Source organism: Sinohyriopsis cumingii, chromosome 8, assembly GCF_028554795.1.
Source record: "Sinohyriopsis cumingii isolate HCF-2022 chromosome 8, ASM2855479v2, whole genome shotgun sequence".
Classification (NCBI taxonomy): domain Eukaryota; kingdom Metazoa; phylum Mollusca; class Bivalvia; order Unionida; family Unionidae; genus Sinohyriopsis; species Sinohyriopsis cumingii.
In genome coordinates, this window is record NC_142968.1 from 28,975,644 (window position 1) to 29,033,593 (window position 57,950).

At 35.3% G+C, this 57,950-nt stretch overlaps 1 protein-coding gene across 1 annotated transcript; it reads left to right on the top strand.

The window, feature by feature from the left end:
* The first annotated feature begins 16,405 nt into the window (after positions 1-16,405).
* LOC149793207 (proprotein convertase subtilisin/kexin type 6-like) lies at positions 16,406-57,109 on the top strand. The gene is made up of 14 exons (XM_089966320.1): positions 16,406-16,684; positions 30,028-30,138; positions 31,131-31,238; positions 31,636-31,767; positions 32,674-32,762; positions 33,188-33,276; positions 40,490-40,671; positions 41,892-42,125; positions 43,034-43,134; positions 44,970-45,073; positions 45,866-45,977; positions 48,495-48,802; positions 55,192-55,296; positions 56,553-57,109. The coding sequence occupies exons 1-14, from the start codon at positions 16,466-16,468 to the stop codon at positions 56,750-56,752; spliced, it is 2,094 nt and encodes a 697-aa protein (XP_089822446.1). The 5' UTR covers positions 16,406-16,465; the 3' UTR covers positions 56,753-57,109.
* The last annotated feature ends 841 nt before the right edge of the window (positions 57,110-57,950 follow it).

Here is a 57,950-nt window from a genome sequence, read left to right on the forward strand (position 1 = left end):
TATTTATCAAAGATTATTTTGTGGCAGTGTCATGGACATAAATGTTTATCGATCTTTCACTAATGAAACCGTTGATGATTATCACAGTGATTAATTAAATGAATAAATAATAATATGATTCTATCCTGCGTTTGACATGGATGCATCAGTCCTGTAGGATGAATCTATACGCGATTATCAGTATTACTCTTACGACGCACGACAACCAAATCAGCGTGGACGAGTTGAATTACAAGTTCAAGACACAAGCAGATATTTCTTACCTGCTGAAGCATTTATCAAAATAGAAGGTAAAATTATAAAAAAAACAGATGATATCGAATACGCAGATGATGTTAGAATTGGTTTTGTCCACAACGATATCATGGCGTTGTTTGCCAATGTCACGTATATCATCGACGGAATAAGTATTGAAACAGTTCAGAAGGACGTCGACATTGCCACGACGATAATAGGTCTATCAAGATATTCAGATGATTATACAAGATTAGCCGGCCCGACAATGCTGTTCTAATAAGACAGTACTGACCACCCTGATAGCAGACAGTATAATATAAGACGACCAAGAAACTTTGCCAACAACGCCGATACTGATGCGTGCCCAGTGGTTCATGGTTATAATCAAGATTACAACTTAGTATTTGTATCTCGACGATCAATGTTGAAAGGTGATCGTAGAAGATTTTCATGCGTAATTCCACTATCTCACATCTCTGCATTTTGTAGAAACGTATGAAAAGTTATCTTTGGGGCTAGACATACAGTTGCACTTGTAAGAAAGGCTATCGACGATGCTGAAATTTGGCGACCTGCTTGTGATACTGGTAAAATAATATTAACAAACCTTTCGTTGTGGATTCCAGTAATGACTCCAACGTCTGCCGAAGAACAAAAATTACTCACATTTATGGATTCAGGTGGTAAATCATTGCTATCAGGGTTAATAGTGACCATGAACAGTTTTCAATCTAGTATTAATGGTTTATTTCAATGACATATAACATCACAGCAGGATCTTTCCGCACCACGACATATATTTGTTGCTTTTCAAGATTTTACGCGAGTAAATTCACAAACACGTCGTAATCTGATATTTGACAAACTTGGAGGTAGTGATGTTTCTTTACGGATAAACGGACATCAAGAACCAGCTAAGGATATATTATTAAATTTTGATCAAAATCATGTAGCGCGTGCATATCATCGAGTAATGACGTTATTGGAACGGATCAACACATACATCAAATACCACAATTTGATTTTATGATGCTGTATCCGATTTATTACTTTTTGTTGAAGCATCTTGATTTATCTAGACAATCTGTTGTTGATATTCACTTTCGAGCTCATGTAACACAACCTCCTGTTGATAGCTGGTCCACCAATTGTTCATGATGCTTACAGTGCAATCGCTGTTATACTCAGCGACAAATCGATGTTACTTGAAGGTATAGGTGGACGAGTGAGAATCGTTGATGCCCCCGTGGAAAACATGTTCTTAATCGCTCATGATATTATAATGTCATATCACCATGTTAGTGTTACTCTGACTCCTTGTTTTGATAATTCTATTATCGATGAGAAATAGGGTTTCCAAGTTCGCTTTCAGAGTCGCTTCGGATTCATTTTATATCAACAAGAATACAGGATTGCTAGAATAACTGCATATCAGCACTTGTGCTTCATGGGGTGAAAGGAGAATAAAACAAGAAAATACACTGAATTATACTGAATCCGAGGACGCTGAAATTAAGAATATTCATTGCAAAAAAATCAAATAGCAAATTTGTCATCAGCACAATCGATAGTTGATCCTGTAGCTGGACATACACAATTATCTCAATGTGCCTGACGATTCATGCAAAACAACTCATGTGATCGAATTATTATTGAACAGTTGTTCAGAAATAGCTGTATTAACACATACACACAGACTCGCAAGAGAAATAAAAGACTGAAATATTAAATCATGTACTTATCATAAATTCTTTCGATGGAAGGGACATATATGGACTCCTGAACGAATGGGAGAGAAATACATTCCAGGGAATTTTGTTTGGGATGAAATATCCACCGTTACATTAGAAAAGTTAAAAACATTTCTTGATTAGATATTGACACACAATACTACTGTAATAATGTGTGGAGAACATGGTCAACCACCACCCTTTGTTGATTGTCTCCATGAATGGCTGAGGAATTTTGTAGATTATTATGAAGAAATAACTAGTGATCATAGAGCACTTGATCCAGAATTAAGAGAGTTTTAGAAATTTATCAGACAACAACCGAACAAAATTCAAGGTGAAATAATGAGTGAAATAATTTCAGAAACTCCTACTAATAACTTTCGGAATTTATGAAGACCAAATGAGTTGTCAGAAAAAGAAAATCTTGTAGTAAATGATATTGTTTTAGTTCATGTCAGTGTTGTTGAGAACGCGTTAATTATGGACAAAACTCCATGGACGATAGGATACGAAATGACGATTCATTCATCACAAGGATTAACTATCTGTGATACAGATGTCTGGATTGTCGATGATCGTATCGAATGGTCAAATTTAGTTTATCTCGCAATGTCTCGAGTCAGAAAAATAGCTCTGCTGTGAAGAATTGTCATAGACTTCACATAAAATAATAATCAAACCGCGGGCAATGGCGATGATGTAGTAAGAAAAAAAAAATAGTTATAAATCATGTGGCAAAAAAACATAAGTGCGACATTGATATCGACACTGAATTTATCTTGACATTGAAACAACGACAGAATAATCATTGTGCGAGCTGTAGCACAGTACTTTTGAGGAAATATTCAAAATATCATCAAAATCAAAGTACCGTAAACAGAATAAATATTAATTTTGGTCATACACGCAACAATGTGATGCTGACCTGTCTTGAATTCAATCGACGTCGAGGTGCTAGTTTACAAAAGTGATCGTGATGGTAATTATGTGTCTTCAGGAATTACTTGTAATTGTTAGCCTTCCACGTTGAGGAGCAGTTGAATCTAGTCTGTAGATTGCAGATCCACCCGTACATGTTACCACGCTGGAAATTTTATACGTTGTAAAACTCCAAATAGGATCAATCGCTCTTTAACCTCCTGCACGTTCACAAGGTTCATATCAATACCTAACAGTAACATTACCTAATACTGGTTGTTTTGAAACGTCATGTCGTTGTATTGGTAAATGGTTGTGTTTTTTTTTTTTTGTTTCTTTTTGTAATCGCATTAAAAGGTTTCTTAGCAGTTGTTTGAGTAATTTCATTATTTAACGCAGCTATCACACTTGGTAATTTTGCAACCCATTCGCGAGATCTCGTATCTTTCTGAATTATTTCATTCGCATCTTGAGAACAAAATAACCGCTCAGCAAGTTTTCGATTTAATCGTTCAAAAATTGCCTGATCACGATGAATTTCAGTATGTCCTTGTCTGACTTTGACGTTGTGTTGCTTCGTCATCGATGATACCGTACCAAGAAATTCATTACCAGGATCAACTAGTAATAATTGGGGCGATCGCAAGGGTCTTCGTTAATAAATTCGTTCAAACACAAAAGAAACTTCATTTTCTGTTTCCTTATTTGTATATTGATTGACGTCTACCATTTCTGATAGTAACATGTGGTAAAAATAAAATATCTGCTTGATGAACTTCAATAGGAGTGCTGACATCAACATTTGCATGCTTAATTTGTTTAAGTGGTGGTAAATAAATATGCCATATTGCCTGTCGTTCTAACAATTTTTCAGTAACAGAACGTGTAACATTTGCTGCATCAGCGAGTTTAAAAATAGATGCTCTACCTTTCCAATATCCTCTTGGGCTATAAAAAATCGATTCCATTATTCCAAAAATCCGATTATTACTTACCGGTTCAGAATAATACTTTACCTCTCATCGCAGATCCTAACAACTAATAAGCTATTAATTCTCTGGGAGATTTATTGTTTTTAGAATTGAATGCATGAATTAGTTTTACGTGTGCAATATGTCGTTGTTGCAGTTCTTTACTGGTCCATTTATAGGAGCAGAGAAGGTGCGACCTCAATAAAAACATTTCGCGGTAAACAAAACGCGCATACTTTAAATACAAAACACGAATGACATGGATAAAGTAACAAAAAAACTAACCCAATTAGAGAACCTCAAGGTACATTAGAGGCTTAAGTTTCACGTTATTGACTTTATTTTGTTAAATTTGCGTAGTAAGCGTTTTTTTTTTTTAAAACTGACGTTCCAGCAAAAGGTCTGTTCACCGCCTCTGCTGCTAGACCACTTGGAGTGTCTACCGTGAGCATAGTACACACAAAGTTAGAAACACTTCCGGATTCCATTAGCACATGAACGTTGTTTCATAATAATTAAAATGAGATTTACTTGCAACACATTTACGTGTTAAAGCGGTCAGTATTTTGAAGTCAAGCTTCCCTCAAACATGCCTCATCGCACTGATATATATATATATATATATATATATATAGAGAGAGAGAGAGAGAGAGAGAGAGAGAGAGAGAGAGAGAGAATGATTTCCCGTTGTTAAGAAATTACACGTAAATATAAACGACTATCCTTCTTTATATAATAGTAGCCGAGTTTTAATAAGTACAAAGTCAATACAGGTCAAACTGATTTTCAGGAAATAATTGTATTTGGATTAAGTTTTTACATCTCCATGTCTAGAAAGATACCTAATGCATTATTAAAATAAAGTATTAGCTCATTCTTCACTTTTAGCAATGTCTCAAAAATATTTAAAAACGTGATAAACAGTTAAAATGGCATTCTTAGATGATTTGAAACGCAAATGTTTAAAAGTAGTTTTCTGTAGTTGCTTTTTTTTCTTTCTGAAGTCACTGATTTGCATCCTTTTTGTCAACTACCTCGCCGGTATATAAAAAAGTTCTACTAATGGTTTATCTATGATAGTATTGTAAGGTGGATGAGAGTTTTTGGTGGCCGAGCATAAAGAACATATGGCTAAGAAACTATTGTAACTGCAGTCTGCCCATGTCATTAGTCCCATCTGGCAAATAACCTTCAATGCTACCAATACCAGTAGCTGAGACTCTAGTAAAACATTCCACATCAAGCAAGGCCTCCACTGCCGTTATTATTTGTTAGCCCATTTGTTTCAACTCTAATTTGTTTCCTCAAAAGATGTATTATATTATCAAACATAGCCATAGGGCATTATATCTCAAATATTCGATCAAATGATGTATTTGCTGTGCATGAGCTCATTGAGCCCCTTTTAATATCACCATGTCCATTTCTGGCTGCCCTTTTCCATGTGACCTTGGGGTCCGGTCCAACCGTCGCAGAAGAAACAGTTGGACCAAACATTCTAAATTCTTGAAAACGTGCTAGTCAGCCATTCCTTTAATTTCTCATTGCCATGTCCAGTCATCCTGTTTCCAGTATTTTTTCACACCCAATTCATTGACCCAAAATGAGGGATCCTACTCTATTTCGAGTGAATGGTCCAGTAACCGTCCTTGTTTCGTTGCTAGATCCAGTTCCAAGTGTTGCTCCTACTCCACTATGGGCATCATTCAATGAATCACCATCGTCAGAAAGGTTGAAGGGACCAGCGCCTGTATTAACCCCATTTCTGCCACATCTGATTCCCATACTTGATCTCCCGCTACTCTGTCATCTAAGCAAGCAACTGCACCCTGATCAAAAAGATTTATTCGCCTTGAATTTCCCCTTGTTTCTGCTTTCTTCCACCTTCTCCAGTCATCGCTCAACTCCTGCAATGATATCTATCTTGCTTACTCTTATGATTGTCAGCTTTCCACTTCCAGTTTAAAATGTATGTATTGATAATCTGTTTATTAACTTAGATCGCTATAAAACATCATACATGGCATTTTGATCTCACATATCAAAATGTTAATTCTCCTTGGATAGTATTTCAGACATAGTTATGTAATTTTTGGATGAGCTTTTGAATAAATGTTTGCAATTATTGGTGCGTGTATTCATGAATTTGCATGTGCATGTGCCAAAGAAAAAACACCAACCTGTGTGGACGGCTATAAGACATTCGCATGTTGGGCAACTATCGTCACCACACTTGTAACCAAGCGTGCATTTGTCAGGACAGGAGAACGCTGTTGCACAGGTGACTTGCTTGGAAGTGTGGACTTCGGTAACATGTAATATGCCAACCACTAAAAAACAATGAAAACATTACATAAAGAACAATTGTATATGGCACACAATAGTATTAAAACATTAAGCATCTCTATTAAAAACTCAATGCAAACAATGATTTCCCCCTGCTATTACAATACTCAGTGCGAACACGCATCCCCCACCCTGCAGAGGCAATCTAAATATGTTAAACTATCAGTAGCACTTACTTTATTTTCAATCAATCATTATATTTTCTATAATTATACAAATTTCCTATTCTCTTTGGAATGAACTCAATTGCATGATATGTTTAGATATATTTAAGGAACAAATGTGATCCAGTGGGTTTCCTACCAATTGATATGCCATCAATATATCTGCAAATATTAATTAGGTTCACATTATTTGTTTATTATCTTATGATTTGACAAATTTTGTTTTATATTTTTTAAACTTTGTGCGTCTATTTGTATCAGCAGAATATTCACTATTCGCAAAACAAAATTGTCTCAGCACACAAATGACAAGATCTCTTTTCACGCGGACATTGTATATCATACATTTCATATAGCAAACATTTTACTCAAAAAGCTTGTGATGATAATATATATATATATATATATATATATATATATATATATATATATATATATATATATATATATATATAGACAGATAGATAGATAGATAGATAGCTAGATTGATAGATAGACAGACAGACAGAGATAGACAGATAGACAGATAGATAGATAGATAGAGAGATAGATAGATAGATAGATAGATTACCTTGCGGATGGATACATACATTCACATGTTGGGCAGCCGTCCTCACCACACTTGTAGCCGACGGTGCAACCAGCGCTAAAGCTAAAGGCGCTTGAACATGTTACCACTTTGACTGGGATGACTTCTACTTTGAGTGGCTGAACTGGATAGAACGAGAACAAAATTTCTTCATATATTGCTGAGAACAAACGAAAACAGCATCCATGGCATTTTACTTATATGCATTTATTAACAATATGGGCTAATAAGAGAAACAGACTTGGTAATAACGGTGTAAGAATGACTCATTTGTTTTATACAGGTGCGACCAGAAGTCAAACATAAAATGAAGTAACGGAAATTCCTTGCTGACATTTGCTATATGCTTGCACCGCATGTATGAAACGTAAGTTTAAAATCAGGATCACGTTAAAAACATTTGATGCGTTTAATAACTCAATGCTATATGATTTTGAATGAAAACCTTTACCTGTACCTAACTATTTTAGAAAGAAGCTAATGAAAACATTACAGGCTTCATTTTTACAACATATGATCTATTAATCGTTCTAAAAATTTAATTTTGTAATCTTTAGTAACTCTTAGTCTACATAAAAGTGACGTTTGATTGACTTCGTTTTTATGTAAACGAATTTTAACACGGTAAACGATGCAGCTGAAAGTAGATATAACCGTGCCAGCTTGGCAATGTCTGCTTAATATAGTGGCCATTTCAACATGATGAATTATACTTATTAATCTTGTACATTTAGGCCAGGTCAGCAATGTAAAACTATTGTTTGTTACAGATATATTACGTTTAATTCGAAAATCGTTATGAGGTATGACACTTGTCCCTTTATAATCTGCCTAATTTCATTCCACATTAAGAGATATTTATGGCAGCAGCAGTTTGGACATTTCATTTTTTTAACATTTGACCGTTGATATAATCAATTTGTAAAATCAGATCTCATTTTAGGTTGTGATTTGTTTATGGACACTCCATACTCCATACTCACGTTGTAGACATACATAAACACTCGGGACAGTCGTCGTGGCCGGCCGATCTGAGTTCGTATCCATGCTTACATGACAACATACAATTTACTCAGGCAGTACATTCCTGGTATCGCGCTGATGGCTAAGTTGGTACCAAAGAATTAGAAAAATAAATCAACACCGTGGATATGATATATAGAAGAAGGAGAAGCTGATGATGGAAACGACGTGGACGAAAACCAAGATTGGTTAATATGCAGTAAAAAAGAAGAAAGAGACGTTGACATGAAACACATTCTACACTATATCGCAGTTATTCAGGACGTATGCTCTCGATGGTAGATAAAATGAAACAAGCTTAGGTAAGAAATATCCCTAAAGAAAATCATGTGAAAGACAAGTCATATTCATCGATGAAAAAAGTATCTGATACTTTAAATATGATTAGAATGTGTGGACGTCGCTGCCAAATATACACCTTGCATTTTCATTTTCGTTCATGCTCCACCGTGGTGGAATGATTAAGGATTGGCCTATTAATCAAGATTATTGGACCACACATTTTTTCAACTATGATAGCTACTTATAATTTATCATTTATTTAGCTTTATGGGGGGTTGGGGTTGGAATACAACGTTACAATGCTCGATTTACAGCACAACAATAACGAAGCCCTTTTGATGGTATCTTGCAAGATTTGCGATGTGATGCTGCCCATTGTATGTGATAAGACTCTCCTTTTCCAATTCTGTTTAAACAATATCGTTCAATAGTTGAAAATGCTTACTCAGAGTTAATATGATTCAGACACACTTCGTGGATGGCATAATAACAACAATTGGACATTCATTGTTAAAAGGTAGTTTCTAACAGTTGTTCTTAAAAAGCAAGGCAAGGAATATAACGTAGGCTATATAATAATAATGATAATAATAATACTTATTCTTCAACAATTTTGGCCACTGGAGCATATTAGAAATTACAAGTAAATATAATGTGCCATGTGTAAAAAATGTTAATTATGGTGTACATCATGAGTATACATACTTAATTTCCTATAATCAGTGCAGTGTACTATAAAGATGTTACTACCTACGTTATTCACCATTCATTTCAGTTATCAAAGATTGTCAAAGATGAAAATGTATTACTACGACTCATGAGGGATCCACATTTTGAAACAGATGGATAGAGATAATAAACTTCATTAAAATATTTATTTCTTATATGTCCATAAGCTGGACAAACACAAACAAAATCAAATTCATCTTCTACCAAATAAACATTTTTTCCGGCATATTTCACATTACCTATTATTTGTCTAATTATTGGTATGCTTACTTGTCTATATTTTCAACGTGAGCGCGGAGTACTCAAATTTAGCAAGTAACTTCCTAAGAAGACAATATAATCCACACGTTTTTTTTTCTGGTTCTAATTCGGTTTTTGTAATGCTATAATACACATAGTTATGTGAAATCTTGCTGGCTGTTTTACTTTCTGTGTTTAATTTAAAGACAATATCGTTCAATATCATTATTATTATATTACCCACTCTTAAATATAATTCTTGTGAATTATATATATAAATATATATATATATATATATATATATATATATATATATATATATATATATATATACCACCAATGTGTCTCAATAAATTTCTCTACCTCAGATGTAACGTGAGCATATTGTGAACATACCATATTATTGTTTTATTCATATTTTCCTTTTTATTATTGCAACTTTTCAATAAATTTAATATATCGTTTATTTTGATAGGCATTTCCAACCCTAACAATTCGCAGATACTTTATTAATTATATTATTCACCGTGTATGAAAAATGTATTAAGTTTACCATGGCTTGTACACATACAGTGTAATAAAGAAGGGGCTATACCCTCCCTTAAAACGTCCAGCTACTTTGGTTTTCTTTACAGCACGGTCTAAAGAGAGAGTGAGTATACGCAGATGTGGTTTGTGTTGTGAAGTACTTTATACGTGATTTTACTTACTGGCAAATTAAAAGTGACTAAGGCACCATTAGCAGAAAGGAAAATTTACATGCCCAGGCTTCTAATGCATCAGAGAGAGAGAGAGAGAGAGAGAGAGAGAGCCGGATGGGTGTAACACTGCGCAAGTTAATATATCATTATTAACAGAATAACATATTAGTGTCCACTTGTGGCACGATCCAAAAGGTGTCTACTGTGACTAATTGTTTTTTGATTGAAATTATTTAGAATTTCGAACAGTATACGTCGAGAAAGCTACTATTAATGTACTAAAGGAATGTATAACTATGACCTAACATTAATAGGTTTCAACAGTTCAATTAAAAACTTCGGTAGAAACATCCTAATCAGTGCCACTTGATGCAGTATGTAAAATATTTCATGGAAACATAAACATCTTTCGGTTTGTGTTTAAATATGACCTTCTATATGAGAGGTATCAAACGGTAAGACAAGATGATATACTAGTATGGATGCATGGAATATATAAGCACTGAGACAGATTGCATCTACTCTGTTAAATGCAAATCATGATCTTTTCTGTTAAATTGATTTTATTTTAAAATAATATTGCCCTGTCAGCAAGTTTGTTTTCATGACAATGTATAAGGTATGCTAATACATATGTGTATGGTCTTTTCTTGATGCATTAAATATCGCCATTTTTCACCAGCAAGGCCCGCATTCTTAATGGTACTGAATCTGTCAGCATGTTACATAAATGCAGAATTACAACTATTAAGGTATTTTATATGGTCTTATTAGTGAATCAACTTGCACTCATCTACTTTGTGCCGCCAAATGAAAATTTGAGAACGCACATTGCTTTCTGTCCATTTCGTCTTGTTTTTTTTGGAGGGGGGGTGGGGGTAGTAAATGAACCTGAGAGAGAGAGAGAGAAAGAGAGAGAGAGAGTCCATCGAGACGACCAGGACCACTTTAGTCATGCAGTGTTTTAGGGGGATAGATAGGTTTGTGGGTACGCAGGTGCAGAAGATGCAGACACGCACCATGCATGTTTTACTGCAGTGTCAACAGCAGATAATAGCATCACCGCATACAAACAATATCAAATGACTCAATACAGTTTTCTGCTAAAATGTCTGACTGGATCCATATGTAGCCATAGCTTACCGCCGCATATTTTGATCCTGAATTATTGCCAGTTAAATATATTGTGCCTATATCAGAAATGAATGATTCTTTATGTCCGCATGCGTTACGTTACAGTTTATACCGATGATTCGGGTAGGCCTAATGTTTGAAAGTGTCATTTTGTTTAGTTAGATTCATGCAAGCAGTTGTAACTGTACTCCACCGATGGGTAGCAAATGTTACAGCCATTCGCAAGAGTTTAGCCCTTGTTTTATAAAAGATGGTCGGAATTCGCACAGCTGCATTGCGACGTGTTGCGGTACCGTTGCGTTACATTGCGTTGCGTTATTGGTATGAGTGTTATTCGCAACCGACCAGGGACAGTACTGAAGATATGGAATGTAGATTATTTCATCTTGAACATATACCTAGCCTGCATCTATTAATCATTTGTAACTTGTCATTGTTGGCATAATTTATATAACTCCCGCTGCCCACTATTAATAAGTGGAGACACGGATGTTAGACCCATCCCCCCATGTCATAAATCAGTGGAATCATCTTTACTTCTTGATTAAGTTAATATTAATTAAGGAGAGTTGTCAAAGTGCGACATGAATGTGTTGGAGAAGTTGATATTGACATACAAATATTCTTCTACAGTGGCACATATGTCTAGCACTGCGGCAGCAAAGTACCCTGGTGAGCTGACTTGTTTCGTTATTCGATGTCCGGGCATTTTATAACTACTGCTTTTCGAATGTTGTGACTCCTCATGATACTTGCAACTTTCTCGCTCTCTGTCTCTCTGTCTGTCTGTCTGTTTCTCTCTCTTCGAGTCTCTAGTCTCGTTCACTTAGATTTCTCGTATGCTCAGATCTTTTCATCACAGAGTATATATATATAAAGATATATATATATATATATATATATATATATATATATATATATATATATATATATATATATATATATATATATATATATATAAAGAGAGCTAGAGAGAGAGAAAGTAACTTTGTGTAATCATATCATTACAGTCAAATTTCATTATGACTGATCTCAAGATATCTTTCGATACCAAACGCTGATGTAGTCTCTCGGTCAAATGACGCTGTTTTTGAGTACGCGAAGCATAGGGTCATTTCTCCATCACAAGCCATATTATGTCTCCACATCTCATTATCAAGCCAAATCGTTTATCTAGGTTTAGGGAAAACTCAGTTTTGACGTAACAGGGAAACTTGATTTTGTATACCAAGCAATTACATGACGGAGATCTCACAAAGCCACTCCATAGTATGATTAAACGAAGCTATCCAATGTTTCAGAGATAAAGTGCATTTGAGTGAAGCAGATAAACATGTCACTGCCTTGAACGAGTGTGTGACCCCACAATCAGTCTTTTACTCGTCAGTATATAGTTTTGCGACATTAAATGAGCCATTCAGATGCTATTTTATTCAACTGAAGTCTCTAAGAATAGCTTTAATTACAGTTCTGATATTTGTTTCAAATGGCTGTTGTCAGGAGTGAAATTTTTCACGTGATAGTAGTAAAATGTTCACATCGGATGGGCCATTTTACAACATTTCGTCTTTAAAGTCAAAAGGTTTAGAATGGTTAGTTTAATACCAGACGTAGAATGCTTCTTGTTATTCTGCAATTATACTGTTAGAATCATCATAGTTAACGTAAGGATAATGCGCGACCACAACGTGTTGATTACGAAGACTATTTGGTCAGTGTGGAAAAGAACATTTTGCCATTTTTGTCGTTCCAAACGTATTTTGCCTTCTGTTCATAGTCATAGCCAAACAACTCATGGAATATTTACACTGAACCTTTCGCACATTCATGCAAATGGTTTTGTCTCGATCATAGTGGTTGCTGGACATTCGGTGCCTTATTCATAATAATATTTCGAAAAAAAGTATCCGTTGTATTCTGAAAAATTATGACCCATAGCTGTGTCACATAGACGATAGTTCCCGTATCGGTGTATATCTTTTCGCTCCAAGTGTCACCGGTAGAGTCTAAAATTAATTCAACAAAGTCAGCAAGAGTGTTATAGACCCGAAAAAACCTGTCTCGGCTTCATGGAATCACACTACAATTGGAAAGTTGTTGAAAACAAATATTACTGGATGCACGTGTAACAACCATACTGTGCTACGGAAAACGTAGTGATACGATTTCTAATATCTTGTTTATATTAATAGCCAGAAGAGATCCAGTCTACCTTATGGTCATTCTTCTTTGTCTTTAGTAGTTCTGCGAGTTTATTATCATATTTTGGAATGTAACTATCATGATGCTTGAGGTCTATGACTTGGTCACAAAACGGCATCGTTTCTTTCCTGGTTAAACGTGTGCCTTTCTAGTATTCGTATACTCTATTTGTCCGCAAGTAGAACACAGACTCAATATTTAGCAAGCACTTTGAACTGTTGCTGTGGTTGCTTCTTACTACATTGTTCTAAAAGGACTGAACTGGTAAAACATTCACCCTTTTGTTTTCGCTCTATTATTTCCGTTCACGGTTAAACGTTTTCTTCTTCTCCTATTCGTCTTCTCTCTTTCACTGTACTATTCTTGATGCCCCTCTTATTGTCGAATACTAGCTGTTTCAATTTCTTTCTAACGTCGCAAAAACTCTACAATTCTTTCTTCTATTTGGTTCTGAAATCACCAACCACTGGTAATATAGAAAATGTTTTTTAAAGTAGTACTACCGTCGCCAGCCTATTGTCTGGACTGCCCAGCATCCAAATCTAAGCTGTAGTCATCTTGAAGAAGAATACTACCTTTATCAGTAGTGGCTGTCGTAGTAATTGTACTATCACTAAAAGTATTCGCTAATTCTGCAGCATGCGCAACCTCATATACTGTCTTCGGTTTTCATCTGCATGTAATGTACTTGTAACCTCACAATCGGATTAAATTTTGTAATATTTGCATGCACATTCTGCTATGTTCCCACCATTTCTCAAGAGACGATGTGGCTAACCGTTGATTCCTGTACAATTGTATCGCCGATGCTGTCAACCCAGACTATCCAATGTATGTGAATAGATCGTGGGTCAAGATCAAGGTTACCCACACAACAGCTTCTGAAGAAAAGAGTGTAAGTGGAATGTCGTGGTTGTCTCAATACAGTTTTGAAGTATCAACCCTCCATGAAGAAAATATTTTGGAGAATAAACTTGACTCAGTGAAGAATCCCTTCCCATGTCCACCCATATATATATATATATATATATATATATATATATATATATATATATATATATATATATATATATATAATGTTTGTTTTTGTGCATGTTTTTGTATGTCTTTGTTTACAGCTTAAACGTAAGACCCTTCTCCGTTCTCTCTTTTGTGTGACACTATGAGATTGTGTAAGGTATTTTATGTCAATAAACTCTCCTAACATTGTGAGATAATACGGTATGTTTGTGTCAATGTGTGCTCAATTCGTGACCCTGCAGTGTTGCCCATTGGTTAACGTTCCTAGATTTACCTTTATGACCCCATAAACGTTACCATATTTCCATATATATTTATCATCATATGAACAGCAGATGTCCCATATTGCTACTTGTATCGAAGTCATATCCTAGGATAGCTTCTCAAGAAGTTGCAAACAAAATCATTCCATCTTGCTGCTCATGTGAGAGAGAGAGTGAGAGAGAGACATTTTGCTGTTGTTGGGTTTAACGCCATTTATAAGCATAACATGGGCTGTAGATGGCGGCTAGTATAACTGGTGGAAAAAGAGCCCAGGAAAACCACGTTAAGGACCATCGACCCGCGGGAAGATACTGGTCACTTTCTCACATACCCACAATGGCCAAGGCCGAGATTCTAACCCTCTCGGACAAATTGGTAAAGTCGAAAGCTTTAGACCACCCGAGAGAGAGAGAGAGAGAGAGAGAGAGAGAGAGAGAGAGAGAGAGAGAGTGAGAGAGAGAGAGAAGAACAAATTAACTACATTCGAAATTAATGAGAATTCAATTTGCGATGCATCGACATAGGATGTTGATGGTGATTATGTGTCCGAAACCCTATGGTTTCGCTAGGATTTCAAAAGAAGAAGTTTAGAACCACCAATATTTATAATGTTATGGTATTAGAAAAATGAAAAAAAATCGGAGTCTATAACCCGAAACAATGATTTCCATTTACCGTTATTTAACAACGAAACGTTAGCAATATAAGCATAACTTATGTTTCAAAGTGAAAACCTTGGTTGCTCAGTTGCCAAAGCGCTAAATTTTTAATCAAATGTTCGTGGATTATTGGCCCCCTTAGGAATCTACTTTGTGCCTATTAATATGCTACTCCAACGTTAGGTCTCTTGCTAGTACATTTAGTAAGTTAAATGAAATGCATTAACAGGGGGTAAACTATAGGAAACCAACATTTAAGGAAAAATAGTTAACAATAAAATACGTTTGATAACAAATTTAGAATGGACCCGCTCTTTCTCAAATCACACTTATCGTGTATTTATGGCAATAATAATCTTGTTCACAATTGTGATTTTTGTTTTAAAAGTTTGATCCTATTTCTCACAAGAGGCAGAGGGAGAGGAAAAGAGTGAGAATTATTTAGAATTCACGAGTCTGTGTTCATCGGATTATACCTTTACTCAGAATTCATTCGCTCCCCCTCTGACTACGCTTCATCAATATCGGCAGCATTCGTGATAAATGGGCTACATGAATATAAAACACAATATTTAATATGTCCGATTACGATTAGTCTAACTGCGATGTGATGCTCGATATATCAATCATGCCTTAACTTTAATAATTCCGCCAAAATTTGCGTTTGACTCAAAATAATCATGAAAGTTGTAGTTCTCACACTTTGAGTAGTTATCTTTAATAGTTTATTAATTTTAATAGTATTGCCAAAATGTAATGAAAATGTGGTTTTCTATTCATCGGACAACTTTAGCAATTTGATACAAACACCTATTAATATCAGCAATCATATATTATTCGATTATATACAAACAAATGATTAAAAGTATACATAAACTTAAGTTGACGAGATAACGAGACGAATCAATGATTATTTCTGCAGCTATCAAATATTGTGTAAACATAACTGATATCATCTACTCAAAGCAACGTTAAGGTGTAATACTATTTTCCCACAACACTCTACCTACTAACATTTGCTGATGTATGATATGATGAAGATTAACAGTGATGACACAGGATTGAACGTTGTTCAGGTCAGGAAAAGAGAACCAGGTTGCTTTGTGAACAAGGTTATCATATCCTTTTATCTTTTGTACATTCAACATGTGATACCGTTAATTTTATTATCGGATTTAGAATGCTTTTCGTGAAAGTATATTAAGCAAAATATTATTCCTGATTAACTTCAGATACAAATGGATCAGATGTAGATGGCAAGCCAGGTTTTGGTTGATTGTAATATGGAGACAAACATCATTTTCCTAAATATTATGTCATTGTTTGCTCTTCAGTGTAGTCATGCATATGAATATTCACCTCTGGAACCCGGGGAGTTTTACACGAACAGTTACCTGCTGGAAATCAGTGAATACGACTTAGATTCTGTGGAGGACATTGGCCGAAATTACAATTTAACCAAGGAAGGAAAGGTATAGGTTCATAGAAATATACATCTAGGCATATATGATTGTTGCTGATCCTGCATGTATTATTAAGAGTTCTTTAAAAAATTTGGTATGTCTTTTTTATGAGCTATTGAGCCAGCCTAAACTATATTTGAAGGTAAATGTATCGCGTATTAGCTGGAAATGCATCCCGAAAAACTAACGTACATTTTGTTATCAGATGCAACCTATGTTTTGGTAAACTTTAGTTTTCTCCGATGTACATTAAGGTTGTTTGATAAAGTCAATTACGTATAACCCCCATAGGAACATAGGAGAATAGTATATAACCTTACTGCAAAATATCATACTCAAGCCATACATATATTGCACATTAGTTAAGTGCAAAGGTCTATCATATAAGAAGCCATCGTGTTGAGAGAGAGAGAGAGAGAGAGAGGATGATTTAATAATTATTTGTGAAAGGAGTATCTAAGAAAACTATACGATGAAGGACTTAAATAAAAAAAATTCGTTGATACGTTTTACTTAATATAGTAAAGAGACGCAAAATTTTGAAATGTGAAAGTAGAATTATTACCTATCTAGGCTACTTCTCAGTTTCTAATTAGCTAATAGATTTCCGAACGAATATGCTGAACATTTTCACTGTTAGTTATATTTATTTGCCATTAAATATTGATATTTCAAAGTATTTGGACGTAAGTAATAGCATTTCTTGATCACATTCAGTCTAGCCTCTCCAAAGAATTTACACTCAAAGAAGGTAATCTCACAACACATTATTTAAGTATTTATTTGGTAAATGATCTTTCTTCATATGGAGTCTCATTACGTCGTCAAGTTTAAACAGTTAATTTATTGTTTGACATCCTAAATTTCAAGACAGGACATCATGCTTGCATGTAAGGAAATTTGATTCAATGTTATTCCAATAAGATATCCATTTGATACATTTTGAAATTTTGCCCTTTTCGATGACTTTCTACAACATATAACCAATGTTGCCCCATTGGGTGATTTTTAACAACAATTAACCATTCATGCTTTTGTTGATCTAAAAGGAGGATTTAAATTATATTCCTTATGCTAATTATGTTATCGTTATTTTCTTATGTGCATTATTTCATTTATAGACAAAAACGCCGTAATAAATATTTAAGAGAATATATTTTCCTTTCACTTAATGAGCAATACAAAATGTTAATCATACGTGTATTCAAAGTAATATGTAGTGGATGCCGGATTAATTTTGCATATGTTTATTTCATAGATCAGCTAGTTTCATTACAAATAGTTATGATATTTTCATATTAGATTTGTATTTTTATGTCCCTATATTTCACTATCATAAGGTATGTATTGGTCTAGAACTGTGGTCAAAGGATGTTAACTGCAGATCCAAAGGCATTTAAAGTGTCTACTCGTTTCAGCAAATTATTAGAAACACGATTCCTTGTATTTCCAAATTTCCTTGGTTTTGTGAAGACAAATGAAATATGCGTATTATATGCTTATGTGTGAAATATAGAGACTTACTGGCGAAATAATTCTCATTTCCATATATTTTAACATGTGAAACTATGTCATTTAAATTCAAACGTGAACATATAAGAATTAACGAGTACCATGTCAGCTAGAACAAATATAAAGAAGTTATCTTACATTTCAGATATCAGAGTTAATCTTTGATAAAGTATTTTGACCAAACCCTGTTAGCGTATCCATGAAGGTTTTTCCCCTTGCTTCTGTGACAACAACAAACAAACCGCTTTGATACATTACTGAATCGGTCTTCGTTTTCAGATCAGGTTACGAACAATACCAAGTGACAAAAAATATTATTTAGTGTGACAGATTCAGTCTACCCAATCCTACCTTTTTCTTATGTCACTTATATTTTTATAATCTGGCTATGAAAGTGAGGTGAATTTATGAAAAAGGTTCGAATCCCTGCTGAGTCATATCAAAGACTTATAAAAATGGTACTTGCAGCTCGCTCGCTTGCCGCTCAGTATTAAGAGGCTATTTTAAGGACTGGTCGGCCTGGTGTCAGGATAATGTGCCTGGGGGAGACATGATGCTTCAGGTCTGCGGCATGGTGCCCCGGTACCAGACATCAACATTGCATCATTCACAAACACGCAGTTTTTCTCTTGTAAAAATCGATTTTGGCGTAAGCTTAATATATAACAAAAATAAAAGTTTCTTTTCCTACGTTAATACTGGATATGTTGCATATCGTCAAAATTTCATGTTTTTGGTACCACACGATGAAATATGTCCGTCATTAACATAGGAAAAGAAACTACCCTCTATATAATGTCTACCATCTAAAACAAACTGTGAATAATTGAAGTGTCATGCCCCATAATCATTACTGTGGTTTTGCTACAATTAATATTTAATTTCCATGTATTGCAGTATAATATAGGACAGCTTAAAGTCTCCTGCAGTTTTATTTCATCTCCGCTATTATGGCAGTAACGAATAATCTAAACCTCGCAATGCATTGTCACATTCACGTCTAAAACATTAATTAACCCCTCCACTGTTTATTTATTTTTTTTTTTTTTTTGAGTGGGTAGCACGAAAATGATTATAAACAATTACTTAATAAGGAAAAGGTAATGGATAGATATTCTCTCTTGTCGAAAACTCTTATTACCAGAGAGAGAGAGAGAGAGATGTCGTTTGCTCACCATTTGACTTGATACATGATTTTGCACTCATCATTTGTTACAGAGTATCCTAAATATATATATCGATATTATATTTTATTGGTGTTTACTAATGATCAACTTTCCAGTCTGAATCAATCGAATTTTGAATGTCACCAACATCATCATACTGAGTGAGAGGATATAAGCTGCGTAGTTTGGCCGCCAACCCAGCGTTTAAGTCAAGGAAAGCCTTGCCGTCCTACATATATTGTGTTGTTCGGGGTGATCTGGGAGGGGTAGTACCTCTGGTGGATGGGCATGTCGTGCTCCTTCGGGAGTAACTTGTCCATCTTTGGTTCTCACCAGGCGTTCAGCCCTCACCTGTGGCTCCAAGTAGCGGTAGTATGCGCAGCGGCCACACCACGGGCAACGGCTTCGACTGGCCGGCTAAACCAGGTAGAGGGTAGCCGACGGGCCTCAAAAAACCATCGGTGACTTAGGAGCTTGCCTATCCGTGCATGCAAAGCCAGATTCGGCAGACTGGGCGGAAGAGATCAACTGAGTGATCCAACGGCCACGAAGGCGAATCAGCAAACGTTTTGTGGAGAGCGCAGGGTATGACAAGGCACGGAAGACGTCATAGCCATCCAATGCAGCCGAAGTAGTCCCCAGCTGTGACGAATCTTCGTACCACTGAGTTCCAACTACTAAGGCCGAGTGAGACTGTCTCTGTGCAAAGGCTGTTTCACTGTAATCTCCTTCACGCACAGGTTATGTTCTGCACCTATCAGTCATCTTCATCATCACACTCATTGTTCCTTACCTGCACCTACCAAAGTCCTACGGCGATGGGCGACTGGCGACGCAACAGGTGGAGATGACCACTGGGAGTTGTATGTAATCAGAGACCTACGTGCAGTAGGCGGCCCTTGGACAAGTGATCGTTTTGCTCTGCACCCAGGGCAGCAGAACAGTTCGGCAGCATCCAGGGGCGACTGAGCAGACCTTTTCAGGACGGCGCTGCTCACCCTGAATAGGGAGAGGCCTAGAAAAGGTGGCCTAAAAAAAGCTTGCCCTAAAATATCTGGCCAGATCATCCATATCCGCGGTCGAAATAATCTAAGAAAAAAAACTTATTATTGGAGCATGGAACATCTGTACTCTCATGGACCAAGAGAACGTAGCAAGACCACACAGGAGAACAGCTCTAGTTGCTAAGGAGCTTTCACGCTACAATATTGACATTGCAGCCTTGAGTGAAACCAGGTTCGCAGAGGAGGGTTCTCTTACTGAGCTAGCAAGCGGCTACACATTCTTCTGGAAAGGAAAAGCCCAAAATGAGGACAGGATCCATGGAGTCGGCCTGGCTATCAAATCATGTCTTCTGAAGCAGCTTCCGGAAATGCCTGTTGGTATCAATGAAAGGCTAATGAAATTGCGAATACCTATCAGCCACAAACGCCATACAACAATCATCAGTGCCTACGCCCCTACCCTATCGAGTCCAGCAGAAGCCATCGAGCAGTTCTATACCGACCTCAGCTCTGTACTTAGCTCAGTTCCAGCTGACGACAAGATCATACTACTGGGGGACTTCAACGCCCGTGTTGGCTGTGATCATGGTCGATGGAAAGGTGTGCTTTGCAAACACGGTGACGGCAGAATGACCAACAACGGCCTGCTTCTACTCAGCAAATGCGCAGAATTTAACCTCCTAATCACAAACTCAATGTTCAGAATGGCGAACAAACACAAGAACACCTGGCTGAACCCCACATCTCGCCAATGGCACTTAATCGACTATGTAATAGTCCGCCAGCGTGATGCCAAGGATGTCCTCATCACCAAGGCCATGCGAGGAGCAGAATGCTGGACAAATCACAGACTTGTCCGAACTATCCTACAGCTGCACATTACCCCTCATCACCTAAGACGTCCTAAACGTGTGCGCACAGCCTTCAACATTGTCAAACTCCAGCAGCCTTCCACCAAGCTCAATTTCCAGAAGTGACTAGATGACAAGCTGTCAACAAACGGACCGATACGTGGAAATGCCTCCGAAAAATTGAACAAGCTCAGGAACACGATAAGAGAAACAGCTATGCCGACCCTGGGCCCAAAGAAGCGAATCCATCAAGACTGGTTCGACGAAAACAACGATGCCATTGAAGATCTGCTTGCCAGAAAGAACAAAGCATTCATGGACTGGCAGAATGACACAAACTCCATCAACAAAAAAGACCGCTTCAAATCCTATCAAGCTGAGGCTCAGAGGGAAATCCGCAAGATGCATGACCATTGGTGGGAAAAGAAAGCTGATGAAGTGCAAAGCTATGCTGACACTAACAACTCCAAAGAGTTCTATAACGGCATCAGATCAATCTTCAGCCACGCAAAGTCCAGCTCTGCGCCCTTGCTCGCTGCAGATGGCATTACACTAATAAAGGACAAGAATGGCATTAAGGAAAGATGGAAAGAACACTTTAGTCAGCTCCTAAACATGCCCTCATCAGTCAGCCAATCTGTTCTTGACCAAATACCCTAGCAGCCAACGCACGACCAAGTGGATATTCCGCCAACGATGGAGGAGTTGAGGAGGGCCATTAAACAAATTAACTGTGGCAGGGCACCTGGAAAGGATGGTCTCCCAGCGGAGGTGTACAAGGCTCTCAGTGAACAGGCTCTGAAAGCATTCTACGATGTGCTAATCAGCATCTGGACGGAAGAAGAGATGCCAAACGACCTCAGGGACGCATCAATCATGACCGTCTATAAAAATAAAGGCACACGTGTGGACTGCAGTAACTACAGAGGCAAATCCCTGCTGTCCATAGCTGGCAAAATACTTGCTCGCGTCATCCTCAACAGGCTTATTGCGGCAGTGTCAGAAGATAACCTCCCCGAGTCTCAGTGTGGTTTTCGCCCAGACCGCAGGACCGTTGACATCGTCTTCGCAGTGAGACAAGTCCAAGAGAAGTGCCTTGAGCAGAACATGAATCTGTATGCTGTCTTCGTGGACATGACAAAGGCTTTTGATACAGTCAACAGAGACGCACTGTGGGTAGTATTCAAGAAACTTGGTTGTCCTCAGAAGTTTACCAACCTCATTCGGCTCCTCCACGTTGACATGACTGGAGAGATTCTCTCAGACGGTGAACCCTCTGAGAAATTCCCAATATCTAATGGTGTCAAACAGGGCTGTGTACTAGCTCCGAAACTCTTCAACCTCTTCTTCGCAGAGGTACTGTTCCATGCAATCCGTGACCTTGACATTGGCATCTACATTAGGTATCACCTGGATGGATCAGTGTTTGATATCCGTCGCCTAGCCGCAAAAACAAAGACGCTAGAAAAACTCATCATTGAAGCACTCTTTGCAGATGATTGTGCCCTCATGGCCCATGAAGAAACTCACCTACAGGCAATCATGGACAGATTCTCTGAAGCCTCCAACTTATTTGGACTCACAATCAACCGGGGAAAGACAGAAGTCCTCTTCCAGCCCGCCCCAACCAATGTCCCCTCACAACCCTGTATCACCATTGGCAACACGCAGCTGAAGAATGTGGACAGTTTCAAATACCTTGGCAGCACAATATCTAGTGACGGCTCCCTGGACAAAGAAATCACTGCGAGGATCCAAAAAGCAAGTCAAGCACTCAGACGACTTCGAGCCAAGGTTTTGCAGCACAAGGACATACGCCTGTCAACAAAGATGAAAGTGTACAATGCAGTTGTCCTCACGTCTCTCTTGTATGGCTGTGAAACGTGGACACTACCGAAGACATATCAGTCAGTTGGAACAATTCCACCAGCGTTCCCTGAGATCCATTATGCGGATCAAGTGGCAGGACCGAATCACCAACCAGGAAGTCCTTGACAGAGTCAACACAACAAGCATCGAAACCAAACTAATCCAGGCCCAGCTTCGTTGGACTGGCCATGTCATCCGCATGGATCAAAGCAGAATCCCAAAGCAGTTGTTATATGGCGAGCTAGCACAGGGAAACCGAAACCAAGGCCGCCCTCATAAGAGGTACAAAGACAACCGCAAGATGAACTTCAAATGGACAGACCTCCAACCCCGCCAGCTGGAGCTCGCTGCCTTAGACAGAAGCCATTGGTGAGCGTTGACCAGAAAAGCCTTTTCCACCTTTGAGGATGACCGCCGCCAGCGTCTTGCTGCAACTCGGGAGAGACGTCACAGAACTGTATCACCAATACCACCAACCACCGGTGTCCCATGCCCCACCTGCTACCGCCTGTGTGCATCGGAATTTGGACTAAGGAGCATCCACCGTTGAATGAGATCGCACAACTTGTCCTCCTCGACTCGAGAGACTACCATTATTATTATTATTATTACACTGGCAAACAATCCGTGACCTATGTAAGCTCCGGATGTATAACATTTACTGAACATCATCAAGGCTAGCTGTTGCCGGCAAAGACTGCCTAAACGTATCGCGACATGGCCGAAGATGGCAACCTCTACGATATAACGAATACCCATGTCAGTAGAACCTCTTCACAAGATTGTGAGCAAGTTTAAAGATGAGTGCATCGTCCAGTCAATTGATTAATAAATTGCCTTTCTCCCTATATGTGCATCATTTTGCTTCCAAACTTCACATATTATAAAGGCCAAAGGCATTTTGCAGACGATAGGAAAATGTCTGCATGAGGCATATTCAAGATAAAATACGTTTCATGTTGAGTATCAACGTCCATAGGATGACATTCTAAGGAATACAAATAAGAAACGTAATTGGGCCCACAAAACACTATACGTGGTTCAGAGCACCATATAATCTTCCAATATTCTACGCGTAGAGGATGCCGACCTTACCGCGTCTTACCAGCACTCCGTAAGTTTCTACGATTTGTGACAGTATACTCATGAAGACCTTTTCTATGTAAACCCGCAAAAGTTTGGACCACTTTGCAGGACATACTTGCAGATACCTGACAAAGCCTCTGCGATGCAAGAGGCCTCTTTGCTGGTTTAGGATCCAGCCTCCTTGTAACAGCTGGTGACATGTATCTCAGTCAACACGTAAAGTGACTGTAGTGTCCCGCGCTTGGCGCTGTCTCATATCAAAACCAATATGTTGGACTAACAGAACATCGTCAGGGGTTCGCACATTAAACTGAGGCCTGAACATTCTATGCGATGTTGGTTGATACATCAGCCACATGGCCTGTATTTCCATACTGATAACATCTTGTGAGACAATAATGGCTTCTGTCAGCGTTGTAACCTCAGTCGCACCAGTCCGATAATCTAGCTAGCTGTTGCAATCATTGTACAGAAGGTAAATTCAAACCATTTATTTATACAAATGGAAGATGCTGAAATAGTCACACCAATTAATAAATGGGACAGCGACATATTTTCCCCATTATATAATTAAATTTTATGCCATCTTTGAGGGTCTCAGCATGTTTTTGGGTTGTACTACTACTAGGCCCACATTGGCCTTTGGCTGTGGTGGATGTCGATAGTAATATTTCATGGCACAAGAGTATGTAGGTAGCACACGACATTCAAATGGTTTAGTGTGACCTCTCCAGTCCTGGGAGTTTGTCGTGGTCCAGTCTAATATCAAATCTTGTGCTCCGCTCGAAGCGGTTGGTTGTGTCTCAGCAGATGCCTTTCCCAGGGATATTTACTCCAGAGAAACCGCAGCAGATTTCAAAGTTTCAACAATGTCAGCAATGCATTTGGGCATATCTGGGCTGGGATCGTAAAATGATAGTTAATATTTTGGCCCTGCATATCGGACAAAGTCCGCGGAAAGCATATTTTATAACTGGTGACCCGCATCTCCTTGTAGTCCCGAAATGAATATTTTAAAATGCACTAATTAGAAAGGATACAACAGCATTTTGATGAATGTACATCATCGACGCTTCAACTTCCAAAAGATTATCAGCAATGCCCCCTAACCTCATTCGTTTCTCTGCTTATTGGCTCATCTGGCAGGGGAACGACACTGCTCTACCTATTGACGCGCTGGACTAAATATAAGAAGCTCTACATCATAGCGCCAAGCTCCGAGAGTAATAGACGCTACAACGTCCTGCAGAACATAAAAGGCACAGCATCTCTGCTTAGATTAGATAGATTCAGCTCTAGGTGTGAGAGCAAAAATCGGACTTAGAGGCAAAACACGTGTGACCGTTGAGTTCCTCTTGCCGTTTATCCTCAATTTCGAAGAAACCACAGGCCCTAATGACCTAGATCGTAACCAAGCCACCTGCATCGTATGCGACGACGTATTAGCTTACGAACGAACGAATCCAACAAGTATGTTTAGCCTCAGGCAAAGGAACAACGATGTATGGCATCTGCCTCAGAATTACGTCCGTATGTCAAAGATAAATCGAGACAACGCTAATATGGTCGTCCAGCGGATGGTGTACGGCACGTACTGAGCTGATATGAGTTTCGTTGTTTATGCGAAGACGCATCGCCACCATAGATTTACTAGCACATACCCATGTAACATTTAGAGCTCTGCAGTACTAATGCAATGCAAACAAACCCGTCGCAAAAGCCTCATTTTAGCATGTTAGCAAAAGTAGCTGACTTATCTTCACTTGTCAGTCTCGCTGTTCAGTTACCTAATCAGCAAGTGTAAATTAGGAAAGCCGCCATTTGCCTCCGACAAGCTGACTATCGCGAAAACAAATTGGTTATTATAAATATTTACAAATATTTGAATGTTTCGTCAATTGTCTCTCGACAAAAGTGTAAAAGAGTCAATGGAGTCGATATTCAGATCATCTCAGTGGTGAGGTAGATTTATTCCTTTCCCGAAAGGTAGACGAAACGCGGTTGGATTTAGACATGTGATCACACGCATGAGACACAATTGATGGCAATTACGACGTGTTTTATTTTGCGTAAAAGGTGTGAAAACCATGCCCGCCGATAATATAAAAACAAACTATAAGAAAATAGAAATTGAATTTTTTTTTTTTTAATTGAACGTTTCGATAATATGGATGGAGGACCCCTAACTTGCGGCCTTCAGTTTACCTTTTCTTCTTTAGAACGCATTGAATCTCAGATTGCATTGTTTCAAAATTGAAAAAATGTACGCTTCAATTTTGGTTTGTTCCAAAAATAATGCTTTATCGTCTCAGTATTTCAGACAATTGAGTAACCCTTTACTTTCGGTCATTGAGCTGGGTGTGGGAATAAATTTGAAATTAATACTAAAGAAATACAAAAAAATTCCATGGTTTCGTATATTTATTTTCCTAAAACATTAAGCTTGTACTTATATATTCACATCAACATGCATGACTATTAATCGAAATGCCATCTCATAAACAGGGTAGAGCTTTAGAATTACGTACAGCAGTGTATATCGAAACAGAAACTATTACACTTTTGTTCTATATTTATAAATCATTTACCTCAAAGGAATTAAAAGCATATGTCAGTTAAACTTAATAATATAAGACTGGGTAATAAACGCATTAACACCTGGAGTGAATTTTCTTCCTTCACATTAAAATGATATCATGCCACTTTAACACTGATTGCATGATGTAACGAAATAATAAACGTACACATTATTATACGAACTTGAAATACTTGGTAATTATATAATTTTAAGAATAATAAAAATCATTCTGATAAACATATAACTAAAACTGAACAATATTTATTTGCCAAATACTGAAGGTTTGTCAGAAGTTAACACATCATTGTACCAAAATAACCGGGTTGGGTTCGTATTTATAAGACTGCTCACTGACAAGACGTTCCGTGATGTAATGATTTCGACCTACGTTGAGGTATTTATGCACAGACGACATAGCCCTTTATCGTCTGTGCGCTTGATGAATATCGGTTTTTTCCATCGAAAGAAATTAGCACGTGCGGCATAGGATGAACCGAACTTACTGTTTGGAAATATTGCACAATATACATAATTTACCTTTCAGGTATTCTTCTACACAAAATACGAAACCTGAGCACACGTATTTAATCAATAAAGGCATTTATACAGTTCCGTACCAGTCGTCATGTCAGGTGATTCGGTAGAAAGAGCAATCTATTTACTCGCGTATGGACACTTTTAATATTACAGACTTATCTAGGCTTCTATCCTATGTGATGGGCATGTGGAACACTGTCAGACAATTTACCCAGTTTGCAAATATAAGGAAAAACTTCTCTGACATGCATTAATCATAATCACACTCAAGCTAGACAAACAAGGTTATGTTATTTTCTCCGTTAGAAAGGTAGCTGGATTACCTTTGTTTGAAGATCTTGCCATTTGTAGATATAGGGTCTCCAGTTCCATAACTGCCCCAAGCAGCATTGGGCGTCTGCCTATATGTTTCCTTGGTACAAGGGTGGGGCTATCACATAAGTTCGGCATGATATAGTCATTAATTCGTTAAAAGTGCCCGCAAAAGCAACTAAATTAAGCTAGTAAACTCTCTTTGACAAGTATAGGATCAAAGCAACTTATCAGAAACAGCTTAAGAAATATCATATTTTTTTTGGGTATCTCATGTTCGGTCATCTTTACTCTTCAACCACTGTGTCTGAATAATATCAATAACATCCACAATCTTCACTATATATATATATATATATATATATATATATATATATATATATATATATATATATATATATATATATATATATAGCGAAAGAGATAGGGAGAAGAGCTAGCGGGAGAGAGAGAGAGAGAGAGAGAGAGAGAGAGAGAGAGAGAGAGAGACAAACAGACAGTGGCATATATACAGAGAGTATGATGGTCACAGACAGGCACAAAGAGATCAGTACCCTACTTTCATAATAAAAATTAACAGGTGTATACTACATCCCCAACGTTAGTTCTCCTTCACAAGATTTCCCTACTAGCTAAAATCTACATCTAAATCATACCATCTTCAAAAATAAAAAAGTTTAAAACATATGTATTTTTATAAATCATGTATTGGCTATGATTAACTTGCCAGCAATAAATGTTTAATAAATATTGTTAAGAAATAGCAGATATCATTTCAAATATAAAATATAACAATCCTACTCTGATACGTATTGTACTGGAAGACTCAGAAAATGAGAAACCGATTGCATTTGCATTATAAATAATTCTAAACGAAATTGGCTCGTTATAACATAAAGTATTAACGCTGACCAATTTCATGTTGTAAAATTTAAAACAAAACAAACGAACTAGAATTTTCCTATTTTGTTGCAAATCAGAAGGTTATGAAGAATATGCATATTATTTTGAATCGAATGACTGAAGAAATTAAAATATGCTGAACGGACGAAACTGTTAATGCAAGAATGTAATCTAAGAACGTAACTATTCCTTAAACAAACAAGGATTGTTATCTTCCTTGAAGGATATATATTTCTCGGATGCAAATGATATGGAAGGTTACGAAAAGAAACAGTGTTATGTAAATGTATTTGACGATGATAGATGATTGATAACAATACGCTCTGGCAAATAGAGTGTAAAAATAGATGATATATTTTACACAGTTATATATGTTAAAAATCGACCAAGGATACTTCCCTGATGAAAGTTTATGGAATTGTTCTCTAATGTGTATATCATATACTCTGCCACTGTGTTTATCAAACATTATCCATAAAATAAAGGTCTAATCAAATCCTGGAGACAAGACTGTGGAAATATTTTTACTCCATAAGGAGACGGAAATATGTATAGATGTTACATAATCTTGTCATTAAAGAACAGTACTGAAGATAATTGGGTATTATAGATAAATTGATTTAAATCAAATTGTAGCCAGTCACGCGAACAAAATCATCGATGGTATGGATCAATTGTTTTGTTTATTTGATTACAATAACACATGTTAAAATTCCAAGATCTAAAAATAGGTCTGATTGATTCGATTTCAAATTACAAAATAAACATTGATTGGATTTCAAACTACAAAATAAATTAACATTTTTAGATATTATTGTTTGATTTACGGAAACAATTTTAAGGATCTCTCAAGTATAATGTGAGTAAACTGGAAGATCTAAGAGGAAGAAATAAAACGATAATATTTGCCGGAAATGTGATAAATCTACATTATAAAGAAAGTAACATGCTAACAGGAAAAAGAACAATAAAGAGTAATATAAATTGCAAAAGAAAAATGTTAGCAAATGGAAAGAATAATATTATTCCATAGTTTTGAACCCACAAAAACAATATGTCACTAAAATAATTGCCTGCAATATTCTAGAATAAAACACAAAGCCTGGTAGTCTCAATGGAGAAGTGTGACAATTGTGATGCTAATATGCATGGTCACCGACTGAAGCGTTAGAACATACTGTAGAAATTTGCGAAATGACAATAAAACCTGCTTTGCTTTGGCTTGTGTAGTGATGCTAAAAGTGAGGAAATCATATGCTTCTAAAGAATAAGTTAATACATTGTTAAAAGGGTATACGAATCCTCTCAGCTGTTTCTATGTTTTGTTCTCTACCTCTCTGGCATCTTGCAAATTGTTATACGCCATATGTTTCACTTATGGAGGGTGTGTCATTTGTATAATTTCTAGCCAGCTTCGTAATCATTTGCCACAATACAATATCATAATTTCTTACCAGGTCTGTTTTTATCTTTATTTTCTGCTTAGTTTTAACGATTTACCGAACTTGAAGATGCACGTGCTCATTAATTTCAGATACTAGATGACCTTTACTTATTTCGGAAAAATGACCAGGCTGAACTGGAAAGGGCGATACAAGACCCTCTGCAGGATCTGCAACAATTTCGTGTTGCAGTTGGAAACAAGGTTTTGTATTGACTTTTAGCACAAACATACTACCGTGCAGTTAGCATTATTTGTACTAAAACAAATCTGTAATGCTTAATTTACATGGACACTTCCGATTTTGTTTAATGTATACTTTTACCAATACGGATAGATTCACATTTCATGCAATTAACACATTCATTCTAGATGGTTTTGGTAGAGAGAAAAAATCAGTAATTAACATTATTCGATATGTTGTACTAGATCTCCATTGGAATTGGTAACCATTCTTTGAACAGTGATAACCTTAACTCATGCATTACCTTGCTAACCTACAGAGAATATTTGTGACCTCTAGCATCCGAAAAAGAGTGACAGAATGAAAGTATGTCACGAACAAATATAAAATGTCCGAATAGGAAGACGAAACTATAATAAGGTAGAAAATGACCTTCAATTAACAACGTAGAATGTACAAGCATCCCGACTGGATTACACACATATACAAACTTAATTGTACCCTCTACAAGGCAAAGATTTTATAAAATTGTACAATCATATATGATTACTGTCGGTCACCGTACAAAAATAAAGACCACTACAGCGGGATTGGTTGTAGGTATGTTATACTAAAATAATAGTTTTTTTAATCCAAGATATAACCAATAATCAAATTGAATGTGCAAAAAATACCCAAATGGATGCAATTGTTAAGTCATATACAGCTGTTTTAAGATTTAATAAGAACAAAGAATCAATTACAAATATCCAAAGATCATTTTGTTGAAATTTATATAGAAATTTATGTTGGGGTCTCCTAGATTGTTCGAGAAAGCTTACATGTATTGCCACTGTACTAACAACACAATTATAGAGGATTTGATATGAATTGTTTGAGTTTGGTTAGATTTGGATAGTTTATGTCCCTTCATCGGTTTGCAATTCCTATTGCATGGTACCAAGTTAGGACATAAATGAACATATTAAAATGTTCGTGCCTTATATGTGTTTTTCCTCTTTATTTAATAAAGGTAACCCACATCGAAAGACAACTGTCAATGGAATTTGATATTCCTCAAACGAATGTATCTAGTGCTATATTCATTGAAGACATTCTGCATACTGGCAACCCTTTTCCGGTAAGAAATTAGCAATGTTCACATGTCATCATTACTGCTTTCATCCCATGTCTCAATGTTTTCATTGTGTTTCTCCTCTTTTTAGCTGCGTGTCAGATACAAATGATAACAGAAAATGTTCGTTTTATTCCCATTACACATAATGGTATCAAGCTGCACCATTTTTATCCTACATGTCTAATACTTTTATTCTACATCAAGTGCTAAAAATGACTCTGCATGCGACTGTTTACAAATGTATTTGTCCTCTGTAGACAGTAGTGGTCAACATGCTTAACACAAATATTTACTTCTAAAATGGGTATTTCTATCTTTTCTTCCGATTATATTAATTCCTGCTTTGTTTCTTGACTTCATGCATGTTAATCTTATGTAAGTGGCATTTATGATACAACAGGACGTTTCTGGTATATACTATGATCTTGGCATCGAAGACGCTTGGTCCCGAGGCTACTACGGCAACAACGTCACAGTTGCCATCGTCGACGTTGGGATGGAGATGAGTCATGAAGATCTTGATGAAAATGTGGTGAGAGTTGCGTGCTTAAGTCTCGTTTTATTTTGGCTTTCTACGGTTTGATAAATCCGAAACATATATTGCTTTCTCTCTTGGTTTGATAGCAACTGTGCAAGTTATTTCATTTAAGATTATAACAATTACGTATGATAAAAAAGTTTAAACTACGATGTCATCTTGTTTAGGTCATGTGTTTTATATCACTGATCTTTAAAATAATAAAATAAACTAAAGTCAAACAGTCGTACATATAATTATATTGTTATAAAAAAATATACAATATATCAATTTGAAAAATTAAAAACTTAAATTTCTTTTGAAAAATTATACAGTTGTATATAGTGCATTGGCATTAAGGCCATTAGGATACAAAGTATCTAACTTATGAATCCAATAAGTTTCTTGTATGAGTCTATTCATGTCACCATGCACAATATATATTGGCATGAAAGAAAAATCAAGTAGAGAGTGATTATTGGTCTTAAAGTGTGTTGAAACATTAGAGGAAACTGAGGATCTCTATACTTTTGTATATGAAAGCGATGATTATTCATTCTCTTAGAAACTTGTTTTAGTGTTTCTCCAACATATTGTGTTGTTTTATTATCCCAATCATATATATATATTGAAATGCTGACTAGTAGTCATGACCCGATGCTGAAAATCGTTTAATATGGATAGTCAACTAATTATTGTAAAATGAATGCATTAACCAAGTCAAGATATAGGGAGAGTTTCATAACACTGGAAAGTATATGCTTTATAAAAGCAAATGAAACAGCCCGCAATCTAAACACTGTGTAAAGTATAAATAGACTAATATGTTCAACCTGCTTTCCTATGCTGCATACATTCTATGCATTCCGTTAATGTATATGATCTTTGTTTTTTTTTTCATAATCCCGGAAACAATCAAAGAATCCTAGTCTATGTTATAACTATGTAGACAGGAACAACGATGCCTCCAGTCCAAAAGTTACGTCTTATCCGGAGGATATTGATATCTCGTTAGTATTTACCTTATATATTTTCACGAATAACACTGCAAAGCCTTGAAATATTCATCCATTGCTAAAATGAAACATTTTGTATATAATAGTTTTAATAGTGCTAAGCCAAAATCATCTTTACGACTGGAATAATTGATTGGTGAGGTATTCATTAAGTGTTTTATTTCAATCTTGAAAAAGCTGCTAGCTTTTTACAAAACCTTTTAGTGGCTAGATCTTGCGTACTATGAAAGTCTAAATCTATTGCATATTAACATTATTACTATTTCTACAACGGCTTTCATTATAATGATCAAGAAGACTAGGAATATTATTTCTAAGTATTATTATTATTATTATTGTTATTATTATTATTATTATTATTATTATTATTATTTTAGTAGTAGTAGTAGCATTACACTCTAAACTAAAAATGTTTTCAGACATGGCACAAAATGCGCCGGTCTGGTTGCAGCAGAAAAAGGAAACATGTTTTGCTCTGCAGGAGTAGCCCCGAAAGCCACGCTTGTTTGTAAGTTCAGCTACACGTACTAAAGATGTATGTTAAATGTATATGTTTAGTTCCAAATTAGACGTTATCCGTTTCAGAATGATATCATAGTTCCAAATTAGATGTTATCCGTTTCAGAATGATATCACAGTTTGGCAGACCCTAAGCACATCTGAAAAATCGAATAGATTATATATGAAGCATATGGTGTTACTCTGAATACTATTTACTTCATATCTGTAGTTGAAATATGTCTTTCAAATACCTTTAGATATTGAATGGATGCAACTGTGCCGCTTGTATAAAGAATGGCAATTTGACCAAAACAATTAAGGGGGAAGGGTAACCAATGATCGGTAAGTGTGCAATTGATCTGATGATTTGTTGATTGTTTGATTGATATTTCGACAAGAAGGAGATTATAAAATAAAGCATGTCGAAACATTGAGAGGCATTTTTTCTTGAAAATTGGTAAAATATTATTTTGCGGAGTTTTCGATTTTAGAGCGGTATAGATCTGCTGCATCCAAGTGAATACGGTTACAAAGCTATAACCTGATATAAGATTGCAAAGAGGTATACGGGTGTAATTTACATTACGTAGTTGTGTGACATGATTGCATATTGATAGGTGTGTCATGTATCTCTGCATAGGTGATGGTTTGTAATGTATGTTCATGAAGTTCTTGCATGCTGTTAGTTTGCCTCATTTGAGGAAGTGTTTCCAAATGTTGTGTCGCAGGTGTCGTTGTAACTATTTCGATGTTGGTGACAGTAACGATTAGTTTAGTAACAGGTTCAAAGATTTTCCTATCACAAACGCCTACAGGAGTTTGAAGGATTTCCTTTATATTTGCACGTAAGAATTAGTGCAGCTATCTTTTAGGTTAAGCCTGTCTTATTCATGTATATTGGCTCGAGATCAGGTTCATTGTAAAAGTTTTGGTTAAAGGTGATCTGTATCAGCATATGATCCATTCCTTTCAGCAGATATTTTCATATTTCAATTTTGCATCTCATGTACTTTTAGCCTATGCAATAATTAGAGTCGCATGACAGGCAATGATTCTTATGATTCTTTGAAATGCCTGCATAAGTACAAACTAATTTATTCATAATAATTATCAGTTCCTTATTATCACTTGAAAAGAGGTGCATCCTTCTAAGTTTCATTGTAACACACATACGACTGATACTGGTTTCCGATTCCAGTATTACTGCATTATCGAAGCATTATAATTGGTATTATTTTTCCAATACTCGTTGTACGAATAGTACAAAATATATATGCCAGGGTGGATATTATCTGCCTTTGTGTGCCAAAAGCAAACTAAGTACTTACGTGTGCGTACTTTTGACCACAGCACTCTCTGCCCTCGTGTGAATGAAGTTTAAATTACTGTTGTTATTAGCTTGTAATAAACCATCAGATCCTGATACCGTACTTTTGACAAATCAAACAAAACTATCAAAAACGGACAAATGTGAATGTCATGAGAGGCTTATTTGGTGTGTATCAAAGGCTATGCGTCTTCAACAAAGCACCTTCTCTCCGCATGGTTAATGTACTACTGTGTGTGTGCATGTGTGTGTGTGTGATTTGAAGTTTTAACGTAACTTTATAAATTGTTCAGTCATTTTTCTACGATGTCTGCAGTGTGGCAATTTATAGTGATGTATAGCACTGGGACATCATGCTGCAGACATGTAGTATGATGTCCCACCCGGCCACATTATCCTGACACCAGGTCAACCAGTCCTAACAATAACATCTTAATGCTAAGCGCCAAGCGTGGCAGCTGTTCGTACCATTTTTATAAGTCTAAAGTATGTCTCGGCCGGTATTTGAACCCGCGACCTTCCGCATCTGAGTTGGACGCTCTGACCACTAGATCATCGGAGCGGTAGTTTACTATCGTCATAGCCATATTCAAATACAAAAAGAAATCATGGCAAAGGTTACAGCATAGATTCGGCTTTTATAATGTGTCCATGATCATCAGTAACTCCATCTTGATACACCCGAAAAGAGCACATACAAATGTTTCAGTCCAGCCTGATGATTGGTTCCCTTTCACACAGCAGATGCATTTATTGTGTCATTTTTTGTGGCTTGAAACTCAATCTGACCTTTCTCAAGCAGCGTATAACAATACGTATACATTTTTTTAGTTGAAGATATTCAAAAATCAGATCATCTTTATGTTTGCTTAGAAGTAAAACGAAATTCAATCATAGAAGGCCAAAACGTCCCCCAATTTAAAATATCAAGCATTTTTAGGCAATTGCAACAACTGACCTATTCTGATTATTTATCCAAACGTTGAACTTATATTTTTGCTCTACTTGATTTTAGCACCTGTTTACAATTGTATTGTCTAACAGGTTAGCATACTCCATGCACATGCACACGATTTGGACACGGTGCGTATATATGTACACTAGTATTTACTCGCTCATGTGGTAACAAATGCATTTATGTATTATGAAACCTGGGCATGTGTTATGTACATTTAATTACATGTTTGTTTCTTAGTTTTCCTTGTTTAAATTTCATTACATGCTATTGTAATGTAACACTATATGCTGAACTGGTCCTCGTCCAAAACTGAGTTCATTTCTGCTTGACCTGATTGGCTTTTAATGTTTTGTTTATATCATTTTATGTAAACAACTAATAATAGCTTTATTATGCTCTATGCGTATGCGCTTAATATCAGTATATGTATTCAGGTAAACAGGAAGAAATACATATATTGATTTGGGTCAGGGTTTGGGAGTTTCCTAAGTGAATTTTACAGGTTATTGTTTTGTAAGTAACCAAGGCTCATCAGATCATTCTAGAAGGTTATTTTCCATTACGTATTGGTTCTTTTTTTAGAAAATGTTAATTGTGACCTGCGATCAAGTAGAGAACTATATACATTGTAACTGTGAGGATTTTACCATTCGTGATTTAACATCTAGCACCTTCAAGTTGTATTATATTGTAACCAGTTGGGGCTGAATTTTACATTCTTCAAATGATTTAATTCAAGTGTTTCTTTTTTCTGGAAATATTAACGTGCTCTGATAAAAGTCTTGGAATTTATAATATATTCAAACATGGAATTATATTACTACGATTCAAGAAAAGATTGTTGACGCATCAGCATTCCATAATCTCAAAAAGTAACGTAATCGCCTTCAGTTTTGGATGTATTCGGGACTTGTACTGAGTTGTATTCAGGACTTCAGATTACTAAGACTTGTGTCTGATCTAATTCTTGGGTCATATTGGGATTTAATTCACAATACCATCAGTTCCTTTATTCCATTTTCACTCTGTATTCTAGGGAAATAAGTATATTTGTTACATTTTTCAAAGCTTGTTGTCTTTCACTATTTTCTGTTACTTATTTTAAGAGCATAGACTCGTAACATATGCGAATGCAATATTATGTTCTATTTGCATATTTTTCTGCACGTTACACATTAACCTGTAAATATGTATACTTCATTCGTGGGAGCAGATCGTAGGCTGATTACACCATCATAACACAACACACAACGTCAACAATATTATTAATACCATTACTAGAACAACAACAACTAGCATCTAATTATGGAGATAATTTAATTCATGACAGCAGGAAATACACCCCTCTGCTATCCAGTAATATCATTGTCGTTTTATCGTTTACTTATATTTATCATTTTTGGAGAGGACTATAATATATCCTCTGTCTCATGCGGAATTTGTAATCGTTGTTGGGGATTGCTCTTTTATAGTTTGTACATTTACGATGTATTATCTGTGCCAAGCTGATTTTGGTGTGGTTAAAAAATAATATATTGGGCTGAGTATATCAGAGCATGTGTTTGTGTGTGTGTGTGTGTGTGTGTGTATATATGTCTGCAAGAGAGCGTGTATGAATATTAGTGACTGTGATATCTCAGTGCATGGGTAAACTATACATACATAATATAAGTAAACGATAAAAAGAGTGAGTATCGTGGCTTTTCTTCTTTTCTTACATTTAGGTTTGAAGGTAATGTATAATTAGTTTTTCTTTTAACAAAAAGTCAATTCACAGCTGTAAATTGTTTCTTACAACTGATATCAAGCTCAGCAATCCCCAACAACGATTACAAATTCCGCATGGCACAGAGGATATATTATAGTCCTCTCCAAAAATGATAATGTTTACGAGTATCTTTACATACTTTAAATTCCGAAACATTCCAAAAGGTTTTCTCATAATGCCACAAATGATGGGAACCGTAAGTCTATGAATTGATCAAAACTATTCAGCAACGTATAATTCTTAAAATAGAGGTTACAGATGTTCATTGTATGCATGTCATACGGAAAACGTGATCTTGCCATCATTATTGTGTTTATTCTTGTTTCCCAGTAAGGTTGATATTATTTTACGGATTTGTGTTTACTATTTTATAAATAGATTTTAATGCTCACACACATTAATAAAAATTATACTGCAGCCACTTGCGAATGCATGCAAAAAGAAAGACAAATCCAGTGCTGGGAGTGTGCTTATATATGAATCTCTGAAAGAAAATTCGCTCATACTTTCTCTCTCTCTCTCTCTCTCTCTCTCTCTCTCTCTCTCTCTCTCTCTATATATATATATATATATATATATATATATATATATATATATATATATATATATATATATATATATATAAATCTCTGATAGAAAATACGGTCATACTTTGTCTCACGGTCCAAAATAGAGATACTTGCAGACATTTATTTGAAGTCATTACATACATACGTACATACATATATGCATACATACATACATACATACATACACGCATGCGTGTATCCATCCATTGTCGCGTACATACGTACATATATACGTACCTCGCCAAGACATCATATTAGTCAAGCATAGGTGACCAAACCGATAAAAGATACACATTTAAGTCGTATATACGTTTTAAGTTAATTGCAACATTATATATACGTACCCATACTGTGCAAAGTGCTCACATACGAAATTTGAACACTGCACATGTACACGTGTGCCAAGGGACAAGGCAGGATACAGGACTTCATGGTCCCATTTATTGCATCAAACAGTCAGGGTTGAAATTATCTAAAAGCATCAATCTTTTTATGTAATGGTCTCACTCTTTACAAAATTGAATGCGATTATGCACACAGCGCTTGGATATGTTTTCAAAGCATATTTTCTTGAAAATTTAGCAGAATTTTAAAAAATGTAAAAGAAGTCAAATATTTTATACAAGCAATATGCATTCAAAACGACACTATGTTGAAATGCCTAAACCTAAACTGCACATAAAGCTTTATAGGATCACAACCTTGCAAGATATCGGACTTTTGAGAAACACATGACTGCCATAAAGATCAAGTTCTTATTCGGGTTAACACTTCAGAGTCGTCTGATAACATATTTCAAAAGGAGATCACGCTTTACTTTGTACTCAATCTGCTATTTAGTATCTAGGATAGTGTTTCCAATTTTGAGCATGTTTTATATTGCTCTCATATATGTTAAAGGAAAACAATGTTAAAACCTTACTCAGAAATATTATATTGTTTATCAGGGATGCGCTTATGTTGGTCTGATAATGTTTCAAAAGGGATAAGTTCTTTTCAACAATTCTAAAGAAAACAGATTGCACCACCCATATATCTATAACGGTAAATGTAAACGCCGATTTTGTTATAGCGCGGTCTGCGGCACATTTCACGCCTTGCTAGTACTAACTCTCATAATTGACTGAAAACTGTATAGTTTTAGGAGAGTAGTAGCATTAAAACACAAAGATATCTGGTTAATGCGTAAAGACTTTCCCGTGTACCTGTCACTGTATTTCCCTCGAAAGTTATAACAAGCTAGATAATCTAAAAGAGCATTCGAATGGTCCGAAACCTCGATTTCTATGCCATAAAGCGGGCATGTGTCGGTCCATTAATTATTTACCTCCGTAAATAAATATGTGACTTAAGATATTACTTATTCTCATTACTATGTGCACCCAATGTTTCAGGTTACTTTCCTGCTTCTGTTTTCTTTGTAGTTGATTTTTGTATTGTATTGTCTTGTGTTTGTTTTTTGTTGCTGTAAAAACAAAATTGGGGTGGGTATTTTATTTAGACCTCTTTCCCTTTTTTCACATAATAAACAATTGCGTCTCGTAACACCAGAGTATGGAATGAAATATGTAAAAAGTGTCCGAAGACAACAAATACCCATAGTTGATAGTAGTGATGAGGATGATGACGGTCGTAGTGGTGGCGGTGGTGTATATATTGATTATTTTAAGTGAGTGCATAAGTAAGTATAAGTTATCATTTTACAACAGCAACATATTTCAGAGGTAAGATGAAAGAGAAATAATGCATGAATAGTTTAAGGGAAGTGATGTGTATTTACACCGAATACAAAGTAAGTCTCAATATATTCTGCCACACAATAACGTAAGATTGATTCAGAATAACACGTCATAATCAGTTCCATATAAAGTATAACTGTCTGATGTTTTATGTTGAGACCACTCTTTTCTATACTTCTTAAGTAATGCAACCTATTCACTCAAAAGTTTAAATTTTAATCATGGGAACTATATATATATATATATCGTGTACTTAGGAATGAACTTGGTTCTCAGAATACGTTTTAGGCATATTTATGTTAACTCTATTTGCTTTAATTAGCAATTAGTGTATATTGAAATACATTGTAATCAGTTTCATTGGTAAAATTTGGGACTGTTAATGCAAGCGTCGGGGGTTCTACATCCCTCTATGTCAATTTGGGCCATTTGTCTTGGCGTGTCCTTGGCACCTGTCAACTATATCATTGGCATTTGATGGTCTATGTTATGCCTAAGTGCCGTTCAATTACAAACAACTAAAATATTTCATGGCAAGCAACAAAAGCAATAAACGTTTGATATAACTGATCTTCACTTCCGACACGCCAACTAGAAGCTGCTGTTGCTCAAACTTTATCGTGCCAAACTCGCTAAAAGATTTTAGTTCCGAATGTTTCTATCGGAACAGCCCCAGTCAGCTACCGTGTTGTATTCCTGTAAAACGATCTTTCCCTCCAGTTAATCTGGCCAATATATGTCTCCGTTTATCTGTGTCATAAAGTAATAACTCAACAGACAGGATAAAAACTCGTGATGTTTCAACATGTGGTGCAAAGCCGAAGTGGAATCATGTACATTTAATTTATTTTTATTTCAGCCATTCGATTCCTTGACGAGAATCCCCCTCATCTGAAAAGCAGAGGTGATATAATTGCTTCTGCTCTAAGCCACGAGCGAAATAAAATCGACATTTACAGCAATAGTTGGGGATACGCACAACGTGATTTAATCGATGGTCCATACGCATTTAGAAAGGCTCTGGAAACTGGTGTAAAAAAGGTTATCTTATTACATATTACATTTGCACTTCATACATTGAGTCCCTCAGAATATTTTTGGCAGTATTTCCTCCAAGACAGCACGAGCTGGAGAATTGTTAGATATGTTTAACCTTAAGCAGTGTTCAGTATATAAGATTCACCACTGTATTCTATATACTCTTCTGTGTTTGGAATGGTCTCAGGATTTTATTTTGTTTTATAAATGTAGAATAAAGTTCATTTAAAGGTTCTTGTACTATATGTTTTAGCGGAAAGATGATTATATATGGAACATTTCAGACACGATGCGACACGGAATCGTATTTCTCGTTGGTAGTGTCTTTTCAGTTCTTTACACGCAGTAACTAAGTATCTTAAATATTTCTCTTGACCAGCGTGACCTTTCTAAGATCAACAAGGAATTTTTATATTCCGTATGTCTTACTTTCTCGTCTCATGACTAACCTCTTACAGTTGTGTTATTAATCAAATACCAGCCACTATAATAATCTCCATGAAATTATAGAAATATTTACGCAAATGTTTCTAGCTATGTTACTTCAGAAGATTGAATGTACCATTTAAAAGAAACCAAAACTAACACTATTATATTCTCATTTGGTTTACCTTCATGACAACCAACGTCATCAATAGCTACAACAACATGAACACACACACACACACACACACACACACACACACACACATATATATATATATATATATATATATATATATATATATAATAAGAGAGAGAGAGAGATTTCTTGAATGCTTTGTTTTCTTCTCTGCTGTCAATATCTATATCCACGCACACACACACACACACACACACACATATATCTTTATCTTTTTATGGTCAATGGTAATCATCATTAATTTTGATTCGATTCAGTTAGTTTTTCAAGAAAGTAATTAAAAGTAGACAAGCCAATTTGCATTGTAGCCTTAAGCCAGCTTTAATTGAATACAATATCGATATTTGATTTCGTTTATTAATGTAAATTCGTGTTCATTCGAAGAAGATCTTATCTTAGGTTTTTGCGTGCTACAGAAAAGGTACTTTTATTTTCACAGCAATATCAAGCCCTTGGGAACTCTATGATGCACGCATAGTAACCTAATTAGCCTGCACTAATTACAACAAATTATTCAGCAGGTTAAATCATTTCATTACTTGGTCAATATGCCTGCTTATTGCATGCCTTTGTAGACACTTTTCTTGTATTGTGTTTTAAGGGAAGAGATGGCAAAGGCAACATTTTTGTGTTTCCTGCTGGTAACTATCCCGTTAGCGATGACAGTAACAATATAATACACGATTGTAACACGAACGGCCTGGCAAACAACATCCAAGGTATCACCGTTTCAAGTGTCGGAATGAATGGACGCAAGCCAAATTTCATATCAGTCTGCACTAGTGTCCTAGCAGCAACCCTTGGAGAGGGAAGCAAAATCAATACGAATATGATGGTAACTTTGAAAGATTGATGATATCTCGATAAAGTTGAATTTCTCTTCCAAATTTTAATTTCTTTTTAATCACTAGCTAAACCTAGTATTTTTATGCTTGTGCCAAATTGAACGGATTTACTAATGTGCGTTAGAATGTTTGCATTTATTCGTTCTCCCCATGTAAAAGATGCTAAATTATGAATGTCTAAAGCAACCCTAAACCTAATAAACCCTGTACAGACTAAACAAATAGATGACTATATAAGATACAAGTTCTTACTAGAAAGTTAACGATATTCGCGTCGACTCAATTAAAAGGTTTCATTCATATGTATGGATGTCTTAATCACAGTGGTCCCTCTCGCACGTAATATATATATATATATATATATATATATATATATATATATATATATATATATATATATATATATATATATATATATATATATATATATATATATACTTCTGTGATTTGTTTTCGAGAATGATGTTGCTGAGTTCACTTACCAACATCAAATTAATGTTGGTAATAGTTTACTGACCTGATCGTCTAATTCAGATGGATAATATAATAAAATGGTTCTCGCCTTGTCAAAGCCAGGCAATCGAAGCTGAATATTCTCTTATTAGAAATATTAGACTTCTCTTCATTAGTACATGAAACAGAACTATAGTGACAAAGACAAACAAAACAAGACAACAAGAAAACAACAAAAACAACAACAACAACAGCAACAACAACAATACTAATGATAATAATAATAAGAAGAAGAAGAAGAAGAAGAAGAAGAAGAAGAAGAGAAAGGAGCAGCAGAAGAAGCAGAAAAAGAAGAAGAGGCAGAAAAAGACACAAACTAATGACAATAGTATTAGTCGTGATACTAATTAATAGTGGTATAAGCATTTCACTCTTTTACTTTCAGTATACTACTTCAAACAACAACGATTGTACTGATTCGTTCACGATGACATCAGCTTCGGTTGCTCTAGCAAGCGGAATGATAGCATTATTGCTACAAGCAAAGTGCGTATCGCTTCATAGTTATGACGTCGAAAATTCTTGCCGCACATCAGAGTAACAATTGGTCCGAAACCGTTGAGATTTCTTATATATATATATATATATATATATATATATATATATATATATATATATATATATATATATATATATATATATATATATGTGTGTGTGTGTGTGTGTGTGTGTGTGTGTGTGTGTGTGTGTGTGCATACATTTCTCACCCATGCGACTGAGAAATCTACCTGTTTTATTAATCTTTTTTTCCTATCTCAGTCTGGTCATCTGGTGACGGTCACTCATGCTAAATGTAGCCTTTCGTTATGGCCCATTTAGAGCTGTGTACTTAGTACAGTTAAATTATTTACAATATAACTTTTCTAAATTGAAACTGATGAAAATGAAACATTTTCTTGTCAGAAATATTAATTAATTATAATTCATTTCATTTAACATCGATATCTTAAATATGATAATACCTCAATGCTATCAAACGTTGTTATTGTTTGGGTCACGCGTAAAAAAAATAGTGTACTTCAGATGGAATTGTCACGCAACAGTTCTCATTAATGTATTTGTATTAATGCGCAACATGTAAACATTTGCGCGTGAAGTATATTGCAAAAGTGAGGAATTATTTTCACCTTAGAGGAAAGTATGGAGTGAGAAAAATAATCCATGTTGGGGTTTGCATTGAGACAAGGAAATCACCGTCATGGGGTTACATTATATGTCACCCTACGAGGCATGCCTCGTGAGGAGACAGATAACGAAACCCGTTGACTGGGATTTCCTTGTCTCGTAGTAAACACCAGCATAGATGATAGTAATATATAGTTATGTAGATCTTTATCTTTTCTAACTCCGGTGACAAAATATATATTTAAATTTTGTAATGTTTATCCATGGCCGTAAATTGCACAGAATATTGTTAGTTAGATGTTTGCCTCCATGACCTGAATCTGTTAAGAGCGAGCAATTGCAAGGATCGATAAATAGATGCTTATGTATGTGTTGATATTTACTCTTGTTAATATGTTTGGACGGTTCTAGAAGAATTAAGTGTCACATAATAAGCAGTTTTCGAAATGAATAGTGTGATCTGTCACTTCGGGTACATTGTGAAATATATTCGTACTAGAAGGTGTATATAAGAAGATAACTGAGCAATCTAATTCGTTCCTATTTTGGAGTCATCCCCATTTTTCGTGTTCCTGTTGTATGTGTGCAAATGCATTTTATATTGTCCTTAGGTATTATTCGTGAGACAATACATTTGTTTGGACTGTTTAGTGAAAATATAAAGTGCTCATTATTCGGACTATAATATTAGTATGGAACTGTTTTGACTTATTCAGAGTAGTTCTGGACAACGCCATCTTGACACCATAAGGATTCTTGGCTGACCAGTACAATTACAGTTTTGAAATTGATACCCAACTTCATTTGAGCTTTCAAAGAACTTTGAACTTTGTCAGGATTATTTTTGATTCAATTCATAATGCTGTAATATCTTGAACTTTACTATATATAATTTAGATGAAACAGTATCTCTTTCCTCAGAAATTTAAAGTTATGGCCAACTGAGCAACGGAATATTTTATTTCTTTTTTCTTTCACAAGAAACAAACATTTGAGAATGCATAATATCTTTGTAGGCAAATTAAGAGGACGGTTGCAATAGTGTTTGCAGTTGTCTGCTGTTTCACTTGTTTTTTTTTCTTTCCCTTTCTCGTCTTCTTAAAAGAACATTACTGATAATTGGCATTATTATTATAATTATTATTATTATTATTATTATTATTATTATTATTATTATTTTATTATTATTATTATAGTGATAACCTTTCCTGGCGTGATGTACAACATATATTAGTAGAGACATCTTCTCAGGAACTTATTAAATCGAAAGATTTTATAGTCAACGGAGCTGGTAAGAAAGGTAATAGTTAAAAATGCGTTTACGCTATGGGCAATTTACTTCATACGGCGGCAGATCAGCTGCCAGTTGAATATATTACATGTCCAAATTGAAAACTCAATCCTGCACATTTTGCTTCATTTTCGTAAAGGTTCTTTACAATCATCAATGCAAAATGACTGTTAAATACAGGCCCGAGGTCACGAATAACCCTGAATTGACAACCACTGGTGTGATGGTTGCATCATTGCCATTTGCAACCTGTTTGCTGTCTCAAAAATGAGTTTTTATACGTATATCACCAAAATACGAACTACTGGCCTACATAATCTTTGAAACAAACTAGATGTTATTTATATCAGAAAATAAAGGGGTCAATATTTACAAAGTCAAAGCTAAATGATGTTTCTCACTGGAATCTATCACGATAGAGGACAAGTGATTAAACAATCCGAATTTCAAACTTTTCATTACTCAGTTGATTTAAACGAGATTTAAACGAGTTGACGAGAATTCGTCCGTATTAATAGCTACAACAAAGTCTATCGTTGGATCAAAAATCACAGAAAAGCTGAAATTAATCTTGGCTAAGTATATCAACCTAACTGTTACAGATAGTTTAAAAGGTTCCAAGAATTTGATTTATAATTAGAAGCGTTGAGGTTGCTGAATATTCTATAGCTTAGGCTTTCAAAGTATTAGCTAATAAATCAATTTAATTTGAAAATAGTTCCATCATATTATTATACAATATTGGTAATAGAGTTTGAAGTAACATTTCAGTATAGCTTTGCTTGATTCTACTGTTCTCAGTGAGCAATTATTTTGGATTTGGTCTCATGAACGCTAGTGCCATAGTGGAAGAGGCGATCAAATGGACAGCAGTTCCAGAGCAGCACACTTGTGATCGAAACCATTTTCAAAGGTATGGAATACAGCAAATATATACTCTCCTTGTTGCAGCGTCAACATTAACTATATCAAGTTGCAATTTTCAACGTAGAAGGAAAAATTGTTTATTTTAGTACTTTACAGGGACGCCAAACTTGAAAATCGAAATATAGGACGATGACTCTTACATTATTCATCTTCCAAGTAAAAGTCCAATGTTCTTAAATCCACAATTAAGGGAGAACGTTGACTTAATACATAATTCCTTTGTAAATCATTGACGACCTAATTACTGCATTATATTAAATAGATATTGATTTATGTTAGGTACATTTTGATTGGAATATTTTGAAGTGGATAGATTTTTACTCCATTAAAAATGATGCAATGTTGTCTATTCAATTGATAGCTTTTATTTTCTTATGGTTTCTGTTGTGACTTTCATATAACATGAAACATGTCGATTCTAATTTCTTATAAACGGGTTTAATTTATGATCAAGACCGATGTGTCAGGTAGTGTTATTATTTCTTTAATTTTGAATGTTACTTTTACCGACGTCACATATGAAATGTAACTTCTAAACATATATTAAATTGTGACGGCATCAATTATTAATGTAATGACTTAATTATTAAAGCATTCTAATATAAGTTAAGGTCATCTGTTCACACAAATTTGCGATTGTTATTGAATCTAAAGATATTCAGATGGTCATGCTTATATCAATGGATATTTGTGAAACTAGTCTGACTCGTTTTAACATTTCCTTGGCAACGGAACTCACAAAAGATACAAATCATTGAAATATGTGTAATAAATGTGATTTGACAAAATCATTCATATGGGGGTATGTAATTTAATAGTTACCTCTCTATTAGAGTATAGACATACATCAGAACACATCCGATGATCATTCCATGCCTGCTAATTCATAAAAGTCAAACAAAAATAAAATCTTCAATCGCATTTCACACTTTTGTTGACAATAAAATGTAAGTGTACATGATTCAGATCATTTCCCCTGCGCGTTGCTCAGATTAATATTATCTGCACATTGAAAGCTATATAACCTTTTTATATAGGAAAGTGTATTGATTTCCAGCAGCATGTTTCAACAAGTCCGCTATTACAATCCAAAGATGACCGCTCCAATGGCCTAGTGGTTAGAGCGTCCGCCTTTGATGCGGGAGGTGGTGGGTTCGATCCACGGTCGAGTCATACCAAAGACTTACAAAATGGTGCTAACAGCTGCATCGCTTGGCGTTCAGCATTAAGAGCTTAGTGTTAGGACTTGTCGGCCTGGTGTCAGGATAATGTGACTGGGTGGGACATCATGCTACATGTCTGCGGCATGATGCCCTGGTGCTAGACATCACTAAAAACTGTCACACTGCGGACATCATAGCAATATGACTGAAAAATTGTTAAAGCCACATTAAAAATCCAAATCACACACACACACAGACACACACACACAAACAATCGAAAGATGAAGATATATCACACTTGATAATATATATTGATTTCGGAGCTACATGTATATCAAACTGCAAAAAATGAAGTGTGATCTAACGAATTAGGCATCGAAAAACTGTACAAACCCAAAACACATCCACGTAAAAGAATGCTGGTTCAAAGATCTATATCAAAATTAGAAATCCATGCTATGATTAACCTCAGCAGCTTTCGAAATTTAACATGAGGCAAACAAGATAAATATGCCTTGACTTGGGCAAATGACTATCCAAGTGAATAACAATGAAAGATATTTTGCAACTTCAATACTAGTTTTCTAAAGAATAAATAGACCGACAGGAGGCGCGTATCACCAGACACCTGTGATGTCGCCATAGCCTATCCATACGCTGTGGGCTTTTTAGAACGCTGGAAACAAACTATAGAAATGTTATATGTTTTCCATGTCACTCTACAGAGTCATTCATAATTATAATGACGGTCCTCAAAAGCGAGTTTTCACCGTATCTATCAAGCAGCGTGTGTCCGATGTAAAATCAGTTTAGTCTCAAAACGTATATCTAGATACAGCCGACAAGCAGAAAATTCAAATCAGATCAAATATGGTTTTGATCTGTAGAAAGTGAGTCTCGTTTGAGAATCCTCTGCATCACTGGGTGTAAACAATACCGAGGTTCACAAAGATACATACAAAAAGGACGAAATGGACTATCTGCGTTGTTTTGGATAGTTAGACGGTCGTTTTACTTAGTTATAAAAAACACAATTGATCTTATTTTGTTAATACCATATTGATATTTGAAGTCTTGCAAATGCAGATATGAAGATGTATTTATTTTATTTGTCTGCAGTCGCCGTTGTATTAACTATTTTATACCTAGTTGGTTTTTCGTACTATCTTTATATAGGTTTGTTTCCAGACTTTCCGCAAAGGTATATTTATGTATTTCTTCTCTTTCAATAGAGATTTTCCCCTATGTTAAGCTTCCCCAATTAAATTCTCTTTAAGCTAGTGCTACAGGACAAAAGGCATAAAATACACCTTCATGCTTAACATACACCCGTCTTGCAGGTCAGAAACATTTCAAGAAACGAATGCAATAGTCGAATGGGTACTGAATGCAGATGGATGTATGTGTACGACATCCGAGGTGAAATTTCTTGAGCATGTTGAGGTGGTGTTACAACTGCGTGTGCCACGTCGTTCTTCCTTGTCCGTCTTTTTGTCTTCACCTTCGTCGCCCCAAAACAAGTCTCCCATTCTGACCCTGCATACTGTGAACACTGACGCAACCCGTGACTGGAAATCCATGACCGTTCACTTTTGGGGAGAAGACCCGCATGGAGAATGGAGGCTGCTGGTAGAAAAGGATAAAGAGGGTACATTTTTTTCTCTCTAAGAATGTCCAAACAAAATTTTTATGGAAATGTACCATTTATTTTTCTATGTGGAAATTTCGTGGAATTTAATTTGGTTTTGACATTAGGGAAATTCAATAAAATGTATTACTGGCTTCATAAATATTAAGTTATATAATGGAAAATAATCATGCATAGAATTTTCTTTGTCTATATTAGAAGACAATCACCGGGCAGGGGAGTTTACATACATGCTAAATATGAACATGTAGTCACGAAAATAAAGTAATTTTCAAAACCAGCTAAAATCAAGGATTCATTTAATGTTTTGAAATAACATTAATGTCCATGAAGACAATGCATGAATCTAAAATGGACATATTAATAAGGAAATGATAAAGAACAACAAACGATTGAATAAAATATCTCAAGTCGTTTTAAAGTTACTGGCAGCTTAATATTTAGCAGGAGTGAAATTTACGAACTATTCCTGAATTCGATGATGTAATTTTATTTTGTTTTCAATAAAATACACGTAAAAATATAATTTTTATCATATAAACACATTTTTAACTGACAAGGAGCAATAGTCATCTATGTTCCAAAAAATGGAAATTTAATTTAAGATTTTAAAAATGAGGTTTCTGGAGAGCTGTACGAGACAATTTCCAGTGTCCAACAATACATCGCGATGTTTCATAGTAACTAAGGAAGGACCAATATTTTCAAGCAACCAGGAAACACAAAAATACAATGTAGGGACACGTTTCAAAGTAATTATTTTCTGCTTGTGCTGACTAGAAAAACCAAAGCTTCCAACGAATTTCTGAATAGTCCTATATGTGTGCCTGAAAAGGTTTTTGCAACATATAACTTATTATACTGAAAAAAGTGGTTCAAGGTCAGCATTACGCATGCAGTGGATTCCAGTATCACATATACCCTGTGTATTGTTTTATAGTGCTTGTTTCTAATTAACCCATACTAGTCAATTTAATATTTTCTCCAGCCTTACATTTTCAGTCTTTACCCCATGATATAAAACTATTACCACATACAAAAAGAAGCATGAGTTTACATGCATTATACTTTTGAAATGGAACGTACAACACCTGTGAATGTGATTGTCAACTTTTTGCCTTTTGTCTTTGATTATATGTCACAGTGTTTCATATTTTCTGGCTTCAAATGAAATGTCGTGCAAGAATAATTTAATTTTGTTTATTGTTGCTGTTATTCCCTCATTCTGAGTTCTAAACAGCTACTTAGGAAGACATGCATCAAGTTCTTACATCAGTCGACTTTCCAAAAATATTGTCAGATACACTTTAAAAATCTATAAATGGGGAAGATGACATAAGCTACAATTACAATAATTTTCTTAAGTAGGTGACAAAATATTTCATCCTTACTACATCCCTAGTAACCCACCTACACGAAAGAAATACAAACAATACAATTAATTACCTTTGTCATCTGTTCCTTGGAAACCATGTATTTGACGTGAGGAAGTTTGCGTTAAGGACTATCACGGGTCAGTCTCAATCTTGTGAAATGTTCACTTATTTCAAAATTAAAGTCAGTAAGTTCTGGATGATGATTATAAGTCGTCAGTTTCAGTAAGAATATATTCTCCATGTAGATTCTTATATTAGATCTCAATGATTTTCAGAAATGTGCATTACATTTTCAACGTTGGCGTTAAGATGAGTACAATAGTATGATAATAGCGGTTTTGTATTATTTTTAATCTAGATTAAATCCTTTTACCCCACATGGCTTCGTCTTATAATCACGCGCACAAATCTGCATTTGAATGGTATCCACTTCTGCATCTGCCAAAGGAAAGCCATGTTGACTAGAAAGCTTCAACCTATATCAGTTTTCAATATGAAACCAGTATTTTCATACTACAACGTATACATTCCAAAAGGACTACAGGTTCCTCGACCACGATTCACTACCACGACCAGCGCGTAGTTTATACACGATTTGCATCAATGCTGGCGTGGCACCAATCATTGGACATGAGTGTAGTCATACATACAATATACGTACACATGTGAAGACAGATACGAATATACATGTTCTGCATGTTCAACATTGAAAGTTCGCGTGGAAAAGAAACCGATCTAGTCCAATATCATCGGTATCTAGACAGGCTATCGCATCAGTTCTCCCTCAATTTCGTGCCTAACGTTACATAACACTCCTAAAATATAATTTGTTTACTGCTATTGTATATCGTTGTTTCATAATATGATCTTTGAATTGTGTAGGAAAGCGTCCGGCTGCTGCTGCAAACACTGCAAATATTAGGAGCTTTTATAATCGTGTCACAGTATTTCGTCAGATGCTGATATTTGTTTTATCGAAGCCTGATATCTTGTCTTCGACAATATTGATTCCATCCATTATTAGTTGGAGATCGTCAGGTATGTGCTTTAGATATCTCTTGGTAAGATCAGGTGTTTGATTTGGTTTAATATCATCAATTATGGACTTTAGATATTTGTTGTTGATATCAGATGTTTACCATCACTTATACGATGCAAGTTGATTCCATATGACTTTGCAGCTAGGCCATGTTTTAAAGCATTTAATTAATATCTGATATAATCTGTATATGCTGATTCCATGCGTTTCTTGGACTTCTTTTGCAAAACGAAGCAATGAAAGCTTTGTTTTTCCACAATAGTCTGCTGCCGAAAGTCTGCTTGTTTTCTTGACTTGTATACATCTCTTTCATTTTAAAAGGAAAGTACTCGACCTTATCTTCCGGGGTCATGTATATTAAATATATTGTTTGTTTGTGTGTTTTAAGTTTTGTTAAATTCCATTACGTGCTGTTGTAATGTAATATTGTTTGCTGGATTTGATATTGTCCAGAATAGAATTCAGTTCAGACTGACTTTTTTTTAAAGTTTTTGAGGTAAACAACCATAATAAAAACATTGTAACCAGTTCCTGGAAATGTTTAAAATCAGTGGCAGTTTTAGTAAACAACTGTTTTTGTATAGTTTTTTTTTAATTCTTTCTCAGTGTAAGAATCATAATGTGGAATTAAGGTCATAACTGGACTATGTGATAATTTTCATGTAACAAACTCCAAATTTTTCCAGAACAATGAACTCTTCACTCCCCTCCGGGAACCTGTTTCGCATTTTAGTTAGTCTTATAACTAATGTGATGATAATATTTCTATCATTCCAACCTTAACAAGTCAACTTGTTTTATGTTGTTTCCAGTTGGGCTGAGTTTTTATTGTCTTCAAATTCTCGACTTTCAAATGATTTTTTTCCCTGGAAATACAAAAGTGCTCTAATAATCCTTGAACAAACACATTTACTGAACATTATACAAAATTATAAAAACTGGGATAATATTTTATGTGATTCAAAAGGAGACTGTCGACACATCAATACAACGCTGACTATTACAGACGTCATCGCCTTGCATCTTAGATTTTCGTAGGGATTTGAACTGTGATTCACTTAAACCATTTCATGGATAGGACTTGTGTTATAATTCTTAGATTATGTTTGGATTTAAGTTCTTTTTTCTTATTTTTTCACTTTTTATTCTAGGGAAATAAATTATTTGTTAAATTTTACAAAGCTTGTTATCTTCACTCTTTTCTGTTACTTTTTTTTAGAACATAGATTCGTTACACCAGTACGATCACTACCCCTGATCCAATATCAGCCGGTATTTTTCCATTTCTGCCAGCACTGTCTCGAATGCAGCTATTATGATCGTACTTATCCTCAACGACCATCGAGTACAGTTTAATTTTACTGCGATTTATTTGTGTCGAGTGAGAATTTTTGAAACATTTTTGACATGTATTCGCGAATGCAGACGTGAGAAGACTATTTTACCAGCTTTCCAGTGTCCCGGGTTACTATTGATATGGATGGTATGCTTATAATAGTTAACTTAGTCATGATTACTGCCATACCAAGGGAAACAGTGGTTGCAGCAACGATTCAGCAAATATTATCTAGGACCACACACACACGCGCGCGCTCGTATTTGTATTTTAAGAGTGGCGCGGTTGTCTTGGGGATATTATCTCACAGCTTTATTATTGATTCCATGATTTACTCGCGTCGGCAACGTTGATGGTATATCATAGCTCTTCTATTAATAATGCGACCTTCATAACACAATTGCTCACAAAAATATTGCTTTGATCCGATAAAACATGCACACGCATTTTTAACTAATTGTTCTTTGTAACTGGTACAACTGTCATACAATTATATAAATTCTCTGCCTAATGAATAATTAGGTCTCCGGCGATAGTGCTTTCTTACTCTTAACATCGTGTTACATAATAATTAGGCCATTAAATGATGCGTGAACGAATGCTCCTGTCTTCGTGCAAACACAATTACCCGAAAAATGCGTCGTTGTTAAATAACAGGAGAGATTTGTTTATTCTTGGCAGAGTTAATGTTGGTGCAGCATAATAAATGAGGAATACATCTAGGTAGGATTTGTCTATTTTATCATTGTAGTAACACACCTGCGTGCTTTTGTGTCTGAATGTGTATTCCGCGACCGGATATTTTCATGTGCGAATGCTGTGACTTCTAAGTGATCCCGAGTTGGTAGTTCTATACTACTTGCACGACAGTACTGGACCATACGTTTTCATAATATTCCCTATGAGTTGTGGATTACCTTTTCAACTAAATAAAAACTTTATACAAAGATGACACATAACTCACTATTAAGCACAAATGCAAGATGAATATTAAATGGTAAACTACAATATCTGTCAGCACGAAAAAATAATATCGGAGATGAAAATCAAACTTAAGAATTAATGAGTATTTTAAACAAGTAATAAAGGATGTTGACTGATGCATGATTGGATAGAATTATTAATATACGAGAGGCTAACACATCCAAATTGTATCCCTTTGACACTTAAAACAGTCTCAAGTTGTACAGAGGTATGTCGAACTAAACGTAGAATACGTTTAAAGAACTCTTTCACAATTATAAGAACGATCGAAATAAAGAGATAATGTAAAAGGAAACCATTGCGCAAAAACATGATAAACATCAGATAACAGATGATTGTTTGTCATTTGATTAATATTTAATATTGATTTGTATTAGTTCTGTCTCAACTGTTTTGGTGTTGAACATTCAATACCATATTTCTCTCCACTATAACACGGATATAGACCTTTAATAATAATACAAATTGCGTAACAACTGCATAGAGAAAACAAATTTCCAAGGAGGTAGGAAAGGGCTAAATTAGGCATTGGAAATTATTCGCCTTCATACCGATATGTTTTCTCAGAGAAATTTAGACAAGATGCCGCAAGAGCGAAGATTGCAGAATTGAAGTGGTGAAGTGTTCAAACTGTATTCATTTGAAGGGTACAGCAACTCCAATGCACACAAAATTGGGTCAAAACAATTAACATATTTCATCATCTCTTATGTGAAAAGCATATTCATCTCTATGAAAAAGGAAAGCAAAAATCATGGGTTATATTTGGATGTAGGAAAATGAAACGTGGTTGCAGGACAATGGTATTTCGTTTCCAAAAATGTTTTACTGTTCATTATTTTAAATAAAACTGCATTCATTGTAAAGTATAATTTCTACATGATATCACTTTTACATCACATCAGCTGCTTTGTACTATTAAAAATTTAACATATGATTTCACCTACTACCTGCATTTAAGTGTAATATTAGATATAGCGAAGACAATGGCGCTCCGTATTTCCTTCTCTTGCATGCAGGAATGTAAAAATGTTTTATAATCGTTAGTAAACATAGTGGGAAGAATGAGAAACATTTGTTCAGAATCTACATCGCTTTTAAAAAAAATTCACTAGAAGTGCAGTTATCTCCACTTGCCAGTGCAGAAGAATATAAAGTACGTGATCCAATATTCGTGTCACTTTTAACACAGTTGTGGAACTTGTGGTCCATTTATTTTTTCACAACATGCAATAGCAAGAAAGGCTGGGGGTTTTGGCAGCGATCGTGGGGTAACTGAATTGCTTACAAATGCGGCGGAAAAAAGGAAGTGGTCCACAAGTCTCTATTATTAAACTGTTATTCTTTTCTCGGATAATAGACAAAAGTGTCGTCGTGTTTACTAAACTCGTCAAATTCATTAAGGCATTGATAATAAGATGAGAGATTACACATCACGTCTTAATTGTTATGCCTTATTTACTCCCAATAGTTTTGTGATTCAAATATTTAGTTCACTCATTTAATCATCCTTTCTGCTACTTAGTTTGTCTAGAATCCTCTCTTAATAACATGCTTTCTTCTAATTCTGCCCAGTAAAGTAAAACATTCGTTCCTAGTTACCTTATCCGTTTATCTGTTCTCGTGTTTTACATGAGGCTATTTGTTATTTTAGCTACTATAGAAGGTGCTGAATTAATAATGTATGGTACAGCGAGCGATCCCAGGAGACGGACAGGCACAGAAAGCTCAAATAGTTTTTGTGATCCCAAAGCATCGGGTAAATGTTATTGTTTATTTACCTTATATTGAACCAAATTATAAAATTAAATATCGTTTAAGTACGGCTGTGTTTCATGGATATATATATATATATACATACATACATACATACATACAATTTGTACTGTATAATTTTCAATTAATACAAAGCAGGTAATAAATATCTTTGACATGAAATTCTTCGAAATGCACTTCAGTATTCAAGACGAATTGACATCATGGAAGCAACAAAAGCAGGCATAAATATGTTTTTGGACGAACAGAAAACTTGATTAATGGAGACAGGAAATTGGGCAATTATCAATAATACCCTATTTAAAATGAAAATGGGCCGGATAAAAGAAACCAATATATATTGTATCGAATAATACTTGTTTTGGAACTATTCTGAGTCTCCTATATGTATATATGTTTGAAGATGCATATTCCCTCTACTAACGTGAATTTAGGATGTGTTTACTTTTTTGAACAAACAACTGTGTTTTTATTTATAATATTATGTATAAGAGTATAGTTATATTTTGAGGTTTTACTAGATCAATATCTAATAAGCAACTTCCTCAGACTTGCTATTTGCAATATTAACTATTTTCTTTCTAGCTTTAATAAGCGAATTTATATTTATTTAATTTATACAATACAGAATTTTCCAAACTCTGTAAACGAAATTAAAACGAATATATTTTGTTTGCACTTTTATTACCTACCCATTCTATGATTGGTCATCTTTTATCCCATGACAATGTTATTAATATCAAGTTTGAACACTTCAAAAACAAACTGAAAATAAAATATAAAACTATAAATCAAAATATTTAAACACTAATTCTTGCATTTTATTAACATGGACAAATTGTCATTCACGCAACACTGCAATCTCTATGCATGTGATATATGAATACCAGGAACTATACATTGCAGTCGGCATTAATTATTTATAACCGCGTGCATAGTTTGTGCTGTATGTTTAATAAACCTTTGACTGGTTTGTAATTGGTCTGTAATGTGATCATTATCAACACATTTTGCTATTCATCTACAACTTCTTATTGTACAATCAAATTTCATTAGCTTTACATTTTGTTCTTTATTAATATAATATTGACAAACTACAGATGACTTGAATATATGAATAGCAATTTATTATCAAAAATTCCACTATAGACTTTTAAAAGTGTTTATATTTACTAATATGTGTCTGTTTTCGGAAATTGTGTCTCAAGTATTAATATCATTATTCTATTGCATTTTCAGCTATCAACAGTTCTGCATCGAAGTGGATCATTCCTCTCTTAGTTTCTATTGCTTTCATTGGGTGTGCAATAGGAATTATTATGTGCTGTAAAAGAAAGACAAATAAGACTGCACATAGAAACATATTCAACAAAAACAAATCTTGCGAGAAAAAGATAAAATGGATAAAACTATCTAGTTTACACGAGACAAAATGCTGATGCCTTACAAACACATGTGATTTGTGTCCATGTTTACATATGTGGCACCAATTTCCTGATGAAGATGATCTTATATTGCCTTTATGTTCATGAGAAAAACCTTCGGTAGAACACGTTTTTAGAACTGGGACACGCTCAGAATAATGCTACAATGAAAGTAGATACCAACGATTTGTAGAAAATGTATCATGTTAATTTTTATTTATTTATTTTATTTTATTTTATTGTATACCAGATACTTGCAGAGATGCATTGTTTTGGCCCTGGATTCACCTTTGTACAAATTGACAAGTACATAATTGAAATATGCTGAGGGCATATGCTGTTTGATTCAACATGAAACTGTTCTTATATTTATTCATTTATTCATTTAAAGATGTAACTGATAAAATTGAGAGAGAAGGATGAAAAGATAAAGCATAAATTATTTTCTGGTACAAATTCCTTGAAAGTTCAAAGCATACCTTTACATCATATACTGATCTTAACATTGCATATGTAAAAATCATACTGATATACACGGGTCATGGTGAAAGTGAACGGCCGACTGACCTGTCCGCACAGAAAATTGCAAGAGGAATGGTTGAGACGCTTCCAGCTTTACAATTATGGCGATAAAATGTTTCACCCTATGACACATTACAATATCTCATTATAAAACACGATACAATCATATATATATATATATATATATATATATATATATATATATATATACGTAAATATTTATGCAGGTACACTTTCTGCAAATATTAAGTCATTGAGAAAAGACATCAAATAATACAAATTCACTATACATAGCAAAATAATCTGCATATGTTGTTCTCAGTACGCGTTCTGCGTCGACACATTGATGTGCTTGTGTATGGTAACAGTGTTATCGTCATCTAAGCCGGAAAGTTATGGTTGTTCTCTTTATACTTCGACGATAAGATGAAAGAAAGGTGTATACAAAAAATGAAACTCTACTTTTCAAAGAAACTGACTGGTTGACCATTTAAAGATGATTCAAAATACCTATGCCTATGGGTGATGACCCTTATAACTGTATTTACTCAACGTGGGATGCAAATACCGCTATACATGTGACGCCGGAAGTTTTATTTTCAGAAATACAGCAACTGTATTGACAGTTTGGTAAAGTCAATAGATACACATTTTTTTTTAATTCATGTCTCACAGTCTAGCAGTCATTCGA

Bases quoted from the DNA above. Each gene is read 5' to 3' on its own strand.
- LOC149793207 (XM_089966320.1), top strand. From the start codon at position 16,466: ATGGCAAGCCAGGTTTTGGTTGATTGTAATATGGAGACAAACATCATT. The intron at 16,685-30,027 runs GTATAGGTTCAT...CATTAATTTCAG, and splicing joins ATTTAACCAAGGAAGGAAAG to ATACTAGATGACCTTTACTT. The intron at 48,803-55,191 runs GTACATTTTTTT...TTGTTATTTTAG, and splicing joins GGTAGAAAAGGATAAAGAGG to CTACTATAGAAGGTGCTGAA.